Raw genomic sequence first — 72,089 nt, forward strand, 5'->3', positions numbered from 1 at the left:
CGACAAAAGCAGAGAAGGGGACGAGAATATAGACGAGGACGATGGAAGTTGGGAAGATGTAAGCTGGGGAGAGGACGATGGAGAAGTGGGAGAGCAAGGTGCTGTCGACGTCAATCCAGCCGGGGAAGCAGCGGCAGGGCCACGGGTGCCGCAACCCTATGAGCCGCTGCCTTTCGATGGAGATGGAATGGCAAACGACGGGGATGCTCCTCGTCTCGATTTTAGACATATTCATTAAGACATATTTCAAATTTCATGGCGAAATGATGTTTCTATCTTGAGAAATTTAACTTTGAAATCACAGCAATATCACCCCATTTTTTTACGAGCACGCATGAAAATGTGACCCAAATCATGTTTGCAAACAACGCCGAAAAGCTGCATTCGCGTGTGGATCTCCAGCGATCAGATAATGAGCGTACAGCGGTTAGAAAATACGCGTAACAAGCGCAGAAGCCACTCCCCCTATGTGTTGTCATACCCTGTGTGCGCTGCGTGCGTACGTACGTGCTCGGTATTCAGTTTACATTCGATTCACATGTACCGTATTGAGCGCCCTACAACACGTACGAACCCCGCGTATGTATGCAGGCGCAGCTAGCTAGCAGCAGCTAGGCAGCCCCGCCGGTAAAATTCGGGGAGCCGAGCGGACGAGAGAGCATCGCGATTGCAAGCCAGGGCAGCCGGCATGGCGAGCATGGTTACGTTCGCACTTTGGCTAAGCGGACATGATTGTATTCACAACCGACTTCTCGGCTTTATAGTGCCAGTGACTAGAGCATCGCGAGTGCACTTTCGAAATATAAATGCCATATAAATGAACAACGATAAGATCATAACCAATCCACAAGTAAACTAATAATAGTAGACAGAAATTTAGTCTGGTTGTTTTGCAAGACGTACGTGATTTGTGAGCGTGACTGTATCCGATATGTACAGTACAGGGTGCGTGCTATGCTGTGATGCGTGTTGTAGGCCTATAGGAGCTATCGCAAGCGACACCAGCCCTGGTTTCCTGCCTCGATATGCACATCATACACAACACATACACACACACACGTAGTGACACACACACACAGAGGTAGCTCTTTGCTGGCAGCATCTGGCGTCCGCACCGTACCGCGCGCTGGCACGTACAGAGTCGCATCACTCGCGGATTAATCTTTTACGCGGGACGTTATTTTTCCAACCAAAATAAAACTAAAAAAGTCCTCTCAAAATTCTAAATTTTCTGAATATTATGTGATGTATCAAAAAATCGTTCACTAGAACATTTTTTTCTAATAATTCTTAAACAAATTAGAACATAAAATCCATCATAAGAGAGCGATATGACGCAATTTTAAAGCTTTGACAGCACTGCATTTGCGTGGACATAAGAGGGAATACCCTTACGTGACATCATAATCTAGGGGTCTTGACTCAACGGGGAATAAGGCTTCGATATTTTGACGAAATTTGAACGCATATTCCTCAAAAACCAACCTTTTTAGGGGTTTGAAAGATGTGAGATAGGAAAGTATGGTTAATAAGCCTTTCAAAAACACAAACAGTCCAGTTTTTGGCGATCGGCTTCTTATGTGAACTTTAATGTTTGTATGCTGTCAATGAAGGACTCATTAGGTATGGACATCCATGTGCACACGCATCCCCAAAATGTCGGTTACCAAGACGACCACGTGACGTGCTTACTGCTCTCCCCCCCTTTCTCTTTCCTTCTCTCACAAACTCTGCATCTCTCATCCTTTTTCTCGCATCCACTGCCGCTCTCCATGGTCTTTCGACAAATAAAAGGTTAGCCCACCTACCGTTTACTCCACTTCGCTCTATGTGCGTCATTCAGCACAGCGCGCGCATCTTCTCCGTAAGGCAAAGCTGCAGCAAACTGTGCATACACACAACACACACACAGCGAGTGTAATTATCCGTGCATGTACGCACGAACTACCTGCACAGCGGGCATTGTCAAATTGGATGCTGATAACACATTACTTTAGGGAGAAAGCTAAAATCGCATCACCCATCTCTAAATATGGCGGCGCATCAGCATATTTTACTTCTTCTAGCCCTTTTCTTGGTCTGCATGGGCCAGGTTTTGGCCAACGACAGGAGAGAAGAATGGATCGCAGCGTTGTCGAAATTACCCGGGCTGGAAAACAGATTCGATCTCGGCGACGATGTGGTAGAAGAGGATGATGACGGAGGAGATGTGATGGGGGAAGTGCCGTCGGAGTTCTTTAGCTATGGATCGTCATATAACCTGCAGGAGCCTTACTCTGTTTATGGACAGTCTGTGGAGGGGGAGGCAGCAGCGGTCCATCCCGACAATGGAACAGCCGAATTAAGGATGCCAAATGTGCATCCAACGAAGGTGTGTATTGCACTTGTTAATACTCTCCTCTTTAAAGTTCGAATAAGATGGTGATTTACAAGATGACGTTTTCATTGAGATTCCTCACCTCTAGCGGATTTCTGATGGGTATGGTCATGCTATTGTATTGGTGGTTGTAGAACAAACCTGTTCAGCGTGTCCAGATCATGATTTTAATTAGAGTGAAAGAAGAACATCGCGGGGCGAGTGGAGGAACATTAATCGTGTCACTAGTGTAACAAGGCCAGTAGCCAATCCTGCTATGTTACTATAAGTGTGTGAGATTTGTTGACCGGCCACCCCCCCCCCCCCCCCTTATAGGTAGGGCAGTATAATATCATGTACAGTAAGTTAACTCACTACATTATACAAGACGTATTTAACACACATGCCAGAGTACGCATATGCATGTCTCCGAGGAACCTGCGTGACTATTATTTTTTTTAGACATCAAGAGAGTAATAATTTATGAATAACTTTAATTTATGTTTGAAGACATTTGAAAAGATTTAGTGTGGGTTGTTTCAAGGGGCAAATCATTCTACTGTTCGCAGTCTTGTAAAAATAATTGTATTTTTAGCGAAAACTGTTCGAGTACGTGGAAGGTGATACTCGTAATATAAATCACTCTGCCGAGTAAGATATATGAGCCAAATGGATTCTTTTGAGCATGTATTGTGTTGATAAGTTTCTGGTAATTCATTCGCATGCAAAACCGCTGCAAAAGGTGTACATGAAATTCGAACATTAAAAGCATCGTAATGAGAAATACGTGCATAAACAGCATGCGCGAATATATGTTTCCTGCTAAATGTATATGTTAGAGTGGTAAAGAAAAGAAAAGCCTCGCTTCATGAAACATGTTTAGAGTGACAATGGGGAGGGAAGATTCCGCTCTATACAACAATGGATGTCTGAAGGTGGAGGTGGGCTGGGGTGTATTGTAGAGCACCAACCGTAAGTGCTGATTGGCATGCTGTCTTTTGAAGAGAAACAATGTTTTGTTTGACGCAAAAATGACAGCAGAATGATAACTAATTATCAACCGCTCATGTGGAATCAAGCAGAAGCTTTTCGAAATATTTTAAGAGGTATCTTGTTGGGTTACGAACCGTTGAATACTGTCAATCCAATGTAAAAAAAAAAAATGAAGGTCAGCTAGAATACAGCCTCACATTTTCCGACATCACACCAACTGTGATCAACACATTCCGTATTTACTTGTGGTATATGAGAGGGGAAAATAGGAAACAACATTGCATGAGTGATACATTTCTATACTAAGACAACAGACGTGAACTGATTCTATGTATACATAAACATGTATTCCGATTTTTTCCATTTTCCTATATCATTACACACAATGCAGTTTTATGCAGTGCAAATGTGGGAAATGATAAAAAAAAAACAACTGCCGTAAACTGTCAATCTTTTACAGTATATTGTGGTTGAAGAAGGTTCGGAAATTAACTGGATTTAAAAAAAAAAACAGTTTCGTTGGATTTACCTGCTTTCTAGTTTGCCACGGCTTTGATTTGCAATAGACTAATTTCATTACTTTCAAATATCTAAATTATTGGTTACAAGAGACTACTGTATATCTATATCTATTTACATTTTATTGTACACTAATACACAGTCGCAAGAGTACATCCCACAGGATTGGCTTCTTAGTACACTCATATAAAAGACATGAAAAAACACAAGCCAGACGCTATCTCTAAAATCAAAAGAAATAGGAAACGGGAAAGTTGGTCTTAGTGAATTGTATTTCCCAATAGGAATGGTGAAATCATAAAGGAATCTGAAGTGTTATCGCAGAATTCCTATTTTGGTCTGCTTTGTAACTGCCAGAACTTGCCCATCTTTTGCTCTATGGATCATAATGTTTTCATCGCTTCATTAGTTTGTTCAGATATCAGGCTTATCATAGCGAACTTTTTTTCTTGCCCTGTGATCTTGTGTGAAAATACAGGAAGATTCAGAATATTGTATCAAGTTCTGAACAACTTGCCCCTTCGACCCTCTTTGTTAATAAATAATTCACATTTTGAAGTATAACAGTCAGTCCCAGTGATACTGGTACACTTTCCCTTACAAAACTTGTAAAGAAGGAGCTGGATCAGGTTCGTTGAGCTTTATTTCAAAGCTTTATATATACTTCATCGTTATTTTTCGATCGCTACATCTTAAACATCCGTGATGACTGATACTTGTATCCTAGAAGTACGCCCCCGCTCGGCGAGGTCTATAAGTATACGATTCTCATTAAGGGTAACATCTCGGCTTCATTACAGTTATCCATCTTCTCTCACAAAACGGGTCTCTCCAACACTAAAGCCACGAACTTCATAATTGTTATCGTGAGGAGCTGACAGCAATTAACACGACATCTATAGCTTGCCTCCCTTCCTAAAACACTTCGCGCCTGATCGACGGTGTTTGCCAATATGAATAGCATTATTATGACCGGATCCATCCGCAGTCTCTTTTCCCTCCTATGTATATATTCTCATTTGTTATACGGGTTGATGTGCAAAGCTATTAATGCTTGGCATTGTTTACACAGCTGAGAATTTTTTTTTTTTGTTATCTGGTATCAATTTATTTTACGAATGTGCATAAATTATGGTGAATAACTGCCAAAACGGGCCTAACGTAAACAAAAAGGTCAGATGAGAAGTCTGAGAGATAAAATCTATATAAGATGGATTGATAGGTAAAACTGATAAAAACATATGCAAAAACGGGATAAATTGGTAGAAACGTGTAGATATAGATAGACATGTGGATAGCTAGAGATAGATGGATATATATAGATAGATATATGAATAGATTGATAGATAAATAGATAGATACTAGTAGATAGATAGATAGATAGATAGATAGATACATGAAAGAATAGACAGAAGGGTGAGTGGATAATTATGAATGCGTATATAGCTGATAAATAGAGACTGAAGAGTCAATATAACCAATGATAACTATGATTGATTCTTATTCTTACTAAGTATACACTAGATTGTGAAATTGTGAAATTTTTCATTATATTATGAAGATTGCCTGCATTTGTGTTTGACTCATGCAAAATGTTCTTTGCTCAGGCACCATGAATTTTATCACTTCAAAATATAACGTCAATACAATAGAGAGAGCAACGAGATATCCATCTATTTATCCATCTAATCACTTATCTTTCTATCTTTATCTATACTGAGTATCTAATATATCATCTATCTTCCATCTCTCTCTCTCTGTCTATATATCCCTACATCTATTTTGTTGCAACTGATTGACAAATTGCCCTACATCAACGTAAATAAGCACTGACTTGATTAGTGTTTAATAGTAGTAGCCATGATAAAAAAAAATCATGGGCGTACATACTCGAGCAGGATTCGAACCCTACGACATCCTAATCACCGGACAGGCGTCATCTCCACTATAGACCACCGAGCTTTCGCCCGTACATACTAGAGTATGTACGCCCATGATTTTTTTATCATGGCTACTACTAAAACACTAATCAAGTCTGTGCTTATTTACGTCGATGTATATAGGGCAATTTGTCAATCAGTTGCAATGAAAACATCTCGACGGAAGAATTTCATGAATTTGAATCTATTTTGTTTTTCTCCCTGTATTATGAATAAACTGAGGAGAGAGAAAGAAATATCATGAAAATGACAAAAGAAATGGATATCAATTTGTTTATGTGGAGATACATCAAAACAATTTCTGAATTGATATAAAATCCGGGAGTCTAAGTAAGCAGCGTTCGACTGGTATTCTTTAATTACATGACTTGGCATCTTTGGTGTAGAGATACATCATAGTCCTGCAGTAGTAGATATAAGAGATCTGCAGCTGTCACGCCCGTCTTGACTTAAAAAACCCCAAAACAAAACAAAGTCCGATTTCTTGGAATTAATGCGAATTATATAGAAACGGAAAATGGGCATGAAAAGGGAATTTTTGTTTAAAGAAATATGAGAGTTTTGCTCTCTAGATTAAAATGTGGTGAAGTGGTGCATATGGACGTCAAATTTCATCTGACTTCAGTCCGACCATGCGTACGGCGGGGAATCTTATATCGGCAGGTGACCGGAATTAATCGAAAAAAAAACCAACAACAACAAACGCCCGTTTATGTAGACACATCGCTGGACTTATGTAGTTACTCCTTGCTGTTATACACAATACATCACATATCACACACACACACACACACAAGTAGTAATTTGCCCCATCCATCCCACCCTTGTAAACACAATGTGACAAGGGTGAACGAATAAAAAGGAGATACGTAGGATTATACGTCGACAAATATTATCATTTTCGTACAGTTGTCATCATAAAAATGTTATCGCGATATTTTGCTCTTCTTTTAGCTCCTGTGCACTTTGCAATGTAAATGTTTGAAGACACGGGATATTCAATTTAATAATTAACTTCAACATTTTGCTGGTCCCAAAAGATAATTATCTGTTAAAATAATCATACAACCATGATAACAGTCCTGAACATTTCAAATGCCTTGAGAGTAATTACGTAGAGTACTCGAGTATTATGAGAAATCGTAGTATCTTAATTCAATTTTTTTCCTCCGGGATCAGGAGCTTGCGCTACAGAAACCAAATATTCACTGTTTGTTGAGCTCCCATGACCATTGTATTGGATAATGTCTCTAAAGTTAAATGTAACATAATCCTTGCAAGAAGTCATTACAAATATATTGTATGAGTTTCTCCTTTTCTGTATATACAAAGAGTCGTAGGTGTTAAGATCTCACTTTGATGATGATGATAGGTAATACCAACAATCGTGTGATCTTTGTAACGATACAATTATTGAAACAAAATATCAATAAAAACACAAAGGTGATAAATGGTTGCATAAAATGCTTTGGTTTCTTCCGCAATGGAGAAACATATCAAAGCGGTATAGAATGAAGACCAACGGATATAGTGAAAAATAAATGCCACTAATGTAAAGAAAATGCAAAGATGTGAATAAGTATTAAAGCTTTACATTACATGGGGGGGGGGGGGAGTGTGTAAGGTCATGATGCAGGCAACAGTCAGGGAGAGCTTAGAGAATGTGGGGGAATTATCGGCAATGGATGTTACAATATTAGATGATTGTTGTTGGATAATACATGTACATCAATAAGGTGTAGTTCCACCAATACACTTAAAATCGTGTGAAACGTCTGTTGATCAGCTTCAAATCAATAAATCCATTACACAGAAACATGATGAGATATTCCTACAACGTCTTAATATAATGACCTGGGCCCCGTTGCATAAAACTCCAACCTAATAGAGGCCGAGTTGTGCCATTAATAGACTATGATCGGGTAATACAGTCAGTGTGCCTAGTGGTATCGACGGATCATCAAAATCAATTATTCAAAGAGAGGGAAGGTAGTCTGCGTGAGATGGGGGCTTTGAATCCATTACTAATACTCATCAGATATTAACAACACATTGATGGGGGTAATAAACTTTTCATTAATGCCCGCATCCATTTCGCCAATCAAAGCTGCTGCTAAACCTATACATCAAAGACTGGTGTTACTGAAATGCAACTAAGAGTATTCCATTCTTACTGCGCAGATGCCTGTAAAATTGCAGCACTAGCACTAAATAGCTTCATTCAAAACACACAGTATTATCAAATGATTGCTTTTTTGCAGATTGATAAAAAATTTGTATTTTGTTGATTAGTCGTATGGTGATCATTGCATCATAAAGGACTACTGTACATCATTAGAAAATCGTATTCAATTTCTAATGGATATTATAAATAGGAGCAAGCGGTAAAGAAATGCTTTGAAGAATACAATACGCAATGACTATAGATAATGACACGTTATGATTGAAATGTGCGGTGTATAGACTATCATAGTGAAAAAGAGGACTTTGTTAATGTGAAAAGGAGTGTCAAAATATCATTTGTGGCATGTACCTCAGTCCGGTAAAAACCTCAGGATCATTATTCTAAAATCATAAAGTTTATAATGTAGCAAGGTTAAGGAGGTAATAACATTAGCAATAAGGTATACTCGGAATGAATCATTGTGATTTGCTAATTATAATCTGAATAACGACCTCCATGTATGCTTTTTCTGCTAATCTAATCGTGGTAAAAAGTAATTTGTATGCATGTTTTTGATGAATATTCAAATTTATTAATGATCTAACAATACATGTTGATAGGTGGCTACACGTGGTGACGACGGTCATCAAAACTGTGGAAGTGCAAATATATTGATATGAGTACGTAACAAGCAAATGGATATACTGGACCTGTTAATCTTGAATGTATTAAATGTAAGTTCAACCGAGTGATTATACTTATGTGTCTATATAATTATGTTACATTTTCTTTCTTTCTCAGCCAAATGAATACTTCTGTCATTCAGAACGTATGCCTGCTGATCAGGGTGTTTATATCGGTAAGTTTTTGATTAAATTAACATCATTATATCACTATTCGTAACAAGGAACATAATAATCTTCCCGAGAAACATGTCAACGCACTTTATCATCATCTTTTAAAAAAAAAATCCTTAAAAATTGCGCATGATATTATACATCAATCCAATTGGAATGTTTGTCGACTAGTGACCAAGGGTATAATGAAATTAGGTTGCCTTCGAAAGGATAGCCTGTAGCACATTTTGACTTATCCGAGCATACTTATTTCATTTGTGTGATTGATCAAGCACAGCCTTCAGCAAACTAGTTTTTTTCGTCTCTTCTTCTTACTCCTCCTCCTTTTACCTCATTCTCAATCCTCCTTCTTGCTTTCTTTTATGTTCTTTCATCTTTCGTATTTTTCTGTCATTTTCATTTCGTAGCTTGTTGTTACAGCCCCCTATCCCGATATTGTCAACAAAACTTGCACGAGAAAGGTGATATTAATGTAACACGATCAATATTTGGTCAGCTTCCATAAATTTTGCTCGTAGTCATGGTATCAGTTCCTATCATTTTCAGCAGCAAACAAACCATCAGAAATTTTTAGAAATGCGCTATATTCTGCATATACCTCTTATTGTTAATTGTCACGGTGAATGAAGTATATTAAGCTTACTCATCTTTCCGTCTCTGTACATTCTCCAGTTGGTTTTTCACCCGTCACTACGGAGGGTACAGCTCATCACATACTAATCTATGGATGCAAGGCGCCTGGCAGCTATGCTGAAAAGTCATGGTGAGTGTCAAAAAGGACATCATATATATGTATATATATATATATATATATATATATATATATATATATTACATACATATACATACATAGGCGTACATACAAACAAACATACACGCACTCTCAGACCTATACATGCCTACGCAAATATTACACAGGCATATACTCATACAGTATACAACATAACGAAAATATCGATTCGTGGTGGACTGAAAAGTGTGCTCTCATCTCTATTATGTTTTCATTAACATGCTGGTTGAAGGTCACATCTCTTACGATGAGATTGGTTAGATGAAGTTCATTTTTACTGCCACTGTGAACTGGATGAAGCTCTTTATGCAGATTTCTTTTGTCATAAATCATTAAGCTCATTAATGATTGGCAAATTCCGTATTATCTGTATGCCTTGTGTATACCAATACTGTTGTAAACAGATTTTATGACATAGGCGTACTATCGTAACTACAATTATTGAACAACAATACGTTCATTAATGCCAGCACAAGCATGCTTTATTTGTTGTTGTGGTGGACTGTTTTATTTTAAGTATAATAAGTTAATTTGTAATCCATCAGATTGACTAACAGTGCGATGACGAAAAATTGCCCAGTTATGTCATTTCTAATGAGCCTTTGATTGATTCTCAGAATGCCTCATCCCAGAGCACGATTGCGCGTTAGAAGGTCAAAGGTGACGTTTCAATATACCTTCCTTTTCCCGCCTTGTTGTCCCTCATCAGGAACTGTGGCGAAATGGACATGGCAGAGGATGAGTTACAAGAAGACACAGCTCCTCCATGTGAGACTGAGTCAAAGATTCTCTATGCCTGGGCCATGGATGCACCTCCTCTTCAACTTCCCAAAGGTGTGTTTTATAACAGTAATTATGATGTAGTCGGTTTTTTTTTCTATTTCTTCTCTAAATTTGCATGAAGTCTTCTCATTCATATTATCATTATTTTTTGGTCAGCTAGTACTATCTGAAAAGTGATAGCTGCAGTCACCAAGCATAGTCCTGTAGCTCATGGCATTGATATCGATAGATTGATTATAGTTTATTTTGCTTTCATTACGAAACTATACGTTCGTAAATTTGGGCCTTAAGTCAGAAACATGTTTGTATGGCGTAATTTGCGCAGATGAACAATTATCTTCAACTCTACCATTATATTAACTGGAACAAATAACAGTTTCTACAACAATATTGTAAATCTCTTGGAAAAGTTGAAGGTAATACTATTTTCTTTAAAGATAGTAATCATCTGAAATAATTTCCATAGACTTAATAGCAATAGAAATAGACGACGATGTTTATCATTTCTCTGATGATGGTCATCATTGATCTTAACATTCTGATTTAATCTGCTTATTCCTAGGTGATGGAAAACCTGAATAGGTCTGTTTTATTTTGTGAGACAGAGTTTATACCCCTTAATGCCTGTGTATCAATCAAACTTATCTTTATTAGCCGTGGGCTTTGAAGTTGGAGCAGACACTGGCATTAATTACCTGGTACTGCAGGTTCACTACGCAAAGGTCGACAAGTTTAAAGGTAAAATATACATTTTATAACTTCTTAATTCAGACTGTCCTACAGTTCGCTTCTTGTATAATCTGTGGAAAAGAATGGATCATTACCTAAAAGGAATGAGAAAAAAAAAAGGAGCATGACTGAATGATGAAATGAACCGCACGATGAAGCAGTAATAAGATGCAAGAAGTTTGCGATATTCAATATTGTAATGGTTGTTCGTGGGTGGTTCATTCCATTCAAGCGCAAGAATACTGTATACAATTCATGTAATAACTTGCGTAATGTTGGGCGACACACTGACAAGGAAAAACACTGTTTATGAAACTAGATCATCTGGCCTCAGGATGGATTCATTACATTTTTCTGATCACTTTCAGAGGAAGATACAACGGACGCTTTTGGGCATCTAAGCAATTTCGACGCAAAGTTTGCGATCTACTCTCGTTAAGAATATGTATCATTAATGTCATAAACATAATCAGCCTGAGAAACAATAGTTCGAAAAGACTGTTTGCCCTCATATTCATTCTTTGTGGAGAGTAAGTTTGACCGACAATGCAGGTAGTGGTTTACATCTCCGTTGTTATACATGCATTTTGATAAAAACTTTTGAGTTATAAGTGTGACACGCACTTTCATAATGTCGAATAGCCGGGAGTATAAATGGGGAAAATTAAATTAATTCTCCCTCGAGATTGTTATTAACGTGTCCTCCACTATATCATGTTAGCCTTCATCAAGACTAATATAAGTTTCGTTCTGTTACAGTGTTTATACTCGTAATCCCCCTGTACTCATCAATTCGCGTAACTCTCCCCTGTCTCTTGCACCTTAATATTCTATATGCCCTTAATTTCTCTCTCATTTTCAAGGAGTCGGTCAATTTCACTCACGCTATATAGCTTTTTACATTGTTGTCCCCGCCGAACGAGTTCGAGCAGGGGACTATGAAACGGGCTCCGTACGTGTGTGTGTCCGTGTGTCCGTGTGTCCGTGTGTCCGTCTGTCCGTCCGTGCGTCCGTGTGTGATCAAAATGTTCAAAATGCTACTCCTTCGCCATTTCTGACCCGATTTTGATTCTGTTTGCTTGATATGATAGCACTACATGGGAGCTTTGAAACTGCTATACAGAATTTTAGTTGTGACCTTTGACCTTGACCTTTGACCTATATTGTACATTTTGCTTCAAAATGCTACTCCTTCGCCATTTCTAACCCGATTTTGATTCCGTTTGCTTTATATGATGGCACTAGGTGAGGGCTTCAAAACTTCTACACAGAATTTTGACCTTTGACTTCTTTGACCTTTGACCTTGATTTTTGACCTATATTGTACATTGCCTACAAAATGCTACTCCTTCGCCATTTCTAACCCGATTTCGATTCCGTTTGCTTTATGTGATGGCACTAGGTGAGGGCTTCAAAACTTCTACACAGAATTTTGACCTTTGACTTCTTTGACCTTTGACCTTGATTTTTTACCTATATTGCACATTTTGCTGCAAAATGCTACTCCTTCGCCATTTGTAACCCGATTTCAATTCCGTTTGCTTTAAGTGATGGCACTAGGTGAGGGCTTCAAAACTACTACACAGAATTTTGACCTTTGACTTCTTTGACCTCTGACCTCGATTTTTACCTGTATTGTACATTTTGCTACCAAATGCTACTCCTTCGCCATTTCTAACCCGATTTCGATTCAGTTTGCTTTATGTGATGGCACTAGGTGAGGGCTTCAAAACTTCTACATAGAATTTTGACCTTTGACTTCTTTGACCTTTGACCTTGATTTTTGACCTATATTGTACATTGGCTACAAAATGCTACTCCTTCGCCATTTCTAACCCGATTTCGATTCCGTTTGCTTTATGTGATGGCACTAGGTGAGGGCTTCAAAACTTCTACACAGAATTTTGACCTTTGACTTCTTTGACCTTTGACCTTGATTTTTGACCTATATTGTACATTGGCTACAAAATGCTACTCCTTCGCCATTTCTGACCCGATTTCGATTCCGTTTGCTTTATGTGATGGCACTAGGTGAGGGCTTCAAAACTTCTACACAGAATTTTGACCTTTGACTTCTTTGACCTTTGACCTTGATTTTTTACCTATATTGTACATTGGCTACAAAATGCTACTCCTTCGCCATTTCTAACCCGATTTCGATTCCGTTTGCTTTATGTGATGGCACTAGGTGAGGGCTTCAAAACTTCTACATAGAATTTTGACCTTTGACTTCTTTGACCTTTGACCTTGATCTTTTTACCTATATTGTACATTTTGCTACTAAATGCTACTTCCGGCGGGGACATTACGCACCGCGTAATTTCTACTTTTCCTTGTTTGGTGTTGTTTCTTGCATGTTGTTTTCTCCTTTTCACTTTTTGTTTTCCTCCGTAGGAAAATATTTCTTTTATATGTCTCACGTACTCATCATTAACACAATAGTTATCATGATTGTATTTATCATAATCATCGTTACTTCTAATTACTATTGTCATTATTATCAGCAGTAACAGATTGTCAAGTTATCATCATCAGCCAAAGTATAGGGAGTGTTAAGTTATGGCCTAATACCAGGATTTTTTTTTTAAATGTTTAGTATAAATGCTGTTGTTTTGCTTCATGATATAAGTGTCGTTTTCCTTGTTTTTTTTTTTTATTTAATGAAATGTCTACCAGAGCTCGCAAAAAAAGTCCTCTGTGTATAATTGTAATATTCACTGCGCTAATCTAAGATGTAGCGCAAGAAATTACCAATGCGGGGAAAAAGGTCGTAAATTTTGTACGTAGATTCCATTCTCTTTCCTAGGCACGTACTTTTACCCAGCAGGGTGTATTCATTAGAACAACATCGTGTAATAAAACTAGCAGCATTACAATGATGCAACCATAACACCGTACACAAAACTAAAAGTTTATCAAAGTAGCCATCATTATTCATCGAACATTCATCAAACATCACTTTTTCAGTCGCGCGAGAATGTAGTGAAAAATAGTCGAGTTATGCAGCGCATAATCAGGCTGTACTTTGACTAATGATTGTGACTATCTCGGTTGCAGACGGGTCTACAGACAATTCTGGCGTTGCCCTAACCTGGACCACAGAACCGTGAGTACTTGACAGAAAATCTATGATGGATGCATTTACCAAGAGTAGTGGATACCTTTTTAACAGTTCCTCTACCACATGTCCCAATCATCATCATTTAACCAGCATTGCTCAATATACAAATAGGTAGTCGTTGGTATATAAATGATGCTCAGATGTTAATTGTTTTAACTGATAGATTATTCGGGGTGGGGAGGGAGGGGACGTTAAGTTTGATTTAAAGTCAATACATTGGTGATACACGTATTGTATTTTCTTCTTGTGCTGATTTCAAAGATACTTATATCCTGGGCTCACTATAATCATCTCATTCTACGTTGATTCGCAGTTGTTTAACACCCGACTAAGGAAATAGAAAAATCAACGGTGTCATTATTTTCTTTTCACTGCAGGCAGCCGCTGAGGGCAGGTGTCTATTTCATGGGATCCGACGGTGAGATTCCTGGCAAATCCAAAGGTAAGTCGACTCTTGTGTCACGTTGTTACTTTATAGAGAAACCCAGTTGATCAAGTAAGGCTTATGAAGATTCATTTGTATATACAGAATTGCTATCAAATCTTCAACATGTATATTTCTCATTACTCCAACGCAAAATAGACGCTGCCGCAGGTTGAAGACCGCCCGGTATAGGGCCTACAGTGTGTCAGAACATAATTTCGTTTGTTCGTTTGTTTGAGTGTTTTCTCTATTGATTTCGATGTTGTTGTTTTTTTTATCAAAGCAATAATGCGGGAAATTGGCAAATTCATGACAAAAATGTATGGTAAGAATGAAATGACAAGATAGAAGTGAAATGCTTATCACCTGCAGTGGGTGTATCTATGTCTTCCACACTTGCGACTGTACTGCAGCTCACGAGGCGTGATTATGCTTCGTCTGTTGTGTCGTCTAAAACTAGTTTAATTTTGATCATAAATGACAACAGCTTTTTTTCCATAGCTGATGTAAAGTTATATATTTTTTTTTCTCCAGATATTCATCTAGAAGCAGCATGTACATACGAAGGACCCCAGGTGATGCATCCATTCGCCTACAGAGTTCACACACACAAATTGGGTAAGAAATCGACATTTATCCATTAAATTCATTTAACAGATTCAAAACCGTTGTTTCACATCGACAAGCAAAGAACACTCACACACACACACACACCCACACACACACACACACACACACACACAAAGGGGCAAATAACAAATCAGTATCATCAAAATCATGGCAAATTAATCTCTTAGAAAGAACAAAACGTATCTATATATTCAGTCAGATATAAAAGATAGAATAGCTAAGGCATCATTTTTGGCGCATTTACTTGCTGAGAATTCCCATTTATGGAGTTCACTGAAACCATGAAAATGCTCAAACACTAAAAACAGAACCCTAATTTTATTTAAGTTAATTTACCCATTAAAGTTTTTATAAAATATGAGTGAGATACCAACAATCATGAATAAATCAATCATGAAAGGAAATTACGTTCATTAAGTAAATCAAATCCATAGGTCTGGGAACATACATTTTTCATTCCTCTTTCCATTTATATTAAACTAATAACCCTCATATTTTTTCAATTATAAATGACATATTACGGTGACATCTCTGCGTAAATTTCATTAAAAAGAAACAATATAAGGATATAATAAACTACAGTATTTTCAATAAGATTTTTACATGTTTAGTTTCATTGTCCGAAGTAGCTGCAGAAATGTTCTGTCTCATTTTCAAACTTATACGTTAATGGTATGTAAAAGTAAATTGTGTTATGAAAATATTGCTATCAAATACATTACTATTGTTATCTTGACTGCAATTGTATATGACAGTGCATGATGCGATTATGAACTATGCATGAACGGGATACAATTTGGCGTCCATCCATGCTAAAATGGTGTTTCGTTGTGATAAAGACTCTTCCAAAAATCTGATAAATACGTTGAAAACAAGCGAGAAATAACAGCCCTGAAGACTCCCACTCGATACAAGTACATACGTATAAACACACCTTCTCAAACCTACCATAATAAGAAATCGGGACATTATTCGTCAGAGGAAAGTCCTTGAAATTTGATCGTTTATAATATATTATGGACTCTCATATAGGTCAGACAAGAAGCAATTATACGCTTCACTTATATATATTTAGCTACATCATTGAGCTGCAGAGAAGAGATTAAGGGCACGCAGCTATTAAAAACAGATCAAATTGATCCATTTCCATTTCACATTAAAAAAGAGTCATCCACTATTATAGAATATGTTTGACTACAACTCCATGACTGTGTCGTGAAAATCCGACACATAAACAGTCAAATTTATGTTTAAATGTAAACTTAGATATAATGTCACTTCGTTTCCTTTTCTGCTTCCTATACCGGTACCTTTAGGTGAGGTTGTGTCCGGCTATCGAGTCCGCGATGGAACGTGGACGGAGATCGGAAAGAGGAGTCCCCAACTGCCGCAGGTTGGTTGACCGATTTATTGTAATGTAAAAAAGGAAGTAAGTCATCCTTAAAGATCTCCCCTCCCGGTCACTGTCATGGGGAAAAAAAGCTTCAAAGGCGATTGTCATGCTCCGATCACCATGGCATCATACAATCGGTGATCGCGGAAGTTTCTGAAAGCACTGATTTGCGGAATAGAAAAGCTCAAACAGATGAATAGAAAGTTTTTTTTTCTTCTTCTTCTACTTCTTGCCTCATGTCAAATTTGGAATAGTTAATAGCTAATGAATCGACATGAAATCTGTTTCCTTACAAATTCCACAGATGGAGCCCATTATAGTCCAGTCAAATCTATACAAAATGCATCTTAAATATTCCCTATCTTCATAGTTATTATATGATATATACTTTAAAATTTTCTCACCTTCATTGTCATTTTATATCACTGCTTACAATCATGCCGCTGGCATATCTGGCATACCTTTCTTTAATGCTTTTCTTGAATATATTTTGATCAAAAGCAAGAAATTAAACAGTGGGATGAAGATTATGGGGCATGATCAGCAGTTGTGATCTTTCAAATTTCATTTGTACAGAGGGAGACAAATTGAAGAAAACTCATATCCCATTAATTTTGATTATTTGTAATTTTTGCAGATGTTTACCCCGATCGACAAGGATATCTCAATTTTGCCTGGAGACGACTTGGTGAGTTTAACAGAGTAATGTATTTTAGAGTAAATATCAGACTTGATTAACATCCAGTCTTAGGGGACTGGATAGGCCACTAGGCCCTTCTGCACTTACCTTCATAGTTTTTACCCTGGAGTTTTGACTGTTGAGTGATATTATGTTATTTGCGATGGAATTGTCATTAGTCCGAAAATCTTCTGTGATTCCAGTTGATTAAAAAATCAACTTCATTCCTGGTTCATCATTTATGTTGTAAATTTCATGCCCAAAGTACTTTGTATCCAGACCAAAAAAAAAAAAAAAAATTCACTATATGTATATATATATATATATATTTATATATATATATATATATATATATATATATATATATATATACATATATATAAACTATGATTATTATGATGGTGATTATACTATTATCATTAATATATGCTTGATAATTTGTTTCTATTGTATCATTTTTTCCTATTCAAATAACTGAAGTTTGCATTTATTTACGACGATGAACTCAATAAAATCATGCATACATAAGTAAGCTGCTACAATATCTAATGACTTCAGTTTGTCTTGAATTCAGTGCAACCTCTAATATGTATGTAAATATGTTTGTATGTACAGTCTTTGTATGTATATACACATTCATATTTACATAATATGATAGCAAACGTAATGACACAGTATAGAAAAGCAGGTTTAGTCACAAGAGTGAGGGAAACACAAATATATTTTCAGAAAAACACATACAATGCAGCTCAGTTTACAATTCATTGAAGAGTTACAAAACACTATCATTGTAAATTTCACTCAAATGAAATTTTATTCATGAAGACTTTGACACATATTCTCATGGCAAGGAAGAAAAGAAATTTGGAAGTATGCCATAATAACCCTTTTCCAACTGTGTACATAGCCAGATATATCACGATAAGAAGCTGACTGTTAATGTAATACTAAGTGAAAAAATACACATCGTCCTCTATTCTCAAACAGTTGCGTTCTTGTCATTATCATACATACTAGTTTATACGGATTTAGTGTATATACACTGTATACACACGTTTGCATAGCAAACCACATTGAGCCTGATATCCTAATAATCCTAACATCATTGTCTCAACAATTTGTCCTCTCTTTCAGGCCATGCGGTGTACGTATGCTAGTGACCGAGAAGAAACTACCTTCATCGGGTAAGAACTCCTTTAAATGGATCAACACATGTACTACTTCATAATCCAACTTTGCTACATGACAGTATTTCATACCTCGAATTTGTCTACGACACAAATTCTTAATAATCTATCTAATTTGGGTTTTCCATATATGGAGGGGAAAAAAATTAACAGCTGCTGTAGCATGGGTGGAATACTATACATAGTATTCTATCCATGCTACACATGTGTAACACTTGATAAGTATAAGGTAGTGACTTGCAACACAGTGTCTGTAGATCTCCTTATTCTTTCCATGTGAACTGACCTCCAAGCTATCCCAAACATGGTCTGAGATTTCTCTGAAGCATGAAGGGAGCCTGCTATGGTCCCATAATTATTTTAATGCAAACTGCCGATATAGCATTGTTTAATTTGGGTACTGTTTTTCATCTTATTATCTACTTCAGCCATAACTGGGGGTTTCAGTATATTTAACCAATAGCTAAATCATGCACGGACATAGCAGTGCACCTAACTTATTGCATAACCCATTGAATAATCTTCTCTTCTTACTTTGGAAGCGCTCAGTTACAGTCAACATAATGTTATAGGGTTTTAAGACCAGATTATATAAGGGTTTTAAGACCAGATTATATAGGTCTATACATAAAGTTTGCAAGATTTCACTGAGATAAACTCCTGTTGAAACAAGAGCTGGGAATGGCCAAAATTCAGATTCTTTCTCCAAATTCAGTATGGTTGGGAGGTCTGTAAATAACATATAGTTGCATCAAAATAAAAACATGGCTCTCAGTAACTTTTGACACGAGTGGTGTACCTTTATAAAATTCAGCGACATCAATGCAAGGAAAAAAAAAGTTACCATCATGTAAATCATCCTGAGAAATATCAACCAAGAAAGGAATGATGCAAACCTGAAACAAACTTGGCTTGATGACCTCCTCTTCTCAAACTACACTTCTGCTTTCTAGTCTGTCTCAAAATCCTGCATAGTATTGTCAGATTTATCTGCAACAATATCGTCATACATACAACATCACATTACAAAACCATTGTGACCCAGATGGCTGTACACATATACCTTCTCCACTAGATAGGGGCTGACACAAAATCTAAAATACTTGTTTAGTTACAAGAAGACTAAATTGGCTGACTCAACTTAAATTGCCAATAAAGCTTACATATCATAGAGTACAAACTTTGCATGAAACATGCATGCATATAAGCGCTTAAATACATTATTGGCATCTCAGATAGTAATCAATAAATCCATTGCTTAATATGACATCTTTAATTTTCAACAATTACTAATTCAAAGAACTTAAAAAGTTGTTCAGTAAATTTGTGATCGCAATGTGCTGTCAGGTTTGAAAATGAAGAGGAGACTAAGCCTTACTGGAAGACAATGCAATAGGCAATGACAGAAATATATACTGCAAACAAAGCTCTGATTTCATACTTGAAAACTAGCTAGAATTTGATGGAAATCATGAGAGCTTTAAAGGAACAGTGAGCATCTTAAAAGGCTGGTGAAATGGACTGTTTATGAAATATGGAATGGATATCACTCTGGTTAAAAGCAACTTGAACTTTGCCTATAACATTCACTGAAGTGGAAATGAATACATACAACAACCATCAGTACTTGATTTCAAATTCTGTCCCATGCAAATATATTTTCATGTTTGAGTGTCTTCCTTGACGTCGGTGTAAAGTAGGGTATCTGGGAATGCTTGGTAAAGATAACACCAAGGCCCTCTTTGGAAGAGCACTGATGATGCTACCCTTTGTTTAAAAAAAAAAAAGATAAATCAAAAAATTCGAAAAGAATACAATCATTGTTATCTATTCAATTCTTCATAATCATTACTATTATCATTATTACAGATGGTGATTGTGATTCATACAATTATCATCACTATGATAAATGTAATTGTTATCATTTTTACCATCACTGTCTTCATTGCTATTGTTGCTGGAATTATTGTTATTGTTGTTACGATTATTTTCTCACCAGGATGACAGGTGATGATGAGATGTGTAATTTCTACATCATGTACTACACCACCGAGGACTCCCTACCAGATGATGATGTTTGCTATGGTAACGGGAAATACAAGTGGTCTCTGAGCTTCTCCAAGACACCGGACAAGGAAGCCAGCAGCCTGGTCAGTGATGCCCAGGCCAATAGCATGTAGGGAGGTCAAGCAACTTCAACCATTCCATTCACTTTGCATCATCTTTTTTGAATCATTATTTGCAAGAAGGAAACTCTTTACATCTTTAGAGATATTGTTTTTGAATTTTTCCGATCAGTTACCTGGAATGTTCTCATTTTTATTTGGGGTAAAATGCACTTAAAATATCAATTTAAAAAATAATATCAACTACCTGGTATGTGTGGCTTTCCTCATATCCAGCTGAATAAGAAACAGCTATCGGTTGATTGCCTTGTTGGATTGGATAAGAAAAGTGAAAATCTCTACAACATCATCCAAGAGAAAAATGTTTTGTTACGGTGCATACCTTTGCCATGGATATGAAACAATATAAATTACTAATGCTATCAATTTAATCTTGATAAAGATAAAGGGTATTACTACAAAAGATATAATTACAATATTGTATGTCTGAGTTCCTGCACATTGTGCACCTGAAACATGAGTTTATGTCAACCCTGCACCGTGCCCACAGTAAAATGTGTATAAACACTTTTTGAAGTACATAGATGTGAAACTTACGAATAAGACTGCTTCATTGTAGCACCCACTCAAGGTGTGCACTTAGGAGGTTGTCAGAAACTGTGCAATAACCTTTTTTTTTTTTTTTTTTAAATAACCTGCAGTGCTAGAACAAATCCTGAGAGTGAGAGCAGCCATGACACATCTCTACACAGGCTTTGAGATTTTTCTAGCAATACGGGTCATTTAATTCATTTCTGGTGATGTGCATCTACTACAGATGAAAAGACATGATGCCCTTTTCTCCTGATATTTGCTGCTAGTGGCAAAAACTCTTGAGCAAACAACATAACAGTTTAAAAAATATTCATTTTTTTTTTGTTGCCTCTCAAAAACCAATGCAATAAATGAGAGAAGGTGATGGAAGATACTTGTTTGGTTTGTTTTTGGAACTATAACACAAATTATCAGTACTTTTGAAGAGAAAAATAGAAGGAAAGACCAATTGTCCATTATCGAATCAAATTAAATAATCACACTGGAGGTAGGTTTTGGTGAATCACTGGTGTACATTATACCTGCTCATCTTTCCTCTAGCAATGAAAATGTAAATACATATATCTGATTTGTGATGTCAATCTAGTTGCTCTAATAGAATGTCATGTACTGCATAGAACAAAAAGCTTCACCATACTGTACAGCAACCTCATCTGGCTACAAGCATGCATGTGTTACTTTGAGCTCAATTTCTCCTTACTCGCTTGACCAGTAATTTCCATTGCTTCACAATATATTTCTCACGACCACCTGAAACTTATCACAATGCTTGAATAAGCCTTTAAATGGCTCCAGTCTACATGTAAATCATGTCTACTGAGGTTGGCCCCATTAGTTATAAGTGTTTCCTATGTTCTTCACATTCCCATCCCATCCCCTTCCCAACATACACCTGTATGCTGAGCCATAGGCTATGCATAATTTCACACTCTATGATGACACGTGCACGTAAGTCACACTTTATGTCCAAGGGCGTCCAGGCAAGGTAAAACATCAGCACTAGAGTAACACCCTTCTTGAACAGCTTAAACAGAAGCTTTGCACATTTGAATATGGACCACTGCTTGCATTTGTCAAATACAGGAGCCTGATAAAATGTGGTAGCTTCTGTATATTGCTAAGAGTTTTATCATAAACCAGACATCATTGCTAGATTGTATTGACCATAAAAGAACACTGATGGTTCAGATGTAATAAAAAACAAAAATCATTTTTGTTTCTTTTCCTTCATTTTTGTTAGTATGTGATGCACGGTTTAAATGTCACGCCAGAAATTTCAGCTATCTGCATACTCCAAATTCAGCATTCCTCAAGTACCATAAAGAAGGTAATGTAACTGTGGACAAATGAGTACCTGGTAATCATGTAATTCATGATATTTGTCAAGCTGGATAAGGGCTGAAAATACCTGGTTAGAATGAGTATATTGTCATAGCTATTTACTAAAAGAATTCTAAGGACAAAGTATGATTCATTTTCATGCAATATAAGGGATGTACATAGTAGAGTACTTATGTATCAATATTAATAACAGAGTCTTAATTTTCACTGTGAGCAAGTGAAATAACATTGAGGGGAATATCTTCAAAATGTGTTGTTGTCACTTTAACTCATTATCTTGCTAAGTACTTTAGAGTCATATCTCAAATCTGTAGTGCATCATCTGCCTTTAACATGTTTATTATGTTTGCTTCTTGGACATGCCATGTTTGCAATCTGTATATGCTAGCAAGACTCATGTGACGCTTAATGTGTATGTATTTGCTAGGAGTCGATGATGTATAAATATCATGCTATCAAGAGATAGAAATTATGTCAAATAAAGTATATTTAGTTCATTAAATCCTTCATGTGGCTTGTATTTGAATCATTTGACAGGTACACGCGTACATGTATTCCTCTGAAAATTATCCCGACTGTAATCTCCATCCCTTTCAACACTAGTCCAGATGCTGGACTGCTTTATCATATTTATAAGTTTGCAGCTATTGTGTCTGTGACTGGAATGAGCTGTCTATGTACAAGTCTCCTGCCATGCACACAGAACAAGAAATACTCTAAAAACCACTTCACATCATGTCATGCCCTTTGCTACTATGTAGTTCTTCCATTTCTGAAGAGTACTTTCTACCCTGTCACCATTAAACTGTTTCATAAATCAAATCACTACAATGATTCTGCATACATCTCCTCAACAAATAATCTTACAGGTTGTGCCTAGACCTTTGACATGTAGCATCACATGAATAACGGAGTTTCAATTGAATCTGAATTTTACTGATTTCATTAAAATACTGTTTCAATTACTGGAAAATTGCATAATTTGGCACTGACTCTGAATAGGTCTTCAGCAGATTTGCCACAAGTCACAGGAAATTGTTCCCTAAGTTTTTGAGTTTGACTAAATTTCATCAAATATCATCAACATCATAGAAATCATTTTGAAAAATCACAGAAATTAAGTGAGGAATGGCTTCTCTTGGTCACTGCCTTATACATCCCACAGCACTGGCTTGTTCAAACTGAGGAATTACCACTTAAAATCATCATCTGTATCTCAATATTTGCAATGTTATGAAATGGAATGATTAAAAAATGACATGTTACGATATTCATGCACAACTCTAACCCACCCTCCCCCCCCCCCAAAAAAAGAGAAAAATGATAGAACACACACACACACACACACACACATACTAAAAATAAATAAACTAACATACACTGTATTTTTATTAAATCTGAGCTTATATACATAAAACCTATTGATGCTGATACACGTAAAATAAATATAAGAAAATTCATATACACAGTAATATGTGCAAAGCCTAAAAAATGTGTACAATAAAACCTTTGAATACTCAGATCGGAGTTTCACAGCACACTGCATGAAATGCCTTGAACATGTAAACTGATCTGACACTTATCAGAGTGCATCATGTTCCATGGATACATACTATTTGAAGACATATATGCTTTCTTCACCTATGTTTCTACTTCTAGAGACATTCAGTCACTCCAAACAAAATTCAGCTGACACTTATAAACTAACTCTGCACTTTTCACGACAGGAGGGTCAAGACAAAATCAAATATAAAGATTAAAAAAGCACACACACACACACACACAAACACATACTAAAAAGCAAATTTGCATGAAGATAAATAAAAGAGAAGATACTGCCCGCAGTAGACTTCAGAGTAGAGGTGTTGGAGGTCAGAGGTCAAATGTCATGTCATGAGGTGCCTTGGATGACCTTACGAATCCTCTCAGAGTCCTGCCTTATCTGCTCATTTTTTGGGTCAATCTTCAGTGCTGCCTCATAGTCTTGAAGACCTGGGTACAATGCCAAATAATGAAATATGAACTGACAAGACAATTCTACTTTCAGCGCAGCATTATCAGGGTCTAGGGCAATTACCCCGGAACCTTCCCCTGGCCCTAATCCTAATCCTGTACCTAATCCTGTACCTAATCCTAACCCTAACCCAAACTCCTAACCCTAAACCTAACCCTAACCCTAATCTTTACTCTAACCTTACCACTAACCAGTATTTAGCCGGGAGGTAATTGCCCTCTCGGGGTAATTGCCCGGATACGCATTATCGATATGTAGCACACACTGTAAATGAATTCCTAAAGGAATTATGACAGCAAGAATACCAAGCTGTGTGCGACAAATACAATGTGAACACATTCCTTACTTTTAGATCTAGTTTGCCACTTGACAAATCTAAAAATCTTATTATATGTGCCTGAAGTAAGAACAAAAAAATTAGATAAATTTTCAACAGAATGTGATGGGCTATTATGCATTTGATCATGTAAGATTACCGTCAAAATGAATAGAAATCTCTCACAAGGTTTGCTCAGTCAATAAAAAAAAACAAGATTCAAACATAGTTTGATTTCAAACGAATTATGTGCAATTTGAACATTCCACTGGATATTCTCAGAGAAAAAGAACACATCTTCTACTGAGCAATCAAACATGCAACATGTTTGTTTATGTCAACAGCTAACCCACATACTAATATAACAGATGCCTCCATGGTTTAGATCACACCTGACATCATTTCATTTTTATACAGCATGCAATTGCAAGAGACAGCAAGGTTATAACACACAAGCACACAGAGACAAGCTGGTGTGATGTACCTTCTGCATACAGCTCCAGTTCACAGAATGCTGTTCCCCTCCTTGTGTGAGCCTTGAGACGAGATGAAGCGTTGGCTTGGACAGGTGGAGTCAGGAGCTCAATGGCCTGAAAAAGGGTGCATGAATATGGCTTCAGTTTGTTTGTTGGTCTGTTTTATTTCAATGTGGTTAAAGACCTAATAAAATGATTTAGGCATTTTTTTCTCAATGATGTAATAATATTAAATGTTAAATTCTAAGTAATTCTATGGTTGTGCGGGTTTTTTTACTGTTCTGAATTTTGTTCTATATTTGTTAACATAATGGATGCAATTTCCTCGGTTTTGGAAAACTTGCTATACTTTCACCGCATGCGGCGCACTATCACTTCTAAATTGTGATGACGTCTAAGAACGGAGTCGTTCACGACCAGTCTAGCCGTAGCCAGCGAGCTGGCAAGGCTATGCTAGCGCAGCGCAGCGACAGCCGGCCGGCGACTGCACTGGCTAGCGCTGGCGGGGGAGCGAGCTAGCGAGCGCATAGCAGGTGCTGCGCTGCACTATTGTCATTGGCTAAGCCTTTAGACAAAAGAATATTTAATGAACTGTATCGGATTTGATACTGCCAGTAATACAGATTACAACTGTGGTACGCTTGGATATCCATTATTTTCGGCAAACTCGTGAAATAGGCCCCACCACTGCGTGTCTATACTAATAGTAATACTACGGCGACTCGCCTGTTTCAGCCCCACCGTGTGGCGTTCATCTCGGTAGGTAAGCACGGCGGTGGGGCTGCCTTCCACAGTGAATACTCGTGAATGCGGCGAAAATGACTTCATAATATGGCCCTCGACTAATTTAACGGCCAATTCAACCATAAATACAACCCTACCTAACCCTAAACCCAAGGAGGACCTACCCTTGCTTGCTATAAACGCACGGGTACGGTGCACGCGCACTTCGGTGGGGCCTATTTCACGATAGCCCCACCACCACTGCGTGTCTGTACTATACTACGGCGACTCGCCTGCTTATAGGCCTAGACCTACTCGTGAATCCAGCCCCACCGTGGCATTCATCGGTAGATAAGCACGGCGTTTGGGCTTCCTTCCACAGTATGATTTTTAGCATAAAACAAAAACTACTCGACCAAAATTGACGATAATTCTTGGTATCGTTTTTCTTAGAAAATGGCGCATCTAAATTACTGATAACAAATATTGCAGAAACTGACTAGACCTATGGGAAACTGGTTAGGCCTTTTCTTTTTTTTTGAGCCACGACCCACCCTGTAACAACATATCCCCCTAACCGTTAGACGTTAGAGTGTAGCCTCTGTACTACTACCAAAGATTCTGCTATTACTACTTACTAGTCTACTAGACCTAGTGCCGTAGTGGTAATAGTACTAGTAGACTACTACTACTAGTAGACTACTATAACTACTAGTAGACTGCTACTAGATCTACTACTAGGGCGCGTTCGAGCGCTCTCCTAAAGTGAACTGTACCGTACCGTACCGCGCTAGAGGAGCGTTCGAACGCTCCTAAAGTGTACCGTACCGTACTGTACCGAGCCAAAAGTGGATCACTTCCCGATGTGCTCCAAAAGCGTACCAAAGCGTACCATAAGTTCTTTGTAAAGCATGCGCGTATCGTGTGCATACGTCACAATGCAAAAACATCATTCTCTTTGTTCGGGGCAGCTGTAAGTAGGTCAAGCGCAAGGTGAATGACCTTCTCGCTACAAACAAGCGTGACCTTTTCTAAAAATAACTCGAGAGGTACGCTTTCTCCACAGAGCTTTCGAACGCTCCCAAACTGGCACAGTACGGTACGGTACGCTTTAGTTCAGTTCGCTTTGGTTCGCTTTAGAGCGCTCGAACGCACCCCTAGACTACTACTGGTAATTTAACTTGTAAGCGCCGGCCGACGGGCCAGGCCACGGCCGGGACGCTCCCGCTTGCTTGCTGCGGCCGAAGTAGCCGCTCACTTTGTGAGCGAGCTGGGCCTGTTCTTCTAATCTACTTACTAGACAAACAGTAACAACTTACAATGTCAATCATGTAGAATACAGTTTATCCTTTCTAAGGTTAAACTATATGGGGGCATACCAGACATACCACTCTGTATTTCCCAGGCGATCGTTTCAATGAGGTCTATTCTCGGGCTTGGTGCCATGTTCATACGCCCTTGCACTGGCAGCAGGGGAGATGCAGCTGGTTCATATCGGTAAGGTGCAGCCCCACGATAACGTTCTGGTTCATCGGCTGCCTCTCCCTCCCCATCTTCCCCTTCAACTTCATGTGCCTCCTCTTCTTCTCCGCTATCGTCAGAGCTGCAGTCTTCATCATCATCATCAATGTCGAAGTTTACCCATATAGGGGAAGACATTATGCTCGAGGTGCCAGGTATCTGTGCAAGCTAACTTAGTGATAATGTACGTGGTAATGCGTACATGTCGACAGTCAGTGGGTCGACCGGGAGCGCACATCCCGCGGGGCCCGGGCCTGGCCGGGCTAGCTATCGTGTACGCGCGTGTACCAAGCTAGTAATCTGAGTGCTTGTGCTGAGCGGCGTCTGCTAACTGAGCACAACTCCGTGCTTATACGTCATCAATCGGTTCAGGGGTGTTGGTCACGTGACTATCTTTTTCGCAAAAGCTGCAACGGGGTCCTCCAAAAATGTGTTATTTGGGGGAGTTTCTAGAAGCGATAAAAACCGGAACGACACTGACAACATATTTACATTGATAATCATGACATATATTTTACATTTCTTTTGCATACTAAAACATTTTGCCAGCATTTTATTAGGTCTTTAAACAAAAACCAAACAAACAAACAAACGAACAAACACTATCAGCCTCAGGGCTGTTTTTCATTGAGTCAGTATATGAGTTTACAGCATAAATAATAACAGCACAATATGATACAAAAGATAACATTCACAACACAAGAAACAGCATATGGGCAAAAAAAAAAACAACAAACAACTACAGCAGAGACTGATCAAGGGAGATTTAAAAAAACAAACAAAAAGCAAACAAACAAACAAACAATCATTTGCAATATCATAGTCTTTCTCTGCCAGGAAATTTGGACAGTATGTACAATGCAATGGGGTTTTCTGTGCCAATTGTCACACACAGCACACAAGGGCTGAGCACAGGTCTCAAGGTCTGATCTTAACTTTGAAAACTCCCAAGTACTGTATACGCCATATATTTAGCAAGTCAAAATTTTTGCGAATCAGGACTTCCCAACAATTTCGCGAGTGGTTAAATTCGTGATCACGGAGTACTGTACTGAATGGAGAAATGTATACGTGTACGTCACATTCATATTGGGATAAGAATCAATATTTTCGCATGTCTTTAATTTCGCGATTAGCATCCGACTCACAAAATTCGCGAAAATAAAAACCTTGCGAAATATTCGATGTATACAGTATGTTGTGCTCAATGCCCTGTCCCACATGTATCTCCCCAGCCACTGGAATCAACCCAAATCTCGGAGTGTATTCACTCCACCCCCCTGGGGACTACTCTGACCAGGCTGAAACTTAATGGTGCACACATTCTACATCAAACCAAATCAGTTTCAACTCAATACCAGGCTCTAAATTATATACTTGTCTTACTGTTTGGATGTATTTTCTCTTTCAAACAATGCACAAAGTACAGTATATGAAAAACTATAATATGAATATACAAATGTAATGGACATTGGTAATGAAGATTTATGTGTATGCGGATAAAGTGCCTTGCTCAGGGCTGTAAGTGCTGTGGCAGGTTTTGAACCTTTAACCTTATCCTTAAATGCATAGAATACGATTGTCTTAATCATGTCACCTCCATGTTTGATGCCATGGCATTTCTTTGGTACGACACAGCTTTGTAATATGTGTGTAACCTTGCAATACATTCACAATGTAAATACACATTTGTTCATTCCAGTGGCAATGACGGAAAGGCTTAGATTCAGTACTTGAATGATCACATCAGCAAAGAGTGTCATTTGACTTTTATGAATTTTGGTTTGGACAAGAATGAAATCTCACGAGCTTGATATAATTGAAACATGGTCAAGGATCTGTTGTACCTAACTTTAAATAGATAGAAAGTTTCCAAAATTGAATATCAACTTTGTATTCACAATTCCACTGTTGCTGCTTGATCAAACCATATAATGTGCATTGCATGAAATGCCCAGGATTTGCCCTACCTTGGAGCAGTCTTCGACACACTTGATAAAGTTGCGTAGTTTCAGATGGCAAGCAGCTCGGTTTGAGTAGAAACTGATATAGAAGCATGTTAAGGGTCAACATATACACTGCACTTTTGGTGTCCCTGTGAAGTGCTGCACTGGCTACATAATAACACATTCATATAAAAAATAACAAAAGAAACCTATAAAATGATAGATATATTGTGAGAACAGTGGTGATTTCAAAACCTAGATTTCAATGAAATTGAAGTTGGAAGAAAGCAATTACACTGAGCAATAAGTTTGCTGTCTGTGGAATTACAAAGCATGATTATCAAGATCGTACATACTGAAAGAATGTGGGGCTGAAGTCCCACTTTTGTTAAGCTAATAAAAGTGTGTCTTGAGAACAGCTAGCTATTTTATTCAAGGGTCATCACACAAATATTTATCATCATTGCAAAGAAAGGATACGCTGGCACTTTTCCATTTAGTCTGATGGCTGTGTTGTAGGCATTGACCGCAGCAAGAAAATTCCCTCCTTTGAAGAAAGAACTAAATGATGACAAAACAGGAAATACAAATTTATGATATCAGATTAGCTCCTGATGCATAAAAGCAAATTGCTGTGAAGTTATCATGTACCTAATGTCATGGGTTACACTTTGCCTGTAGCTACTGTGAGTGGCTACAGAACTATTACCAGTGTATAACAATGAACTATTACAGATCAGAATGGTCACACATCGTGAGAGTGTTTGTGGTAGAGCAAGTTGTGTTTGTGGTTGCGGAGGAGGTAGTTGAAGCCACAGTTGTGATAGTGGAGGTTGTGTTTGTGGTATTGGTGGTAGGGGGACTGATGGGCGGTAGGAAAGTAAAAAGAGTGTTAGCTGTGGTAGTTATGGTTGCAGCAGTGTGGGTGAAAGTGATGGTGCAGGCTTTTGTTGTGGTATAGTGGTCTCTATAGGTAAGTACTGACAATAGTATCTCTAATGGTTGTAATAAGGATGTGGTTGAAAAGGAGAATATAATAAGCAAAAAAGGGTAGCAATAATAGTTGTATTTCTTTCTCACTGTACTTTTCTTCAGTTCATGTATTACCTGGTATTCAATGAAAGCAAATAACACCAAGATTTGATAACAGATACCATGTAATGGATTGCCAAAATAAAAATAAACACAACAATATAGACACACACGCACATCGAACGTATGGTATATGCATGTATCTCTTCATATATAACTATTGCATGCTGTCTGTGTTACAATGTATGTCTGTCTGATAGTATACTCACTCTCCCTTGTCTTTCAGCCAGAATGGATTCTTCTCTTCAGCAGTCAGATCATCGTCATCAATCTCTGGGATTTTCCTTGCTTCTGCCTGCTTCTTGAGCCACTGCAAGGTAGAGCAAGGAACCACGATGACAAAAATCTTACTACAGTGCACTCCCGTTACAACGAACACGGTTATAACGAAATTTTGTTATAACGAAGTACATGTTCTGGTCCCAAAATTATCACCATTAAAGTCTATGGAACAAAATTCGCTTATAACAAACACGGTTATAGCGAAATTTCCGTTATAACGAAGTCTTTTCCGAGCGCCACAGACAAAGAAAAACAAAAGAAATGTGCTCCGTTATAACGAAATGCGAATTGCTTTCGAAAATACGTAGCGGAACAAGCATTTATAGCGTCTCTGCATAGGTGAATGCTTCACACCACCGTGTGTTCGCTCCTTGTGTCACGCACAGTTTCTGAGGGCAACTTGCGTTTATTATTGTAATACATTTATCCCATCACATTTCACATAGCTTTCCAGTGTATGATGAGTATTCAGCAAACATAATATGATATATTACATGGTTCCTTGTTTTCGTTATATATTGTATTTGTTCGGTTATAACGAAATTTCGTTATAACGAAAGAAAACTGCCGGTCCCGATCATTTCGTTATAACGGGAGTGCACTGTATCCTCTTTTGGGTTCAGTGTTTTTGTGCCATACAGACACATACTTTTTCACATATACCGTACACCCACACTGGCACACACAACCTTTTACAGGAGACCTCCGCATGATTTTCAGACTTTTATATTTGAACTGTAAGTTGATTGTACTGAATACAGAGTTTCCAAATTTATAGTGATTGGAATGAGGAATAAAAGAATGTTTTCAAAATGTATAACAAATTGCAATGAACAAGGATGATGACAGAGCAGCTTCACCATAGGATTGCATGAATGGGGGCTCCCGGAAGCAGAACAAGAGAAGAAGGCATGCATGGATTCTACACAGGTGTTGTAATGGAATTAAACAGCTGCATTTCTGAAATACGTGAGCCTTCTATGTCATCAACATTTGTTTAAGGTTTTTTCACAGAGTATTGGTTTCTCTGCTGAGGACCACAATAAATCCACAAATCTATACATGTGGCTGTTGATTTATGTACTACATGATGTGAAAATATGAAAATTGTCTGGAATGCTCCTTTAACTCCATAAATAAAAAGATCTGTACAGATTTTCTCACACAATCCCATCTCCTTCTCATCATGTGAAATGACATAAAAAATATAACAGCAAATCATTCATATCAGGATGTTTATCTAATAACAACTTAGTTCTCAAGTCATCAAAGCTGATGGACTTGTGCTGCTACACCATAGAGGGCAGCACACAGATATCACATGGAATATGGACTGACATACAGTGCATTGCAGTTCTATTTTATCAGAGAAATGAGTATTTTGTGTACCAACCTCCTCTTCCTCTTGCACCCTTGACTCCCGAAGAGGGGTTGGAAAGACCCTGGGAGTGAAGGTAACTGAGATGTTCTGTCTGGACCGTGGTGGTGGAAGCTTGTCAATGAGAGATTTCTCGTCCCGAACCTCCTCCTCATCATCATCATCATCCTCTCCTTCATCATCACCATCATCATGTCCTATTATGACCAGGATAACGGAGTAAGCAAAGAAACAAAGATGATAGATAGAGAAAAGTATAACACACAGAATTGCAAATTAATACTTCATAACCATGAAAAGCACTTGTCTTGACATGATAAACTGCAAAAATAAAAAATTAAAAAAAACATAAAGATGCACTAAAGTTAACCTGTTCTTCCCGTAATTCTCTGAGAACCTTCGATGTCAACAAATGAAATTCTTTTGGCTGGTCGACAAAGAATAAATAGGTTGGTAATCCACCTGCGTGAAAGCAGTCAAGTGGTACATGCAGCCTCTTTCCAAGGTCAACTGCATGTGCCATAGAACAATGCAAATTATCAATAGGACATAGTAGAGTGTGCGCTGGGCTCTTTTGTTACATACTATATAAGGGCACAAAAATGTTGTTCGTGAAAGTCAAAATCTAGTGAGCTCAGCCTTGATGGCTACATACAATTTTGCATCTTCATACAAGTTTTTTGGGAAAACAAGTGCACTAACACATTGGAAAAGGTAATTTAGACAAAAACATACACAGTTTTGATACAGACAAAGAATACATGTCAATAGAAGAGACTTATCTTTGATCAACGTAATGATGTATTTTTGGTCATCCTAACACAGGTGAACACAAATTTAGGCCACAAATGTAGACACTCTTGTTTACCTTTTGGGAACGTGGTATACCAGATTTTCATAAGGAATGGGTTAATATGAGTGACTCAAGCAGTCACACTATATCTGTCCTAACCTAAATGTAAAACTTACGGAATGCTGGATTCGGGTCATCTCCAGGAGGCTCCTCCTGAGTCTGTTTCTTCCATTCTTCCAGCTCCATGGTAACACGTTGGATCTCTGCCTCCTTGATCTCCCGGATCTTCTCTTTCTCCTCATTCTCCAGCTACGTGTACATAACAGAGAAGAAATTAAAAGCAATAGCAGTGTTTTGAATGCTATACACACATCAAGCACAAGAAAATGGCAGGATTACTAATGGTGCACTTTTCTTGACACCTATAGCAGCTACCTGCCTATAGCTGCCATTTCCCTCTATGGCCACTCCAAATTACCCTGGAGAAAAACTGCACTGAAGGCACTGTTCATAGTGGCAATTAACCCCCCCCCCTCGACGTTTCGCGCTATAATTCTGTAATGCGAGAAGGCCTCGTCGCGAGGCTTCATGACTTTGTTTGTTCAAGTCTCACGCAACTTTTGAGACCAAATTTGCGACGTCCGCGCATACTTTTGCGAAGCCACGCCCATTTTTGTAACGGAATGTCGCCCCAAAACGGGCACAATTTTGTGATTTCGTGTACATTTCCTATGGAAAACAGTGCTCTGTCATGAAAGTCATAAAAACCTGATTATTCTTACAATTAATCACTTTCATTGATTAGTTTTGTGCTAATTATGGTAGAAAAGTGGTCAGTGACAATTTCCAATGAAAAAAAAAGAAAAAACAAAAGTTGAAAAACAAAGAAATACGTAAGAAATTCTGAAAACAATAAAATACATAAGAATTGAAATGAATTTTGGAAGTTTTTGTGATGTACAATTGTTGAATATGCTAAAACAGATTTACAGATCAAAAATTAAGACTCTCAATGCTTTTAATTAGGCTAGAATATGATCGTGAGCTTAATTTGCATAATTAATTAATTAAAATTAGAAATTGATTGTTTCAAAAAATCTTATGACACAATCTTGTAGATTATGACGCTGGTCCCACGCATGCAAAATTTCATCGCGATCGCACCACCGATGGCAGAGATCTCGGGGGGGGGGGGGGGGGGGGGGGGGGGCGGAATCCATCCCCCCCTGGTCTGAGCATAGCCAAAAAAGCCCGGCCCCTTTAGGGTTAATGAACATGAGACATACATGTGATGTTTTATGACAGATATGTGTTGGTGATGAATCCAAATAAGATATCAACCTACATGTATCTACATTGGCCACCTACTTTGCTTCACCTTAGTGGTCACTGCACACAGGTTTGGTTGTAGTAGGACAATCATGATTTACAAATACTGGTACACCTCTTACCCTTATCTGCTCATTCAGAGCAAATTTCTCCTTCTCTCTCTTCTCTCTTTTCTTCTCCTCCCTTTGCTCTTCTGCTTTTTTGTGGGCAGCAGTAACAGCAACCTGTCTCTTCTCTTTCAACTTTTCTTTGTCACCTGGAAAAAAAAAGGACTAAGAATGTCCATATTTGAGATACATAAAGGAAATCCTATCATTCTATTCCAGTGAAACTTGACAACTTCCAGCTGGCAATGAGAACCTGTACAATGTCAAAGACACCAATGACAACATCTTGATTATATTATCTGACAAAGCTGGATCTCATTCTGATGGAAATTACATTAAACAACATTATCAAGAGGAGGGTTGTGATAACAGGGCTACCACTGCTGCAGTTATGGTGATGCTAGAAAATTTCTAACGTTGCTTTGAGAACTTTAGAAGGGCTTCAAAAAGTAGGCAAACATAACATGAGAATGGGCAGCTGGTTGATTTACTCAGCAAAGTTTTCCAGAAATTGTGAGGGTCTGCCTGGTGGTACTATTTCCAAATATCTGGAAATGCTAGAACATATTCTACAAACATTTACTGGCACATACATGTAGACAGATGATTTGGAAAAAATTTTATTTCTTATTTTAGTACTTTGCTTGCATGAAGTTGCAAGCATCTAGGCTGAAAACACCACGGAATTGCATGAGGGAATCCTATGACAGCATTAATACTTCATCAGCTTCACCTGTTGATGAAAGTTGCCCCCATGTCCCTGGCTCCTTCTTAGTTAGCTTAAAGGTGATGACACTGTCTCCAAGCTGAGCCACACTCCTCCCATCATCAACATCACCGAAGAGAAACACCTCAAAGATGTATGGAGGGCTGTTGACCTATAAATCAGTAAATTGAGTATAAGAAAGGTAACTATGCTGATGAGTTCTGTGTCTTCAATAGGTTTGGCCTGTTTATACAAACTAATAATGTCACAATGTGTACTGCAACAAATGGTATACATAGAATATGGCACTTGCAAAATAACTTTCAAATACATGTAATTCACTTTTTTCTAAATTTGAAAATATGCTGAAGTGACAGGATTACAATTGCTTTTGCAAATGTTATGTGAAATGCAAATTATGTATTTGTCTGTAATGTAGAATATGTAAAGATATTGTGGTTTATTAAAGATGAGCTTAATAGGCATTGATAACAATTCATTATGAATGTCCAAGGTAATAGTCCCCTTTAGTACAGATTACATGTAGAATCTAAGTCTTGATTTTTGCCACTGTCACACTGAGATGTTTAAAATTTGCAATTAGAAGATTGATAATCTACATCTATTTGTTACCCCTTCAAAACACACAAACAAAAATACAAACACATGCATACGTGATACTCATGACATATGACCTTTGAACAATATTTTTAGTCCAGAAGTATCATTTGTTATCGCATTAAACAATAATAGAAATGCATGAACTGATGAAATGAATGATTGAATGGCCCTCTGCTCTCACATGTGATGATGGTATAGTCAGGTATCCTATTACCGAACGGTATCCTATTACCGAACGCGTACTTTGTCAATGGAGCGCGTACAACAACTCGAATACGCCATTCATTGCACTACGCACTGTTATCTCTCAGGGGAAGCCAGTGCCGAAAATTGCTAAAACTGCAGCAAAAAAAAAACAAAACAAAACGTAATTTACCTCAAATTTACGTAATAATTGCTAAAATTTCGATGTTCGTTGTCCTGCGTTAATAAACATTGACCGAAAATACAATGTACAATTTTCCCCATACAGAGGGCGCACGTTCGGTAATACAATACGATTTGCATCGGTAAAAAGAGACAACTTTTGTGGAAGGGTCATTTGAAATACGGATTTTTTCTAGAAGTTGGCTTATTTTTTCAAGTATTTTCGTTACAGCTACAAAGTCATCAGCATTTCAATTATTTATCAGGATATTTTTGGCTGAATTATTGCACAATGTTGCCCGTTTGGAGCATAAAAAAAAAATCGTTCGGTAATAGGATACACCTCCATACTGTCATACAAACTGTAAGATGAGCTGAGGAGGGTATAAAGGGCTCTTTGGGGGAAATTCACCTTGAAAGAGAGTGTCATGTCACCCACATATTTCAAGAATTTCTGCTGTTGCTATTACAATATAGCCTCTTCACTTCTAGTGATACCAGACAGTACTGAAGGAAGTCTTACAAAGGTTAGAACACTTTTGTGGATGAAAACAAATGTCTGTAGCTTGTAATTCACTAACGATATCAAGAGAGCCCAGAGTCTTGAGATCAGACAGTTCACAACTTTTTTCTTCTAATGTGAACTAAATTTACTAGTGTTACAAATGTTCTACACTTTGTAAAACTCCTACTAACTTTGTTACTGTACTAACCTAGATCTACATTAAATTCACATTATCATGAATAAACATTGCGAGCAGGTTTTCAAACAATAATCATGACAATAATTGTCATGATTATTGTTTGCAAACCTGCTCGCAAACCTGCTCGCACCATGCACCAGTCTTAATAAACTTTATATTTACTACAATTTCATTCTAAGAAAATAACTGTAAATATTTAGCATTTGGATCAAAAGTTAAGTAAAAGTTTACTTCATTCCTTATTCTATCTAGCTTTCAACGGCGTCACTGATTTACAGTAACACAGAGAACATACCGGTACATCAGCACATGGTAGACTATCGATGAGTCGAGTCAGCATCATTATGATAAATTACACGATACATGACACATGTACCACATAACACCAATGGCAACATATGGACTGTACAAGAAAACTTAACTTGCCTTGATATAGTCATCGCTTGAAAATATATCTGCTTTCGAAGAACTGTTCCCTTTGATGGGGACAGTAATATGGACAGTTGTCTCTGTTTCTTCCCATGTATAGTCCTTGATTGCGATTGGCATTTTTAGCAAATTACGTCCGACGTCCAGCTGTAGAAAGTGAAGTAGCGCGTTAGGACGTTTGACGTTTGCGTGGTAACCGTATGATGATGCTCCGGCCGCCGACGCGTCGACCGTCGACCGTCCCTAGGCCCTACTATACGTGCTGGAGGGTCGACCGCGTGTATACTACACAAACTATATGGATGTGCAATGTGATATCCAGCCCATCCAGCTCTTTTTGACGCAATCGTCCGGGCCGCGCCGGCGGGCCGATCATCGCCACGCCGGTCAGCAGGGCAGCGGGAGCGCAGCTGACGACATGACAGAATCCGTGCTAACAGTGCAATCAAAGATCGTTGGTGCAATCAATGCACGACGAGGTGCATGGTGGTGCCCAGATAGCAAGAGCTGTTTTAATGTTTGGTAGGTGGTATTCATCCATACTTTTTTAATACTTGGGTGTAGAGACTGGAAGCAAAGCTTTTTGTCCCTCGTTACTGTTCTGTCCCGTCCGGTTCTCCATCTCCATGTCCAGTGTCCTTTCATCCAGGGAAGACTAGTGCGTTGAATTAGTTTATGCCCGGTGTGGTGGCGGTGGTTCGTAGGGTAGCATCAAAATTCATGACTTCCTTTAGGTACAAGACATATACACTTCATATTGAGAAAGCAGACTGCCTCGGATTAGAATGAACATGTTGTTTGAGAAGTTTGAGATCATGCCCGTTGTGTCTTGTTGGTGAACTACTGGCCTGCACTGGCCAACTGGGAGAATTTTGAAGGAATTGCTCTGCTCTGTCAAAGCCTATTCAGGATTTTGAACATCTGTATCAGCAATGGACAACAAGTCAGCCCTCTGGCTCTGCTGCCTTCTGACTGTACCGGTACCTATCCATAAGCCAAAGTGGATACAGTGCACTCCCGTTACAACGAACACGGTTATAACGAAGTAAAACTTCTGGTCCCAAAATTATCGCCATTAAAGTCTATGGTACAAAATTTGCTTATAACGAACACGGTTATAGCGGAATTTTCGTTATAACGAAGTCTTTTCCGAGCACCACTGACAGAGAGAGAAAAAAAAAATGTGCTCCGTTATAACGAAATGCAGATCGCTTTCGAAACTACGTAGCGGAACAAGGCATTTCGATTTACACTCGACAGCGTCTCTGCATGGGCGAACGCGTCACATCACTGTGTGTTCGCTTGGTGTGTCGCGCACAGTTTCCAAGGGGAACTTGCGTTATAACTATTTGTTTTATTGTTCACATAGCTTTCCAGTGTTGACGAATAATCAACAAACAGAATATCATATATGCGTGGCTTCCTTGTTTTCGTTATGTATTGTATTTGTTCGATTATAATGAAATTTCATTATAACGAAAGAAAACTGCCGGTCCAGAGCATTTCGTTATAACAGGAGTGCACTGTACCAGAGACTCCAACTCTCCCGCTTTCGACGGAGATCTCCCGCCGAAAACCCATTTTTACAAAATCTCCTGTTCTCCCGCTTCAGATTTAATTTCTCCCGCTTGAAATGATTTCTTACTTTGTGTCATCGTATGTTGAAAATAAGCCTTAGATAGCATGAAATAATGTCTAGAACCCTAGAGCTGGACCCCGGCAACAAGGAACTTGGCGCTTTGAGCACATCAAGTTGGAGTCTCCCGTTTTCTAGGGGTTTCAGTTCAGGCGGGAGAATCTCCAGATCATCAGGTGCTTGGGGTTGGGAGTCTCTGGGATAATTAATGCTGCTCTCTACCTAAGTTTTTCTGGGTACATTGTATGTCCTCTGTTTCAAGTTCAGGAAAAAGTCTTCTTGCCCTTTCTGGACTTTTCTCTAGCGTGTCTTCATTCCTCTTCAGTGTTGGGCACCATACCGAGTAATGTTACTATTGTTAGCAGTACCGGTATTCTAAAAAATCTAATGTTCTTACAAATACAATTGTTTTGTAGCAGTAACGTTTATGTTAGTCGTACAATTCATTGTTTTGTAGAGAGAGAGAAAACCCATTTTCTGCAAAGTTAAAAGAGATCTTTTTATCATTCCTACTTTGATGTTGGCTCTCTTACTTAGCAGCATCTGCTGCATGTTTGCTGAAAGGCAAATCCAATATTGGGTCTTATTCCTCCTCATCATCAGGCAGCCATTCTTCCAAGGTTGAATGATTTTCATAAACTGGCTCCCTAAAACATCAGTATAGTGGATTTGATTTTTCTATTGCTCCTCACACTGACACTCAAGACAGTTGTAACGTTAGACCTAAATTTACTTCACAAGCCAAATTCAACTTCTACTAGTTATTTAATAGTACTGCCATAGTGACTAGTAAGTGGTATAAGTGGTCTAAATTTACTGCATGAGGACCCTTCGTATATTGCCTCTCTCCTGTGCCTTGATGGAAAGATCGGTCTGTATCTTGTCGTCAGGGATATGTTCCGCGGAGACTAGTCTATGTCGATCTTTGTCTGGCTTCACAGAATCCCCTCCTTATACAGAGGAGAGCTGTAGGCGTAAGCATAATAAAATTATAAAAACCTCCTCTTGACAGACAGATTTTTCTCTCTGTCCTGTGCCCTACCACATATATCATAACTCAGTTCTTGCTTTTTAGAGATTTCTAGCTTCCCTTGACCTTGACACCTCCCCCTCCCTGGTCCTGCAGTGCAGCCCCCCCCCCCCCCCCCCCCCCCCCCACTGAAAAAAAAAAACGTTCTGTGGCCCCTGAAGTATGTCATGTAGAATTAAAGTGTATTTAATGAAATATTGATATTGTTTAAAGGCTTGTTTTGTTTCATATGACAGGTGTGCTAGTGGATCCAGCTTTCAAGCGGAGAAAAAAGACTAACAATGCAGATTTCAAGATGTCAGCCATGCTGCCGTGTCCTGCTGCTGTCCGTGAAGCAGAGCTGTCTAGAGAAATATACAGCAGTCAGCTGTCTCTCATTGCCATTTGAGGCTAATTTGAGCACATTAATGAGACAACCTTTACCGTTCTACAACAGTAGAAATTCTTTCTACTCAGGGGTATCCTGTGCTAGTGACTTTTCATCTCGCTCAGGAAATAGAATGGTGCGTGAAAAAACAAAAACTCTGAGATTTAGTGCTCTGGAAGTCATCTATGGAGGAAAGGACAAAATACCAGATGAAATTGAGTGGGATAGGTCAGAGCGGCAGAGGGATACACTGCGTGAAGATTTGAGTGAAATGGAGGATGACTTCGAAAACAGTGAAGATGGAACAACAGTCTCAAATTCTGTAAGAGCATCGAAGGTGAAGCAGAGGGCTTTCTTGAAAGAGTCTGAAGATTATCAAAGAGGATCAGTGGCATGCATTAGTATTGATCAGGAGCAGTATACATTGGCTGATGATAGACATTTAGATCACTTTCTTGAAAAACTTGAAAGCAGTGAGGAAAGACAGGAACTTTGTCATGAGGAGATCATGAATGGTCTGCATCGCCTGCTACGACTACCAGCAGAGAAAAGGCAAGAAAGAGTTCAACTTGCTGCTGTTAATAATCTTGCTGATGTCCTTTGTATCTCTATGGCTGCCATGACAACCAAGGAGTTTGTAACATCTTTGCTTGTATTCCACTGGTATGACATACCTCTTACCCCTCATCAAAACACCATCGTTGAAAAGGAGTGTCTGCGTCGGATGCCATCATGGGACATCAACACCTTGTTTGTGGTGACAGACTGGTGGATCTGTAAGAGTGGAGTGACGTCGTGGGCTTTTCATGGTAAGATGATGGCAAGAGTACGGATATCTTGGACAAGACTTTCTCCTTGCCACACAGTCCAGGCATTCTACCTTTGTGGTCAGTTCAAAAGTCCAAACCAAGACGTAATGGAGAAACTTCTGCATCTTGCTGAACGCATTGTTGATAACCTGTCCCTAACTGAAGTTGCCACCATCTGTAATGGCATCATCAAGATGTCCGGTAGGCTGCCTCCAAGGAGCATCCTCCCTACTGCCATCGCATCATCTCTTTCCCTGAATCTTCAATTTGAAACAGACCTAGACCAGTACAATGTGGTAACAATCATGAGGTTTCTTGGCAGGTCCTATTACTTCGAGAAGAATCTCTACTACAAATTGGCCAGAAAGCTGGAACCTTGCATTGCAAATCTGGATCAGCTGGCACTTCCGCACATCGCTGCTGTGTTTGCCCGAGCACGACTCTTGCCAGAATCACTCTTTGCTGAAATCTTAAGGTGCTTCAACCACTCACGAGCAAGCCTGAAAGACTACTTCCTGACTATATGGGCGTTCTGCAGGCTGAATTTCCATTCCATGCAGTTTGAGAATTTCCTTGATGAAGCAATCACCAGGATTGAGAAGGAGGAGGCGTGGACGAGAGAAACAGCTTTCATGTTTGTGAAGACCCTTGTACCTCTCTCCTTCATTGGACGATATCCTCAAAAGCTGCTGGATCGTGCCTTCAGCCCTGCATACCTGCTCAACTATAAAGGTACAATTTAGCAACCTACATGTAATTATGCATATGTTCAAAAGGAAATGTCAGTCTAGTTCATTTGGGAGTATAGGGAGGTTGCATTGAGGTAAAGTAAAGGCATCATACAGTGTAGGAAAGGCAATTTGTTACATATATTGAGAATCTTCTTGTAAGGTGACCTCAAATAAAATAAGTGAAGAAGTGAGTGTCGTTTCCCCGACAAAAATTCACCAGTGGACGAGATGTTGAGGATTAGCTCACAATATTTATTCAAGTGGCCTTGCATTGTTGCATCTAGTCAGACCTAACCAGTCTGGCCTAATGGACAGACTTGAAATGATTAATGTTCAGCTTGTCATTGACTTTTGATTCGGTCTCTCAAAAATACCCTCTTGGGCACCTTCCTCTTGTTAACTAATAGCTAGCCCAATTTAGATTCGTCGTTACTTCAAGCTGTATTCTAACCATTAACGCTACACTTTTGAACAAACTCTGTGAAAAGAAAAATATATTCTTGTTGATTTGTCTGACAGGTCATGCTCCCTATGATGTTTATAAACATCTATCATGCCTAGATAGTTCTGTGTCATTGGAATGCCCAGAATACAGAGGCCATAGACTCCCAAAGGTAAGATTGTTCTGACTGGTATTTTGCACTGTACATTGAATGTGCTGCTGCAAACATTGCCACTAACTTTATTCATCTTTGCATAATGTATATTTGTCATAGAATTTAAACTGTATGCAAGGTGTTATTCGTTTTCAGGTCCTGAGTGATTTTTATGCCTCCGCCACGAAGTGGTGCCGGAGGCATTATGTTTTCGGGTTGTCCATCCGTCCGTCCTTCCGTCCGTCCGTAATGAATTTTGTGGACAAGGTAACTATCAAAACCTGTTGAGGTATCCTAATGAAACTTGGCATGTATGTGTATTAGGGGGTGAAGTTGTGCCTATCAACTCTTGGGTGCACATGCTCAAGGTCAAAGGTCAAAAGGTCAAGGTCAAATACATAAAATTTCACTATTTCCACCATATCTATTGAATGCCTGAAGATATTTTCTTGAAACTTAGTGTATACATGTATTATCCAATTGAGATTCTCTGGTGAAAGTTTGAGTCATGAGGTCAAAGGTCAAAGGTCAAAAGGTCAGGGTCAAATACATTAGATTTCACTATTTCCACCATATCTATTGAATGCCTGAAGATATTTTCTTGAAACTTAGTGTATACATGTATTACCCAATTAAGATTCTCTGGTGAAAGTTTGGGTCATGAGATCAAAGGTCAAAGGTCAAAAGGTCAAGTAAAAATATTAAAACTTCTTTTTTTCTCCATACCTTGGAAAATTGTTCAAGGTATCTTCATGGAACATAGTATATACATATACTGACTGGAAGTGATTACCAGTATCTAGAGAATGTAGGGTTCATGAGGTCAAAGGTCAGGGGTCAAAGGTCAAGTGCAACACTTCAAAATTTTACTATTTCCCTCATATTTATGCAATGCCAGCAGGGTTATTTTTTTTTACACTTGGTGTATGCATGTGTAACCTAATAGAAATTCTCTGGAAAGTTTTTTTTTTTCTTCTTTTTTCATCAAAGGTCAAAAGGTCAAAGATCAAGTGAAAGTGCTGAACTAACTTTTTCCTCCATATCTCGGAAGTGGCTCAAGTTATCTTGAAACTTCGTACATATTATGCATGTTCTACCTGAAAGTGATTATCTTATGAATTTTAGGGTAAAGGGCCAGATGAAAATGGTAACAATTTACTATTCAATTCAGAAATTGCACTTTTTCTCCACACCTGTACCTTGAAAATTACTCAATGCCTAAATGTATGAATGGGTCAAAGTCAAGTTAAAGTCCTTAAATCCCTAGATACATGCTCTCCTATTCATCCAATTAAACCTAGGTCAAGGAAGGTGAACATTCAACACATTTGTGACAAACTTGTCATTTCAATATTTTGCCAATTTTGTGAAAATGTAATCACACATTTCCACATGCACTATCTAGACCTATTGGGAAGATCATGCATTATGGCGGAGGCATACCAGTCGCCAAAGCGACATTTCTAGTTCTTGATTGGATTGGACAATTTTCATGTCTGAAAAGTGAAAGTCACTACATGTTTTATACGTTGTATTAAAGGTTTAAAGATTACTGCAAAATTTTTAGCAATTCCAGCATGATGCTGTCAAAAGACTGTGAAAAATATTTTCTCCATTTATCAGTTCATTTGAATGCAGTTCTGTGCAAAATGTGGCATACATAACTTCTTGGTCTAATATTTGGCAATAGTCATGAGATATTAGTTGAATAATACATTCTTTGACTGTAGTGTTAGATGTAGCATTACTAATTGTTTTGTTTTTCCATTTGTTTGCAGTCTTCTTGCTGTTACTAGGTACTGTATACGCTGTTATTTTCGCGTACAGATATTTTCGCGAATGAGGAGGTCACGCGCATTTTCGTGAGATGTTGTTTTTGCGAATTGACACAGAGGCCTACATATGCGCACTACTACCTCAGCGTATGGTGACATTTTTGTGTGTTGTTAAATTCGCGGTCCAACTGAGATTAGCGAAATTCACGAAAATTAAACCCTCACGAAAATAACAGCTTATACAGTAGTCATTTGTGCATGTGCCATACTTGTCATCTTGTCTTCATGTGCTTTAATTTTCTGACAGAGCTTGCCATATTTTCCTGGCTTTGTACATTTATGGAATTATTCATTTTATTGAATGGGTCATCCTGTTTTGATACTATTGAAATCAAAAAGAATGGATAAAACCAACTGCTTGGTAATTCATTTCAAAGAAAAGTTTGGTACATGTATTTGGCAGTGTCATGGTAATACATGTTTTGTGTAGACTGAACTGTACAAAGGTGAAATATGTTCACTCTCAGTGACTGTATTAATGAGATGTGAGACATTGTAACAATAATTAAAAAATGTACTGGTACATTTTTCTAGACTGATGCTGAGTATGCTAGTTTTGTACCACATGGATCTACCAAAGTCATCTCGAATCAGAACCAGGAGTACCGGGAGATCATCCAGCTACTGACTGAGTTATTAGGAGGGCATCAGTACCTACTGGTTCACCCTATCCTAGACCACATCAGGACACCTGTTGGTATGCATTAAACCCAACAAAACTGGACAGAGTGTCAGAATAATGTATTTTGTGTTAGAAGCAATGATTACTCTTATCAAAGATTGCTTGTCATTTGATTCATGCATATGAAATTTTCTTTCTTTCTTGAGTTTAATTTGCGAGTCTCACATTAAAAGAATTTAGAAGAAAATTGAAAAACAGAAAATTCATTAGACTGTAAATTGATAAAGGGGGGCATAAATATCTTTATGGACATTATGAACTTTGGGATTTCAGCTGATGATTATCCGAAGAGTAAGGAAATAGATGAGAAAAAATATTATACACACACCATTTGGGGTGAATCATTTCACTTAATTAGAAAAAGATAGTGAGTACAAGCCCAGGTCTAAGCCCCATAGTGATGCTGCTATTAAACTATGGGCAAAGGTAAAACAAGACAAAAGTTTGTCTTGGATAGGAAGCTTAAATACAGAAGGAATTAATGACACTTGGAAAATGTGTCAACAAAGTTCACATACAGTCTGACCTCTCCTATCTGGACATGTCGGGACTGGTGCTCATCCAGATAAGGGATTTGGCCAGGTATGGGAGACACAATATCTAATACACTCAGCTGCCTACCTAATGGTTTTTGTACGTGTACATGCATCATGTGAACATGTCACCTCCTCCTCAGCTGGTCTGTGTTCAGATTTCTCTGATAGTTTGCATTAACAATATCCTGTACTGTGCAATGATTTAATGAAAAGTTTTCTGCCCATGTTCTGGCGATGATTTGGGGGTGATGAATGTCTGAATGTAATTTAGATGAAATTTGATGTGAATGTATGTTGATTATGTTGGAAATAATATGTAATTCATGTGAGTTTGTGTAGGAATTTTGTTTGAGTTTGAAATCTCCCTGTTTCCCATAATTATTAGATTGAAGAAAAAAAAATCACGATGAGATCGCATCCGGATAATAGAGAGATCTGGATAAAGGGAGGCCAGATAGGAGAGATCAGACTGAACTAAGTAAATAGAATGGATATTTTCTTATTCGTTATGTTTGCGTATTCCAGAAATGTAATCACTTTCATTCTGATGTTTAGTTTTTCATTTTCCTTTCACTTGTCATAGCTTGCAGGGTTCTTCTGTTGAGGTTTACTTTGTGGTCGGGTATGTTTACATTTTCTCTTCATTTCAGACATTGAGATACGGCTTGACAGGGAAGGACAGCCAGTTGATATGCTAAGCAATGCTGCAACTGAGGAATCTGAGAGAAGATTGGCCGTGTTGGTAGGCAGGCCCACCCACTATAAGAGGGACACCAGGGAACTGTTTGGAGCTCATGTTATGAAGAGGAGGCAGCTGAAAATATCTGGCTATGAAATCATTGAGGTGAGGTGATAAATAGCCTTGCCTTTTCTTTCTTTTTTTTTGTATAGGCACATTTGTTGTTAGTTTTGCCAAGTTGCAGTCACACCAGCTCTTTGTCCATTAAAAGCCAATCACAGGGACACATTCTGTTGTGTAGGATACACCTTTGCCTTTATTAAAGTGTGGTTCTTAAGTTGAAATCACTGCTACATTCTGTAGTTGCATCAAATTTTGATATATACATTGATCTCTGTTTTTTGTGTTAGGGTGATGTACATTGTAGGCGGTGGGGTAGCTTTTGTTTCACAATGGAATACTGTGGTGTGATACCTTAATGATACCTTGAGCTTCGATAAGGCAAGAATATGTTTCTTATAGATATCCCCCATATTTGTGTATTTTGCACCTATGTACAATTACACTATACATGTAATATTATAATATTTGGCATACCCAAGGAGATACTACTGTCTGTGTAGTAGCTCCTTGGCATACCTACTGTCCCTTGTAGTGATTTAAATGGATGTAACAATTTTGCTGTAGTAATACAGTGCTCTCCCATCATATTGAACAGTTATAACGAAATTCCGGCCACAACGGAATAAAAATTCAGGTCGCAACATTATCCTCTCTGTTTTGTTATTGTTTAGTTATTCTGTTAAAGCGAAATACCGATATAACGAACGAAAACTGTTGGTCCTTAGAACTTTGTTATAATGGGAGTGCACTGTAACTGATACTTTTGAAGAGAAAATCAAGAAGACTGGTGATCTTTCTATGTAACAAATTTCCCACAGTGATTATGATGTGTGTTATGTATACATGTGATAATTGTGAAAAGGATATGTCTATAATTATGTAGAATACTAATTCCATAGTTACCTTTTTCTGCTTGTGTGACAGCTCCCTTTCTACGAGTGGTATCCCATGAGGAAAAAAAGCAGAGCAGACAGGATCAGCTACCTCACCAGCAAAATCTTTAACAGGTAGCACTGCACACTGGATTCCTTGGAAGGATGGTTTTCATATCAGTGGAACTTTGCAGCAACTCAACTACTGCTGTCAAATGGCAGGAAGAGACTAATTTGTGTTTATTTTATGTTGGAAGTCTGAGATCTTGGTGTGCCTTCATGCTACTTCGTGCCAATGTAATTGTTATCTAGAAAGCAAGGCAGTACTCTTCAACACACTTTCTCTGGTCTTGATGGGGAAAAAAAATTGTGCTTTCCCACAAGCAAGCTTCACAAGCATTTAAAAAAAAAAAATCTCGTGTAAACTATGATCACTTGAGTTTATACTGGATCAAGATTACTGATCAGAACATGTTAAAATGATACTCGGCAGAGTCTCCCTGTTCTATGTGCCCTGGATCAGATTACACACACCTCTGTCACCTTTTGCACATGATCATTTTCACCAGCCAAAATCTATTTCAGGGATATGACAAGGGATCAGTAGTATAATAAAAAAAAAAAAGTTAATCTTATTTGGTACAAATAAGATTGGGTTAGAGGTCAAGCTCACATGAATTATTACCAAGAATATCTGATGGTGTCTTGGTAAAATTCGATGGATGTCTGTATCTCCAAAAAGAGAGAAAACTGTTGGTCTTTTGGGGATAGAAAGTCATAGGCCAAGCTTTCGGGGATCAATTTATGCCAGCCTAAATCTACCATCACTGGCAATGATTTGTGAAATGTGATGAAATGTATGAAATTCAAACTTGGTACAAAGGTAGGACACAATTTTATCCTCTGTCTGCTTTGATGTTGACTCAGTGAAAGTCGGTGGTCAAAGTTGCACAGTTTACCATCATTTTTAAAATATGTGGTACATTTGTATTGAATGTAGTCAGAATTGGCATTATTATATGGGCCCACATCATGTAGAAGGGAGGAATAGATCTGTTTTAGGGTTTACTTTGGGATGTCATGGGGTGGTTTTGCAACAACTTGTCTCTACCTAGCCAGTATTACTAAAAGTCACATGATGGATTGTGTTTGTGAATAAAGTATTCATCACTTGCAAAAGCTTTTTTTCTCTGATCACTGAATGACAAATCCATTTGTTGAATGTACTGGGCTGGAATCTTTACATGTATGCATAATTTGCCTTAGTGAGGATACAGATTGTGGTTAGGGTAAGACTTTGTTAGATGTATGTAAAGAAATTTGATATCTAGATTTTTTTAAATTGAAAGTTCACTTTATATTAATCAGAACACATAAAAATTGTCTCTTTTTCATCGACAATGTATACTTTATTGGTAAATAACATTGTACTTTACACAAATGTTCAGTACTGCTATTTCAGCAGCATCTTTCTATTTACATCATATACATGTATACAAGAAGGAAAGTGTGACACAGAGAAGTGTGTTTTTGCCGGAGAAATGAAATTCTTGCACCTACACAATTACAATTTTTTTTCAATAGATGTCTCTATATGAATATTGTAAAACAACAAAACACAATCAAATATGTATGAATCAGTCTCACTATGTTGTACAATGTATAAATTAATCTTTGAACAATGCCTTGTAAACCCATTCTTTTCGGGAGGATTTCAATTTTTGTGCCAGGCAACAAAGGAAGGTAATTCAGTTGATGGTTAGTTTATGGAACAGAAAACTAGATTTCACATGTCAACCGAGTAGAGGGGAGTACTGTTAAAGCTGTTATTTTCATGTACAGCCATTTTCGCCAGTGAGGAAGTCATAGACATTTTCGTGAGATGTTCTTTTTGTGAATTGACACCGAGGCTACTGTAAATGCACTCTTGCCCTAGCGCATGGTGACATTTTCGCCTGTTAAATTCATGGTCCAACTGTGATAAGCAAAATTCACGAAAATTAAACCCTCACTAAAATAACAGCTTTTACAGTATTTCCCCTGCTGTTGTGAGCTAAGATTGAAAGCACTTCTACCTTTTATCATGGAATAAAGCATTATGTGCAAATGCTCAGCACATGGTTTCCTGAAGAAGTAACACTACCTTGCAGCTTAGACCATAAATCTTCATACAGAATCTTACCATGTAACCTTAATCATGTAGCTCCTGTTACGCAAGAACTCTGGACACAAAAATCGTGACAATGTATAAATGCCACAACAGGAGCAAATAACTATGTACTGTATAAGTGGATATTTTCGTGTGAGCAATTGTTTGCACTCTTCCGAGTTAAGATGACTTTCACATGTTTTAAATTTCACGGAATATAGACATTATATGGTGGTACATGTAACAAGCAAAAATATTTACACGTACATGCTTTTATTCCCTTGCTAGTTTTTGGTCATGTGAAATGGGTGAAAAATTCCACACCACAAAAATGTCCACTTTTACAGTACTCTTACATTTCTCAACTGGTGTATAGGGAAGAGCATGAGATCATGCAAAACAGATACTAGTGTGCAATTGAGTCATTGCATGGTAATCTGAATATGAATACAATGTATTCAACATTCATGGGTGTAGTGCCGTGTGGAACATTTTTTCTCCTGCAAAGATTGTTTCAGAATGTAGATTTACATTTAGTGCATACAACACAGAAATACTGTATGCTTCATCACATATCTCACAAGACATAGCTCAAAAGAATGGCTATCAACATGAAGAGGAAGCAACCCACCAGTACACTGTACAGTATTATAGAAAAATATGAATAATGTACTCCCCACATACTTCTAAATTTCTTGTACGCTGTGATTTTCCATCTTCCTGCAACTTAAATGAAAAAATTATAAGATATCATGTCATGTAACTTCACAAGGGCTAAGTCAGTCAAAATTGAAGAAAAAAAAAATAAGAGAAATGAGCACTGAAACAGGGATTGTGACTCTAATTTGCATTTTATATCTTGGTTTTACATGTGAGAAATGTGCAATACAAAGGACTGCAAGACACGAATCAATAAAGTTGGATGAAAATGTTTAATTTTTGCTTCACGTCTAGCCCCTTCCTTTCACTCCTTACTACACTTGCATGTGGAACATGTTCAAGTACTGAGTGATAAGCCAGCAATTTTTTTTTTTCTCTCTCTCTGAATAGAATGTTTGTGCAAGTTATAGAAGATTGAATCAATTGTGAATATTACCCTGACTCGGCCCTACGAACGTCTCCAGAACATAACAGGCATGGAATTGTCATTTCAAATTCTACTGCTGGTAAATTCTGTTTTCAACAGTTGGAATACACGAGACTGGTGTGATACACAGTAAGTAACATCTCACTGCTGGCCACCCACAGGTAATGTCTGAGCCAGTTGTGTAGCTCGGGCGGGTTCACCAGTCTTGATCAGCCAGTGGTTAACATCCTTCTCTGCTCGATGGGAATCCAAATCAGTGCAGGCCACCACTTCATATTCCCTGCCAAATGGTGTCCTGTGTATGGGTGAATTTATGGTGTGTGAGAGAGGCAATCAGATTGAAGCTAGGACAATACACCTATTGACCTATGAACAAGATCATGGTTATTCCTTAACTGCAGCCAACCATATTTGGGTTGAATCCCATGAATCCCATGGGATTCAGATCTGGTTTCAACAAGCAAAAATCAAGATATTATTCCAACAATGCTGTCATGATTTCTATGCAGCTTTGGACAGGCCATTTATTTTGCTAATGAAAATTACACTGTACGACATTTGTTGTCAAACCCACTTTCATAATGCCAATGCAGTCTATCATACACAAAGTGCTCTTCTGCCTAGACTTCAACAAGCTGTACAATTCTTTGTCTTTCAGAGTGAGAGTCCAAGATTTGGGAGAAGTGGTCTCGTGTCTTCCTCAGTTTTATTGGATTGGAGGGAAGAAGTCTTTTCATTGCTCATCCCCTTAAGTACACATTTTATTCATTGGGATGCACACTAATGAGGTGTTGTGAGGAATGTAATCCATTGTGTACAATCGCCAGATACTACGGACAGAAATCCTTATTTTCACACACTGGAGGATGTACCACATTTGACTGCCTCAAGCACAGAGACATCTTAACATTGACCTTTCATGCTACAGTACATGCCAGCAGCAGATTATTTGTTTGTTTGTTTTCAGTGAGATGTACAGCTTATTTCAAATTGACAAGGAAATCCACAACTTTTCACATCTCTGGGGAGTGAGGTATGTGTGCATCTAAATCAAACCTTGAAAAAATTCCAGTGAAGTAACAGACATGAATGCTTAATATTATCTCAGTCTCTTTGTAAATGACTAAACAGGAACATATGGAAATGGAGAAGAATAGCAAAGCTGCTCTGACGTAATATCTCTAGAGTTTTGGTCATGTTATAGCTTGGACCTACGATAACTTCTTGGTTTATATTTCTGAAGATATTAGGCAGAAAAATTGTGAGTCCTCACCCTCCGTAAGTAGAAATATGATACGGAAAACACAGGTTTTAGCATAAACAAACACTTCTGGACTTTCTTGTTCATACAGCTGTGATTTAGGCCCTACTGATTTAATTTGTAGTACAACAGTGTACAATGTACTTGATAAAAAAGGTAGAAAATTGGTAGAACCTGGTAGACTGGCTCTAATATACATGTATAGATTAGGAGATGTTATAAAGTACATAAGTAACATCACTGACTTACCTGACAGTCATATTGCTGAGTACACAAAGATCTTCATTTGTCTTGCAGTGGTTGAATACAATCCTCTGATTTGCCTATTGATGCAGAAAAACAAATATCATAAATAGATATGTGGGAATGTTTGTGTTTTTGATATCATCTTCTTGAATTAAGTCTAGGATGTCAAAAAATAATGGATAATTACATGTACCAGTGTTGTTGAAACTTTATGGTTTCATGACCAGACAGCTTAATTAAGTGCCCAGAAAGTACCATGTTAGGCATTTAACAAACAGTATTAGCAATCTAAGTAGAAATCATTGTTTATCATCATTCATCTAAGTCTGCTAACAGTCAGTGGGTGTTCTTCTTCCCACCCCCTACCCCCCCCCCCCCAAAAAAAAAAAAATCTTTTTCGAGTTCTAAACTTACTGGAACAGGTAGCCCCTCTGATTCCATTCTGAGCTGAGGATTGAAGCAAAGGATGCGCCACTCTGTCAGGTACGGTGACTGGACCTCATCCACAAAGGAGAGGAGCTGCTTGCGAGATTTCTCAGCCGATGAGTGGAAGGACACTCGATCAGACTGCATGACAAGCTGTTGACAAATTTCAGCATTGATGAAAAAATGGAAAATGTGCAATGTACGAGTCACCAGCAAATTATTGTAGCATACAGTTGCATCTACCATGAACTTATCTTATTTCTTTTTTCTGTACACTATATATGTCTGAGAGAAAAAAAAATATACAGGGCAAAATTAACTTTGGAGATGGCACACAAATTCAAAAAAGCTCCAGTGTATATCTGGGTAAGCAATCAGAAGAGTTACTGCAAAGTTTTATATGTCTTCTCTATGAAATATCTGATACAATATATATCACAAAAAACTCACTTGGGCCTTTGGCTTGGATGAGCGAAAAGAAATATATATGATACAGATTAACAGTTCTATCAGAAGATAAATTTACTAAAAGTTAAGGGCAGGAGAAGAAACTTTTGTATAAGATTGTTTCATGCATATCATGATCAACTACTCTTTTACAATCCATGTTTTAAGATAGGAAATCATTGTTCATTTTTCTCTTGATATTCATGCTCAAGGTATTATGGCCTGAATAGTAAGATTTGATTTGTACATAATGAATAATTCAGAATCCTATATACAGTTTCTCCTCATGTTTATCATTAACACTCGTCCATGTGTTGTGATACTGAACTGATTTCTTAACCAACTACCTGTTCTGCCATAAGAAGGAATACAAACAAGCTGTGAAAAACTGTTAACTCTGAAATCATGACCAGGGATACTACTTTTTTGACAAAATACACTGATACTTACATTTCCTCCCACACCTGGCAGCGTGCAAAGTCTGAAGTGTTGACCGTATGTCAGTGGTGTTCCAGGTGTGATGCCCTCTTTTGCTCTGGTGAAGTAAGTCAGATCAAATGCACATAATGCTTTTCCAATTCATGCACTGTAATCGTGCTGCAAGAAAGTTTATTGTATTGCTTCTCTAAACCTCATTAATCCAGCACACGAACCAACAGAAAAAGTATTATTTACATGTTCTGGAGATGAATGTACAAACTCAGACTTTCTTATGGGTACCACCAGGCAGTGACTATGTTTTTATACAGATACACCACTAATTAACATGTTAAGGCATTTTTCATCACAAAAATTCCTAGTGATTTCCCAAAAGGATAACATTTGTGTAAACATTTTGCCGAGCCGACTGTATCTGTTCATTCTGTGCTGCTTGAGATTTCCTGTGTCGCTGAAAGTATGTGACTCATTAATAAATCTAGGAGTACTGATTTTACATTACTAATATGTGTATCTGGAAACAAAATAATGAGGTGTGCAATTATCAGTTAAAAGATATGGAAATTCATATATGTTTCAAAGCTCATTTAGGAATTCTGACTTTGAACTTCGTTCATCACTGTGTCACATCTTAAGGTTGCATACTGGTAGTAGTGCAAGATATTATATTAGATGTCTTTTTGTCAGAACTGCCATAATTGTTCAGTCATCATCAAAACCAACCATTTACATGGTTTGTCAAAATGACCGACTGTCTTAAACAAGGAGATCAGGCCTAAACACCTTTTTTTTTTTTCTTTTTTGAACATGGTTTGCCTCTCTTTTTGGTCCAAAAGTACTAAGAGATGACACAGTACGTAGTACCAGCATGGCAGCTTCAACTCTGTCTTGCAGCGCTTCTACACGTACTCTGAAGCGAAAGCTCCTTCTGCAGTATCAGTTCAGTGGACCCAATAATGTAGAAGCAGTATGCATTGGATGTACGCATATCATGGAAACGCACAGATGAAAGTCACACAGGAAATTTATGATACTGGATAAATTCTGTAACAGCAGTCAATCATGCATTGGTTTTCTCTTTACAAATCGTGGTTTTCTCTTTACAAAATCATGGTTTTGCTATCAGTTCACTGGCTTGGGAATTTAAAGCAAGAATACTGTAGAAAAGCAAAGTCTTCTTAGTCTGGAGGTCCTGTTTAAATTACCACAATTCATATATGTACTGTAGAGGTATTACTATGCATCCATCTGACTAGTCCTGACATTATTTTCCATCATTACATTTTTGCAAACATAAATGAGTCCTGTCATACTCCTTTACTGACACTTTTCCAATGAAAGAGAAATGAACACTCTCTACCCATTATAACCATGCAATTTTGTGAAATTGAGGATAGTCAGCAAGTGTGCTTGTTGGAAAATAGGCACAGGTAACCTAAATATGTACCCCTACCACACAGAGCTGCTGAACTAATAGTATACTCACGGCATAATGACAAATGTGTTCCTGACACATGGGGCAGTGCTCTTGCTGGATGAAGCTGTGCACGTTCCTTCAAATTTCATGGCCTCGTGCATTTTGGATTCAGACATGTTGACAGAGAGAGCATTGGTCTGGCGTGGTTCCACACCAGGCTGAGTGCGAACCTGGTCTGCAGCGGCCTCATTCATGATCACAACTTGGTCACCAAAGTGAACGAAGCCATCAACAGTCACGGACAACTCGGTCTGGAGAGGGACAAAAAAAAGACACAACCACAATAGAATTGCCCTTCGTTATAAGGGGGAAAAAGGTCAATAGATAAAGAGAATATTCAATTGCTCATTGACTGCTACATGAGACTGTCAGTGATGTACTAAGCTAGTGACTATGAGTTAACACCTTATCTCAGGACAAGTTACATTACACCAGCATTTTTAAGTGCAAAATAAAAACAAACTTTTCTTACCACTGATACAAAAGAAAATAATCTTTTAGACAATTTCATGTAGATATCCTCACAAGCCAAAACTAAATAGATTTGTTTTCACTGGTTACTAGGTTTCTGCACATACTCATCCACTAAAACTTTGTTTTTCTTACAGTAGATCTATAGGATGCCGTGTTAGAATATTCTCATGTTGTTTTCTTTTGCTATGATTAATAATCACTGGAATGCTAACCACATTCTGTTGTGTTTTCTAAACAGAAAATTTTTTTTTTCTTCCTACAACACTGAAAAATTTCCATAAGCATTAACATTCATTTTCATCTTTTACTTTGAACAAAACAAAAAACAAGATGTGTGGATGATAATGGAGGATCTAGCCTTCTCAAAAATGAATTATGTTAGCAACTAGACACTACATTACCACTTGCACTTGGTACAGAGGTACATTTCTTTTTGTCATATACTAAAAAAATCTCAATTTCATGCAATTAAAAAGTAAATGGTTTCAAGCATCCAGACAACTGAGTTAACATACAGAACAAAATTCCTAATCTTGAGTCATCTAGTCTTTTTTTTGGAAAAAATGATGAAATTATTATGAGCATGGTGGCAGACCTTACCTGTTTCAAGATGGTACTTCTAAGACGAGAGGCCTTCTGAATCAGTAACTCGCCCTTCTCCTGTCGGTCAATGAAGTCTTTTACCATGTCCTGAAGAAATGAGAAGTCAGCAGCATGTCAAGTTCACTGAATATAACTTACAACTATAATACAAGTGAAGTACAACTGTGTATAAATTGTTAGAAACCTAATAGTATGATACAGCCCAATGATGATGATGATCATCATCGAGACTTGTCACTACTCGTACTAGAACTTCAAGAGGAATCGAGTCTGTTAGCTTATTGACCGAAAGATCATCTGTATCTGGTCGTCGGGGATATGTTCCGCTGAGACTGCATCTGGCTTCTCGGATCCCCTCTACGGAGGAGAGTGATAACATCAATGAAAATAAGACTCCTCCGGACAGACAGATCTTTCTGTCTACTTAGCCTACAGCCAACAGGGTAGACTATATTTAAATGTAATTGTCACAAAGTCGTCTTCTGCTAGCCTTTTAAACGTGTTAGATGTCTAACGTTGAATTAACTTCGAAACACAGCCCGAACGCGAACCAGTATAAACTGTGTACAAGGTCAAGGAGCGCCCCGAGGCCGAGGTTAACGTTGAGACTAGTTAGTCTCTCTCATAGTAGTTATTATGAGAGAGACTCTTGTAATAGGTTAAGACTTAAAGCACTCATTCTACCTTTAAAAATGTGGCTACAGCAAGAAGTAGAAACTGCAGTAGTCACGGCCCGCTGAGACACTCGCTTTCATTGACAAACTTACATTTATTACATGAAGCTATAGAACCCTAGATCTAGACTCTAGTTCGTCACGTAGATAAATAGTTCGCTGCTGCACCAGTGTGATTGTGTCGGTACATGAGCTCGCCGTTGTGCCGTCTCCACCGGGGTGCAGGTTAGCAGAGACCCGATGAAATTTACGCTGAACCATTCACATATTTGATTTATAAAAACACCCTAGTTTCTTACCTCTTCGAGACACGTTTCTTCATTCCAGTTTCCCACGCGAACTGATGGATTGTATGATCGTACTCCACTCATGATGTTTGGATATTTTTACTTTCTTTACTAAATATTGTACAATTATTTTCCGCAGTGTCGACGGGTCTATCTCTCTCCGCCTTGCCTTGCCTGTAAACTATTTCCCCTAGCAACAACCTGCTGTGTGTGTCAACGAGTGCGTGCATGATATCCATGAGCATGATTATGTGTGTGTGTGTGTGTACGTGTGTGTGTATGCTGTGCATGTGTGTGAAGGTTAAAGCGACGACGCGCATGCGCAGACTAATCGAGAGCTTTCGCCATGAGTTTGATCGGCCACATGCATCCGTCGTCAGAATTAGAGCTGCATTTTATATATTAGTAGTACTGAAGCTTCTGTACTACAAGTAAACTCCTTGGATAGATTTACGGCATTCACCTACAAGCATTAAAAATGCGAGTCGATATATTAACGTTTAGAGAGTAAGACAAATTACTGGCAATTCAGTGTGTGTAGGTGTTGACCAGCTTTCCATTCATCTAAATTGAAAAAAAAAAAAAAATAATAGCCAATCGTCTCCCCCTATACCCTCCCCCCCCCAAAAAAAAAAAAATAATAATAAAAATCTTCAGACCTGTTCTCGGTATATTTTTGCATGTCCTCCTCAGCGGATAAGTTCTGTCCGTTCCAAAATATTAGAGAAATTAATCTTTTAATTCTATTTCATGTAATTTGTTTATTTCCATATTATAAAATCAATGAAATTGTAACTTTTTATGTGTCTGATTTTCCCATAATTTTCGTGGATCTACTTTTCTGACTCGCCTATTTTCATACAAAGCAGTGTAATATAAGAATGAACTTTCCCTTTAACATTGTCAATGGTGAATTGAGGGATTTCAGGATGCAAAAGAACAAGCATGTTCCTGTTTAAAAGTCATAAATACAAAATGGCTCCTCCACTGATATACATTATCAAACCAATGCAAAGTTTGTAAACTCGAACAGAGTATAAGGAAACAAAATATGTGTATAAAGACCCTAGGTGCGTAGTTCCAACATTTATTATAAATTTCAGAATAGATACTTTGATTGAACCCTTTTAGGCTGATTCTTTTTCCCACGTATATAGGCCCACTCCTATCCCTCCCCCGATCCCTCCATACCAGTATCAGATTGGTAGGAAAAGCCGCGTGAAGAAATGAGTTTTCAAATCGAAACTCTGAGAGAGATCCCGTCAAAAATTCCGTCAAAAATTTCATATCGGAGTGATGATTCTCAAGATCTTGAATAATTTAACACCTTCTTACCTACACGAAAATATGTTCCATTCCCCAGAACCCAACCGCAGCCTCAGCCTTCAAAAACCTCGGAAAAACTTTTGCAAACGTTCATTTTTCTACAGAGGAGTCAAACTATATAATAGCCTTCCGCATGCTGTCCTTGACTGCACGTCGCTGAATGATTTTAAACTGTCCCTTTCTGAATTAGGTTAATCTCAATTATGTAAATCCACCTATTTGCTTTAATTGGATACAGAAGAATATATTTACTCTCCACCAGAAAGTTTATATTGCCTAAATGAGATCGTGGAATATTGCGATATAAAACAATATCATGAGACTATTATAATTTTGTGTGTTAATATTCTTCTACTTTTTTGGGGGGATATATCTCATCTCTTTATAACTGGTCCCTATATGTGGAAGACTAGCGGCACCAGAAAAGTGCAGCTGATCTTTTTCTATAGTACATTCTATATTCTTTTTCGTATATCGATGATGTGTCCTATCACTATTTATTTGCTATGTATATATGTTGTATGTTTCATCATTTTATGCATGTAGCATTTTTCTTGAACCTTATATTATGATGTCTTTTATATCTGTATGTATGTTTATGACGGAATTAAAACAAACAAGAGAGAAGTCACTGAGAAAGATAGGGAGGCAGAGGAGAGATCAAAAAGGGAGAAAGAAGGGCGAGGAGAAGGAAAGGCGCAGATGACTGTGAGAAAGACACGCTTGAGCTACTCGACTACAGACTCATCAACCACATTAACGATATATAGTTATGTGATCACCGTATACAATATTTTGTAATAAGCACCCAGAAAAACTGGCGAGCTGGGTCAATTATATTATCAGGGGTGTCGATCCGTTTTCAAGGGGGGGGGGGGCAAAACTTGGAAGATAATGTGCGAGTATCTAGGCTAAGCGGAGCGACCACATACACATTAATTCCTGATGGAAATTGTCAATCAAAGAAATGTATACATGTAGTTAATTTAAGGATAGGAACTGAGAGTGGGAAAGGAGACTGAGAACTGAGAGGTTGTAACCAAAATTGTTTTTATCACAGAAAAAAAGCTATTCGAATAATTTCTAATGTATCTTTTAATGCCCACGCTTCACCTCTTTTTTTTTTTCATTTGAAGCTTTTAAATGTATATGAATTAATAAATATAATCTTGCGATTTTTATGTATAGGTTATGTATATTCAAAAGGTTTATTGCCCTTCAATATTTCTTCTAAATTTTTATTGAATAGTAATGATTATGTTTATAACACCCGTCATGTTGATGATTATCATTTATGTTAAGTGAGAACAAACATTTTTAAAAATACAGGTTTTTTTTTTTCATATCAAAGGTCCATTAATATGGACCGAAATACCATTTGATTTGAAAATGAAACCGTCATTGAATAGAAAAGGAATCAGAAATATTACCTTTTGAATTCATATTCTCATTTAGAATGATTGTTTTAATTGCACCTTTTATTCTGGACTGTCCTTTTCTTTTCCTCTTTTAGTTGTTTTCTGTGTACTCCCGATATTGTACACAGTTTATATCTATGTTTTCTATAGGGGTCAACGATTCATAAGGCTTATTGCTCTTCTCAGCTGAGCCCCCATTTACATGAATTTATGCATCGGTTTTTGTTCTTGTTGTTGTTTTGTGTAAGTGTGTGTATTTCTTTTGATATTCTTATATTTGTATCTGGTTGTTTTCATGGTATGAATTGTTTGATGATTTTATGTCGAATGGAAATAAACCTTGATCATTGATTCATATCCCTCTCCCATGCACACGAGGGAGATTTTGCATTTTCAGAATTAAAATTCAACAATCTGCATGGTGCCCACTTTAGGTGAAATATTTGGACAGCTTTCTATTAGAAAAGAAGCAAGAATATGGGGGGGGGGGCAAATTAAAATGTCTGCCCCTATATTTTCAGGGGACAACTATAGAGACCTTGCCAAAGGTATTATGCGCTATATAAGAACGGTGATAATAATAATAATAATAATATACCCCCCCCCCATCACAATCAACGTCCCACCCACCACGTTTTCAACTTAAAGTTGGGGCCCACCTCCGAGTTTCATCAGCTGACAAAAAAAAAAGTTCTTCATTGGATCAGCGCATCTTTCTCATTCCACTTCAAGGTTTATATCACACACACTATGAAACCTCCTGTTTTTGACATATACAGATATACAGTAATATCATACTCGCTGTAATTCAGAGAAACCCCATTATACAGCGTATACAGAAAGTAAAGCCCTTTTATCATGACATGGAAAAAGAAAGGAAGCGAGCCAACACTCGAAACGCAGCTAAGATCATGCCAATCACAGGTGCGCGAGCTGCGAAACCCACCCCAACACATAATACTGAGTATCTATTAGCCATATAACGAATAGATGAAAGAAAAAAATACTGAGCTTGAAAATATAAGTCTGTATGGAATATTGCACACAGATCTCGATTACCGCAATATTTTTCCGATATTTATTCCCATGATATGCCGTTTACGTATTACTACATATTATGTTGTTACCACGGCAACGAAATTTCAACACATTCGAAAAATATGTCTTGCACATCTTCACCCCTTGCCACACTAACCTGTATGCCAAGCTTCGAGAGCATGTTGGTTGAAAATGATAAACTTTTTATATAATATGGTATACTTTTATGTTAATATAACTTTTTATATATTATGATTATCGATCGCTTGCCGTAACATGCTGTTTCCATGGCAATGCAGTTTTTGATACTGTGACTTTCACATCTTTACCAAATAACTCATTAATGGCAATGTGCGCATTAAATTTCTTGATCATTGCTCGAAAATATGCGGAAGTAGTTCGATCACCAAAATCTGTGCCCTGATTTATGACCATGATATGCCGTCACCATGGCAAGTTTCTAATACATTTGCAAAAAATAAGTAAATAAATTTCAAAATGTCATAAGTTATCTTTCTTATTTGTGGAACTGATTTTTGTCAGTATTGTATCGTTCTGTAGGATTTTTTTCCTCTTTCTTTCGAAGTTCATCTATTTTTGGGATGGATTTCCTCTTTAAAAGTCGGAGGAGCAGTTAATCTTCTGGTTCCACTTCCGGGTTTCATCTGCTAAAAAAAGAAGAAGAAGAAAAAAAAAAGGTCTTACCCGCACTTTACCGTTTCATCAGCTGCATGTCAAGCGACATTTTTCTGGTACAACTTCAGGAGTTAATATACTTCAAAGCAAAGGTGTCTGATGCCCACTTCCGGGGCAAAACAAAAACAAAAACAAAAACAAAAACAAAAACAAAAACAAAAACAAAAACAAAACAAAACAAAAAAACAACAACAAAAATGGGGGGGGGGGAGTGATTAGACCTTATGTATTCCTATGTTTTATGTAAAGAAATGGGTGGGGCCAAAGCCCCCCCCCCCCCCACCCATTGCGTCGTTACCTACGCATAAGAGATTCTCTTTTGCCCTACAAAATATATCTTAAAAAAAAAAAAAAGATTTAGAAAACGGTATAGACAATATGCCATCATAGAGCAATAACACAAATACATTAGCTTTTTAATATACACCAATAAATCATCATTACTGTGTAGGGCAAAATTTTCGTCAAATTAGCAAGAAAAAAATAGATAAAACTGGAATTGGTTTTCAGTGCTCATTAAACGCGAGAAAGAAAGGAGAGGTCAGTCTCCAGCTCCCACCCCCGTGCCGTGACGCTGAAAAACAACACTACGCCATCACACGTCTGCTCAAGTCAAGGATTTTGACGTCATTATTCACGGGAGCAGCCATTTTGCGATATTGTGCTAATCCTTGCTCCGCCGACGAATACACATTTCATTAGTTTGGAGACATTTTATTAAACTTTCTTGAATAAACATGACCTCCTTAACTCAGAGGGGTAGTACTCTGGTTCAAAGACATTCGGCTGCTTCATCAAGGGGAGCGGAGGGAGGAGAAGGAACAAATTCCATCGATGAAGACGAGCATAACGAGGAAGATTTTGAAGAGTCGAAAGAAACGAGATTAACGCTAATGGAAGAGGTCTTACTCCTGGGTCTCAAAGATAAAGAGGTAAACATTGCTACAATCATACATAGCCAATTATAATAAATTTTCCGCATGTTAAACCACCCAACTAGATTTAACTTTTAACGTTTTACGAAGCATTTAGGGCGAATGGTCAGCCAACACCGGAGTGTCAGTGACGATCACTGACGATACCCCACACAGAAGAGATGGACGAGACCTGTCGTCGTCACACGTCGGCCACTGTATACTCGTACTACACTCCCTTTTGGCTTTGGCTTCATTATAAATAGTTCATTACAGAAGACACTGTGAAGTGTGCGAGTGTGCTGCGGACCGTGGTGTTCCTGTGGTTGATTGATACTGTTCTACTGCAAGTGAAACACACTAGGGTTTGATACGACAGCTCAGGTATCACAGGTGTGGCAGTGCAGTGAGACTAAATTTACGACACTTTTAGTTACACTACAGTCGCAGTCATCCTTGATCAATGCACCGAGGGTCAGTAGAGCCAGAGTGGATGTTATCAGCCTCCTGCAAAAAAGGCAGAGTAGACCGACGCCTGGGACTGTTCTATTTTAGTAGGGGCAAGCATGGTGTCACCGGACACCATGGTATTACCGGACACGCACATTTTTGCGTACTAATGACATTCTGTACGCGCGAGACTTCGTAGATTAGCCTCACAGTCACAGAACTTTGTGTGGACCGAAATCGCAAAAAACGCCACATAAAAATGTAAAAACACGAAAAAATTCAAATTTTACCTCAAATTTATAGTTGAGTGAACCGCACCACGTTTATAGTTAATATTTATGCATGTTTGAATCACATTTCGCGACTGAAATTCTATGAAATCCCACTCACATACAGGAAAAATGCTGAAGATTCTATTAGAACCAAAAGTTCACTGATCAATATCGGAAAAATTGTAGCTATATTATCGTCCTCAAACGAGAACGATGCGGAATAGTTGTGCGCTAAGGGGCACGCAACTCATCACCCGCGCGTGCAGCTCCCATAGACAAAGCACGTATACTCTAACCAGTTGTCGATTTCTCACAAGGTTTTATTGCGTGAACTGTTCGAAATGGTCAAGACAGACATTTTACTGTAAAATACGAAATTTGAGCTTCATTTGCAGAATTTTTTGTGTGTCATCCGCTCGGTGAGAATGTGTACGGTGATTTGTGGGATGAATTGTGATTCTGGTGCAAGGATTAGGTGCGAAAGACCTCGATTATTCGATTACGAAAATAGCGTCCGGTAATACAATGCGATTTTGCACCGCGCAAAAAACCACTATTTTTAGAGGGGTATGTTTGAAGCATATTTTCTAAAAACTGGAACGAAGAAATGACGTAAGTTGGCTGAATTCGTAATTTCCATGAGTCTGTGAATAAGTGGTGTTGTTTTTAGCCGAAATTTCATTCTATGAGTACGGAATTCAAAGCCACAAAGAAAAGCGTCCGGTAATAGGATGTTCCACCCTACTATTTTAGCTTAAAGAAATGTGAAATCTGTGGTTCTTTTTTAATTTTCATTCTTGTTCAGTGGAATGCTACACAGCCTACGATTTTCTCAGAGCACAAAATTTACAGAAACCACTAATGTTAAACTTCTAAATAAGTAGGGTAAGGCCAAGGGTACCAGTATTCGGTCAGCTACCGGTATTCGGTCACTTATCGCTTGTCACCGGCAGTAAGTTCAACTGTCACAACACACACAAGTCACATCAATTCACATACTTGCACACTTATTCACAACAGGAAACTCCCTTAACCCCCTCCAAAAATGCATCCAAAATTCCAAATTTTACCGTCAAAAATGCAGAATCGGCGCTACTTTCCAAAAGCGCGCGAGGATTGAGTCCAGTTTTAAGAGTACGGGTCGCCGAAAAAGCGCTAAAAATCAAGAAATGTGCCGTTCTCTCGCGGGATTTTTTGCTTATCGCAAGCTTGGAGTGTGATGGTATCCTCAAAAACGCAAAAGAAAAGCAAAATTTCCGTACATGCCGATACAGTGTCTTGATGTACAAAGGTTGAATGCAAGTGCCGATTCCCCAGTATTCGGTCACTAATGGGCACCGCAACATCGCTGATGCAATTTTGCGTCAACAAGGTAGCACGCGGCGCATTTTTTAGCTGCGTTGAACACGCATTGACTTTGAACGTGCATATCGCGTGTCCGAATACTGGTCATGATGACCGTATTCTGGGGAATTTTCAAGGTGATATATTTTGGGATTTTGTGAAATTCTTTGTGATATTTAGCAAAATAAAAATTGAGATTAAAGAAATTTGATATACCAACTGGTATTTCACATACATTGCTGTAGATATGATGTATGTATGTATTATTTTAGTTTGAAAAATATTGCAAAAAAGCTTAAGTGACCGAATACTGGGGGTGTTACCCTAAATTGAAATACACTACTCAAAAAAAGTTAAGGACCACTTTTTAATGTGTGTATACAATTTTCAAACCGGGTGTTGTATTTCTAGAAATACCCGAATATGGCTGTCTTGAATCTCCTCAAACACCCTGTAACAATTTCACACATGGGTGGTTTCAGTTGTTGCATGATGTCTCTCGCATTATTGCATATCCTGAAAAGTGGGCCCATTGTGAAGTGGTACAAATGTGGATTCAAATGCATTTTCTGTCTTTAGTCTCTACAATCAACAAATTGCTGACAACAGCAATGCCAAGATACAGCTGTCCAGGATGCCATCAAACACAATGAAATCAATTTCACACATGCAGTTCTTTCATGTCTCTTGCATCATTGCAATGTGCCCGTACAAAAGTGGCTTCCAAAGCATTTTCTGTCTTTAGTCTCTACAATCAACAACTTGCTGACAATAGCAATGCCAAGATACAGCTGTCCAGAATGCCATCAAACACAATGACATCAATTTCACACATGCAGTTCTTTCATGATGTCTCTGGCATCATTGCAGTGGGCCATAAGACAAGTGTCTTCCAAAGCATTTTCTGTCTTTAGTCTGTACAATCAACAACTTGCCGACAACAGCAATGCCAAGACACCACCTAAGTGAAACAGATGTAGCCAGAGCCCTAGGGATGCTGGAAGCTGGCCTCAGTCAGCGAAGAGTAGCCAGAATGATGGGCGTGTCACACAGTGTCATTAGCAGAGCAAATCAAAGACACCGAGAGACAGGGCTATACTCCGAGAGACCCCGCAGTGGCCGACCAGTTTCGACAACCCCTAGAGATGATCGCTACTTGACGAATCTCAGCCTCCGCAACCGCTTTCACAGTGCACGACGCCTCAACAATGACTTCGCTGCAGCAACTGGAGTGATTGTTTCCACTCAAACAATCCGTAACCGACTTCACAGAGCCAATATGCATGCCAGACGGCCAGCTCAGTGTGTCCCACTCACCCCTGCTCACAGAAGAATTCGTCTCAACTGGGCCCGGGAGCATGTCAGATGGACCAGACAGCAATGGCGTAGAGTTCTGTTCACAGATGAGAGCAGATTTTCCCTTGACCACAATGATGGACGTTCGAGAGTCTGGAGGCGACCAGGGGAGAGATTTGCAGACCCCTGTATTGCAGAACATGACCGTTATGGGGGAGGCAGCGTCATGGTGTGGGGAGGCATCACCTACGCCAACCGTACTCGTCTCTACGTGGTCCCAGGGGGAGCAATGACAGGAGTGAGGTACAGGGATGAGGTCCTTGAACCTATAGTGGTGCCATTTGCAGAAAATGTGGGACAAAACATCATTTTCATGGATGACAATGCCCGTGCCCACCGAGCTAGGGTGGTGACCGAGTTCCTTGAGGGCCAGGGGATTGAGCGTATGGAGTGGCCAGCGAGGTCCCCGGACTTAAACCCGATAGAGCACGTCTGGGACATGATGGGGAGGAGTCTCGAGCAGCTCGAAGCCCATCCACTTGGACTGCAGCAGCTGGGTGTTGCTCTGGAGGCTGCATGGGATGCACTGGATGTCAGAGACATCAATCGCCTCATCAGCTCCATGAGACAGCGCTGTGAAGCCGTTATTGCTGCAGGAGGTGGTCACACTCGTTACTGAACTGCCTGAAAGACACTCAGACATTCGTTTTTACCACTTCATGTCGGTAGCTGATACCCCTCGGGGCCCACTTTTCAGGATGTGCAGTGATGCGAGAGACATTGTGCAACAACTGAAACCACCCATGCGTGAAATTGATTACAGCGTGTTTAAGGACATTTAGGACAGTTGTACTGAGGTATTTCCAGAAATAAAACACCTTGTATAAAATTTTTATGTACGTTAAAAAGTGGTCCTTAACTTTTTTTGAGTAGTGTAGATTATCGATTAGGGTCTAGGCTAGGCCCACCAGTATTTGGCAACCTGCCAGCTCTCGTCACAAGTTATAAAATGGGAGGCAAAAATCCTGCGATCTCATTGGTTGAGAACTGTTTGTTGATTTTGTTCTGGCCACACGCTGCTCACAGTGGTAAACATGTTATCGCGCCCTTGTAGCAAGAGTGCGTGCACTTGTAACAAAGGTTTGTGCACAAAGCAAGTTTTCACGCACTCAGTATGATCTACTGTAAAAATGGTTTCTTTCGCGGTGGTTTTATTTTCGCGCTTCGATGTTGAACCGCGAATTTAACATCAAGCGAAAATGTTTTGAAAAGTTGCGCGAAATTAACCACGCAAGGAAATATTTTGAACTCGCCGCTTGTTACAATGCTATTGCGCACATGCACACGCAAAGATTCCACGCATTTAGTGTATTGATGGTCAACACACACACAGTGATACCGCGTAATGTAGGTCAACTCCTGTGCGTATGCGCCACTACGGTTTGACTGCCATATGCCATGTACACAGTTTAAGCAGCGCCTCAGACAACACAGCGCAAGCGCAGATCTCCGACATGCATAATTCATGTCGCCTCAGAACCCACTGAGAATGCCTGCCGCTCCACCACTCAACTCCCGATTGCGTACAGAATATCGATATCACGACTGTCGGCTTAACGATCGCAGCAATGAGAGAGCTAAAAATATCTTGGCCTCTTCTCTCTCGGGCTCTCTCCGCTCCGCGATGCACTTGCCAGGTCTTACCTCATTGCTGATTGGCTGAGCCACAACTGCGTTGGCCGTGTGTATTGTGAGCACTGTGTCTCGCTTGCTGCATCGCTAGCATGCACAGCGCGTGAAGTCACTGCACGCTATCCCGCTCTCGTATCCCGTTTGTATGTACCCTAATAGCCTTGCAGTGCACCGCAGAAGTATCGGGTAGGTCACTCGCTACGGAACATTTTCAACATTGATCTATGCACTTCAAACATCCTCGCACATACATTGCACATACTCGCACACGGTAAAAGTGTATCAAAACAGAGATTAATCGCTTGAGAATTCATCAAAAAATACCACGAGGATGAAAAAAAATTGCATGTATGACCAAAACTACTCCTTTGATGACATATTCCTGGCACAGATTGCCGGAAAATTCCATAATATAGGGCGAAATTATACGGAAAATCTACGTCGTTTTCCAGTAAGCCACGCAGGTGTACATGGTATCAACGTAAAGCTTATGAATGGAAGAAAGCGATGATGTCATTTTCGGAAGGCATTGTGGGAGAGCAAGCCGACCAATGAGGGAAAACCTTTTATAATTGAAAGCGATAGCAAACCGATCATCAACCGATACTAGCTTGCCGTCGTCTGCTATGGTAGGGAGCAACGGCATGGTGCGTGCAGTGCGCTGAGTGTGACATGACATCTTCGCTCAGAACGGTGGGAGTGCAAACCGTAGTGTGCCCCACGCATGCGGTCATTGTACTGTTATTTTAATTTCTATTTGATAAATAAAAGAATAAGTGGATTATACTCTAGTTTGGGTTTTCATGTGCAAGATAAAACAGTTTTTGCCAACTGTGAATTCACAGATTTTGCTGACTGCGAATTTAAACACAAGCGAAAAAGTCGGCACCGATGGAAACCGCGAAAGTATCTGTATGCGAAAGAAACCACTTTAACAATATGAGATGCCTATTGGTTGAAAAAAAAATATGCATCCAGTGTATTTGATGCATGATTTTCGAGCTTTCGTCTATGGCAAGCCAAAAGGAAATACATATTTAATAACTTGATGTAATTTGATAATCTATTATTTAATAACAAATTTACCATCATGTAACATGGTCGAAAAACAGAATTTTGGCAAGAAAATTGTCTCCATTCTTCATATAACACAGATTACACACATGTCTTTAGGTGCGTCAGTCGGAATAGTGTGCATGCAGTGACTATGGAATTTAGCCAAAACCCACTCGGCTTTCCCTCATGGGTTAAGCATTCCATAGTGGTTACCTTATGCACACAATTCCGACTGACGCACTCAAACCTGTGCAGCATTTGTGTGTTATGGGTAGCCAGAATCCTGCTATCTCATTGGTCGAGAGCTATGTGTTGATTTTGTACTGGCCACACGCTGAATCACAGTGGTAAGCATGTTATTGTGCACTTGTAGGAAGAGTACGCACACTTGTAACCAAAGTTTGCACACTCCGTACAAGATGATTGGCTGAAAATCATGCATCCAGTACTTTTTTCCATATGTCCAGTAAATACTTGATGCATGATTTTTGGGCTCTCGTCTATAGCAAGCCAAAAGGAAATGTATCCTGTAAATTTGCCATTGAGTAACATTACAGAAAAAATGGATTTTTGGTAAGAAAATTACCCATTCTATAACACAGATGATGCACTTACCTTTTCGTGCATCAGTCGGAATAAGCCAGTTCATAGTTAGCAGTAGTCTGCATTGACCTCTCCAACCACAGATTTTGCAAAACATGGAACAGTCTTCAACCAGAGCAGTTGAAAACAGCCATGCAAGAAGTGGTCATTTACATGTCGGTGCTGCATGAATGGCTTTTGTTAATGTTGCTGAAAAGAATGCACATTCACCTGTAAATACCAATCTGCACCTGGTTCATTTACAACATAGTTGTCATGAAACCCTGTCTAGGTTTTAAATACCTCAGTTGCAAATCCATTTCAAGAGAAGGTCTGCATGACCTTTAACCGCACATGCTCAGACTGGAACCGTGAACTGGTTTATGCATTTGTATACTAACTGCGACCAACCCCAGCGCTTTTACGGATTCTAGGAATTTTGGTTTTGTACAGGGTAGTATCACCCATCAAATCCAACAATTCTCAAACTTTCTTCGATTTGAATACGTACAAATGTAGTACAATTGTTGACAACTGGCATTATGCAACATCTGGTTCTTCAAATAGTCCCTTTCTGTCCAAATTTATGACTTTTGTTGATTCGGTCGAGGGGAATCTGTAAGAACGACAACTGTTCTTCTCGATGAATTTGAAACCTGTGTGCATGCGCTAGCCATTGGCAGTGTAGCCTTTTAACAACGCACCCTTGCTGCGCGACATCGTGTGGTGCCCGGTCGCTCTCTGCTGGGCACATTTCACTCAAACCCCATTCACTCACCACAACACCGCAAAAGGGCCTTGTCCAAAGGCTTAAGACATTGCGACTCATGCATATATTCATATCACCAATGCGCAATGTGCCTTGCAAAGGTTGCTTCGAAAAATGAAGGAAGGAATGGGGGATGTTATGGAGATGAACTCGTAGAAAAACATCTTTTCAAGACCATGGGATCAGTCTGGAAATGAGCAAGTGCACGACGGGTATGAATTAGATACGAATCATATAAAAGTGAACCATTTGCGGCTAAAATAGGGCACATTTTGAGGTGCTTAAATTTGTGTTTCTTTTTTCAAAGTACAGAGATGACACTCTGTTGACTTAGGGGGCTCCCACAATATAATCATGTACAACGAAGTGCCCTGGGGTTAATCACAAGCCAGCAAATTCTATTGTTGCAACACACACATATTACATCATTTCACATATATATTGTGTCTGTACTGGAACTGTTGTTCACAACAGGAAAGTCCCTTAGTCACCTCCATAAACCCTTTCAAAATCCCAAATTTTGCTGTCAAAAATGCCAAAGTGCACAGTAGTACAGTGTTAAGATTCAGAGTCTCGGAAAAGGCATTAAAAATCGAGAAATAAATACTGTTCTGTTGAGAGATTTTTTGTTTATCGCAAGCTCGGATTGATGATATCCACAAAAATGCACAAGAAAAACAAAACAAAACAAAAAATCTCTGTACGTGCCAATGCAATGACTCAATGTACAGGGGTTGAATGCAAGTGCCGACTTGCCAGAATTCGGTCACCACGAGGCGCCAGAATGTCTCCAATGCAACCTTGCGCCAACAAGGTATGGTGCGATCATTTTTCAGCAGTATTGAACGTGTATCCTCGCCTCACTGAATTCTGGCTGGGGCAGTCGGATTCTGGTTGGTTATCATAGCGATATATTTTTGGATGTTTTGAAATTCTATGATGTATTTGACAAAACCACAATTGAGATAGAAGAAGTTTGATATATCTAAAATACATTGTAGAAATGATTTGTATAATATTTTAGTAGGAAAAATATTGCAGAATAGCTTACAGTAAGTGGCTGAATTCTGGTAGGTTTAATCTAGTTCTACTTCTCTGTTGTACTTCCACAAATGTACTCAATACGCTGAATATTTCGCAAGGTTTTTATTTTCATGAATTTTGTGAGTCATGTGCTATTCACAAAATTAAAGACGTCGCAAAAATATTGACTCTGATCCTGATGTGAATGTGATGTACACATGTACCCTTCTCCGTTCAGTACAGGACTCCACAGTTGAGAATTTAACCACTTGCGAAATCGTCGGGAATTCCCGATTTGCGAAAATTTAGATTCGTGAAATATATGGCGTACCGGTATACAGTACATGTATGATGCATTTCTCTTCACTTCCCCGCCTGAATGGACAATGGGCATGATGGGTAGTTTGTTCAACCACTCCGACCCCTTAACAAGTGTGTGTACTTAACAGGCAAGTGGTTATTTAATGTAATTTTCCTGGCAATTCAGATCTGCTCTGCTCTTTTTGCCTCATAGGCTCAGCAGTAGGTGGGAAGAATTCCTTAGACTTCTTACCTGTTAACCCATACATTTAATAACATTTGATGCTTGCTCTTCCTTTTAATGTTATAAGATCACTTTCAAGACCAACATCAATTTGTGTGATTAGCATGACAACGTAAAGCTGTAATGTCTTTACAGTACAATCTTGTACAATACATGTAGGCACTGTCTATATTACCAATTCTTGTTTCTTGTTTTAAAATACGCAGTCATGTGCCCAATATCGGTCTTTTAATTCACTTTAAGTCACTTTCTGCACAATCACAACAAAGAGTTGGATGTACAGTGTATTCCTTGTACTCAATTGAAACACAGTATGTTGTTTTGTTTTGCTTTCTTGTTTTGTTTTGTTTTGTTTTTCCAATTTTAGTGGAGGTTAGCAAAGGAAAACTGCATAAGTTGGTTTGCAATGCCCCACTGGGAATTATTCAGATGAGGCTTAGATTCTCCTGAAAGTCAAAGGTCTAGACATCAGCACACAGATCAAGAGCTTGATCAAATGAAAATGGGATTGCTTTTTCCCCATAGCCATTCTCTCTTGAAGGACATGCAGTAACATAAGTGACACTTCACAGGAATTTACCTTCTTTGAGGATTTTGTGCCTGTTGTAACGTCTTTCACTTTGTGTGATGTTAGAAGAAGACAAAAGACAAAAAAAATCAGCACTCTCAAATGGGACAGGCAGGCATAGAACAAACCACTGAATTGGTCTTCTTTTGTGGCAAATATGGAAGTGATTGTTCTCGGAGAAAAATATGAAGAATATAAGAAACAAAA

The 72,089-nt window shown here is 38.6% G+C and overlaps 5 protein-coding genes across 5 annotated transcripts in view; 3 read left to right on the forward strand and 2 right to left on the reverse strand.

The window, feature by feature from the left end:
• The first annotated feature begins 1,986 nt into the window (after positions 1–1,986).
• On the forward strand, positions 1,987–20,772 carry LOC139722303 (peptidylglycine alpha-hydroxylating monooxygenase-like). The gene is made up of 12 exons (XM_071633612.1): positions 1,987–2,371; positions 8,774–8,831; positions 9,502–9,592; positions 10,329–10,453; positions 11,057–11,140; positions 14,189–14,237; positions 14,630–14,694; positions 15,211–15,294; positions 16,623–16,699; positions 17,337–17,387; positions 18,513–18,562; positions 20,565–20,772. The coding sequence occupies exons 1-12, from the start codon at positions 2,033–2,035 to the stop codon at positions 20,743–20,745; spliced, it is 1,254 nt and encodes a 417-aa protein (XP_071489713.1). The 5' UTR covers positions 1,987–2,032; the 3' UTR covers positions 20,746–20,772.
• Positions 20,773–24,517: 3,745 nt separating this feature from the next.
• On the reverse strand, positions 24,518–37,549 carry LOC139722304 (dynein axonemal assembly factor 4-like). Its single transcript, XM_071633613.1, has 10 exons — positions 37,427–37,549; positions 35,337–35,481; positions 34,619–34,752; positions 33,344–33,476; positions 32,390–32,571; positions 30,924–31,024; positions 30,103–30,183; positions 29,647–29,719; positions 25,441–25,546; positions 24,518–24,618 (listed from the first exon to the last, which is right to left on the reverse strand). Exons 1-10 carry the CDS (start codon positions 37,547–37,549, stop codon positions 24,518–24,520), a joined length of 1,179 nt encoding a protein of 392 aa, XP_071489714.1.
• Positions 37,550–40,595: 3,046 nt separating this feature from the next.
• Positions 40,596–47,614, forward strand: LOC139722352 (FAST kinase domain-containing protein 5, mitochondrial-like). Its single transcript, XM_071633659.1, has 5 exons — positions 40,596–42,003; positions 42,522–42,616; positions 44,968–45,130; positions 46,302–46,495; positions 47,378–47,614. The coding sequence occupies exons 1-5, from the start codon at positions 40,596–40,598 to the stop codon at positions 47,462–47,464; spliced, it is 1,947 nt and encodes a 648-aa protein (XP_071489760.1). The 3' UTR covers positions 47,465–47,614.
• A 2,792-nt stretch (positions 47,615–50,406) lies between these two features.
• LOC139722305 (cilia- and flagella-associated protein 161-like) lies at positions 50,407–57,015 on the reverse strand. The gene is made up of 7 exons (XM_071633614.1): positions 56,907–57,015; positions 55,931–56,020; positions 54,866–55,107; positions 53,392–53,476; positions 52,483–52,647; positions 52,072–52,145; positions 50,407–50,856 (listed from the first exon to the last, which is right to left on the reverse strand). Exons 1-7 carry the CDS (start codon positions 56,976–56,978, stop codon positions 50,703–50,705), a joined length of 882 nt encoding a protein of 293 aa, XP_071489715.1. The 5' UTR covers positions 56,979–57,015; the 3' UTR covers positions 50,407–50,702.
• A 5,007-nt stretch (positions 57,016–62,022) lies between these two features.
• The window catches only part of LOC139722306 (Golgi phosphoprotein 3-like), a 15,119-nt gene continuing 5,052 nt past the window's right edge, over positions 62,023–72,089 (forward strand). The window contains exon 1 of the mRNA XM_071633615.1: positions 62,023–62,304. Within this exon, the coding sequence (XP_071489716.1) occupies positions 62,110–62,304 (195 nt within the window). The 5' untranslated portion in view covers positions 62,023–62,109. The remainder of the gene's footprint in view (positions 62,305–72,089) is intronic.

This window comes from Diadema antillarum, unplaced genomic scaffold, assembly GCF_040938485.1.
Source record: "Diadema antillarum isolate AM-2024a unplaced genomic scaffold, OU_Dant_1.0 scf00000163, whole genome shotgun sequence".
Lineage (NCBI taxonomy): Eukaryota > Metazoa > Echinodermata > Echinoidea > Diadematoida > Diadematidae > Diadema > Diadema antillarum.

Bases quoted from the DNA above. Each gene is read 5' to 3' on its own strand.
- LOC139722303 (XM_071633612.1), top strand. From the start codon at position 2,033: ATGGCGGCGCATCAGCATATTTTACTTCTTCTAGCCCTTTTCTTGGTC. The intron at 2,372-8,773 runs GTGTGTATTGCA...TTTCTTTCTCAG, and splicing joins CAAATGTGCATCCAACGAAG to CCAAATGAATACTTCTGTCA. The intron at 14,695-15,210 runs GTAAGTCGACTC...TTTTTTCTCCAG, and splicing joins GATTCCTGGCAAATCCAAAG to ATATTCATCTAGAAGCAGCA.
- LOC139722304 (XM_071633613.1), bottom strand. From the start codon at position 37,549: ATGCCAATCGCAATCAAGGACTATACATGGGAAGAAACAGAGACAACT. The intron at 32,572-33,343 runs GTAAGTTTTACA...TGGTCATAATAG, and splicing joins TGACCCGAATCCAGCATTCC to GACATGATGATGGTGATGAT. The intron at 30,184-30,923 runs GTGAGTATACTA...GTCATCATTTAG, and splicing joins TGGCTGAAAGACAAGGGAGA to TTCTTTCTTCAAAGGAGGGA.
- LOC139722352 (XM_071633659.1), top strand. From the start codon at position 40,596: ATGGTGCGTGAAAAAACAAAAACTCTGAGATTTAGTGCTCTGGAAGTC. The intron at 42,617-44,967 runs GTAAGATTGTTC...ACATTTTTCTAG, and splicing joins GAGGCCATAGACTCCCAAAG to ACTGATGCTGAGTATGCTAG. The intron at 46,496-47,377 runs GTGAGGTGATAA...CTTGTGTGACAG, and splicing joins CTGGCTATGAAATCATTGAG to CTCCCTTTCTACGAGTGGTA.
- LOC139722305 (XM_071633614.1), bottom strand. From the start codon at position 56,978: ATGAGTGGAGTACGATCATACAATCCATCAGTTCGCGTGGGAAACTGG. The intron at 52,648-53,391 runs GTAAGTATCAGT...ATTTGTCAACAG, and splicing joins TGCCAGGTGTGGGAGGAAAT to CTTGTCATGCAGTCTGATCG. The intron at 52,146-52,482 runs GTAAGTTTAGAA...CTGCATCAATAG, and splicing joins CAGAGGGGCTACCTGTTCCA to GCAAATCAGAGGATTGTATT.